Source organism: Apium graveolens, chromosome 10 (genome assembly GCF_009905375.1).
Source record: "Apium graveolens cultivar Ventura chromosome 10, ASM990537v1, whole genome shotgun sequence".
NCBI lineage: Eukaryota > Viridiplantae > Streptophyta > Magnoliopsida > Apiales > Apiaceae > Apium > Apium graveolens.
The window spans coordinates 78,725,633-78,797,721 of record NC_133656.1 but is presented as its reverse complement, the minus strand read 5'-3'; the positions used below and the strand labels follow the sequence as shown (position 1 = coordinate 78,797,721).

General features: G+C 36.7%; 1 protein-coding gene across 1 annotated transcript; it reads right to left on the bottom strand.

The window, feature by feature from the left end:
- Nucleotides 1-43,914: 43,914 nt before the first annotated feature.
- On the bottom strand, nt 43,915-44,514 carry LOC141690692 (uncharacterized). The gene has a single exon (XM_074495468.1). It carries the CDS (start codon nt 44,512-44,514, stop codon nt 43,915-43,917), a length of 600 nt encoding a protein of 199 aa, XP_074351569.1.
- Between the last annotated feature and the right edge of the window lie 27,575 nt (nt 44,515-72,089).

Genomic DNA, 72,089 nt, shown 5'->3' with positions numbered 1-72,089 from the left:
GTTTGGATTTGGGCCTTGCATTTTTCCAAATCCTAATTGGATTTAGCCCTTCAGTCTTCCAAATCTTAATATGGGCTTTTTAACTTCTATTGGGCCTCTTATTAATCCGGGCCTTAATATATCAAAAACTCTGAGTGGGCCTCTTATTAATCTGGGCTTAACATATCAAAAATATTCAGAATTCTTTGGAATATCATTTAATTTCTTCCGAATTCCCTTGGAATATTCTGGAATGTTCCATTTTCTGGGCTTTTTTCTTTGGGCCTCTATCATTACTGGGCTTTTTGTCCCTTCAACTTCACTTTTCCTCCTATATAAAGGAGTAAGTAGAGTCTACTGCTCCTCACTTTCCCATTTCTAAATTCTCCTGCTTTCTTCTTCTATCAAGAATCTCAGAGCAATAACAGTAAGTCGGAGTATCTTAAGCCCCAAAGCCTTTCTTAGGAGCATTACTTCAGGTAAGATTTCTCCCTTTACTTCTTGTGCTTGTTTTTGCATAGTTTGCGCTTTTAAAATTATTTCTTCATGTGCCCTTTTTTCAGATGGCTGATAAGAAAATGACTCGTTTGGCCAAGATGAACGTGGCCAGAAAGTCCAACGAATTCCCTATTCGATCAAGGTACACTTCCTTGATCGATATGATCAACACCCGAGGTGACGAGTACCCGTCCGATGCGCATCTGGATGCGCACGGCCATATTAGTGCCTTACGGGATCCAAAGGAGCTGGAAAAGTTGACTAGCTGTTTCAGAATCAAGGATCCTTTCAAACTGGTTCTTGCAGATCCGGCCGACAGGGCTTGTCAGTGGAGGAAGGATGCATTATGCGTCTACAGGGATACTCTACGGGCAGGTATCAAACTTCCCTTCCACCCATTTATCCCCGTACTGCTAGCTGATGTGGGCATCAGCCCTTGCCAACTCCCCCTAATTCTTGGAGGCTCATTCTTTGCTATCTGTCGCATTGCGCCAAGCACAATGTCCCCACTTCTGTTGCTATTTTCAGAAAGATTTTTCAGTTCAAGAACAGCCCTGACAAGAATCTGGGTTGGGTTCTTTAATTCAACGCCCAACTATTCCCCATATAGTGAACGGGAAGTCCATCCCCGACAACAATTTGGGGTGGAAAAAAGATTTTTTGTTCGTTGTTTGGGAGGGTGGCGATTGGGGCACCCTATTCCGCTCATCTTTTGGGCTAGCTGTGGATGGGAGCCCAAATGATATTACTTTGTTTGAGGAGGAGACTAGAGCTTTCAATCTCCTCACACAAGATAATGGGACTTCCCATTCGTGGGACCTTATCAGGGAGACCGTTCTTGTAGAACGCGGCCTTTCTCCCGTCTCTAAGAAGAGTACGTTTCCTTTCTTATCTAGCTCTTTTTATTTCCTTCATTTTCTATTTTGCTGATTCCTCAACTTACTTATCTCATTTGTTGCAGTGGCTGAGAAAATTGAGGAGGCTATAAAGCCTAAAGACCTGGAGACAAGCAGGATGAAGCGTGCTGGAAAGGTCTTTAAAGACCCGCGCCTTAGGGATCGCTTCCCGGAGTTCCTACTCCAAGCAATGGAACCAGGCCAAGAAGGCCCCAGCCAAGTTTTGCGCACCAAGCGGAAGCCAGGGTCTTACTTTCAACCTGCTTGGGGAATCCGGGGCAAGGATTCAATTGTTGGCAGCACAACGCTTGCCAAGGAATGGTCTAAGCATTCCATCTCCCCGGTCGACTATCAAGACTTTGTCCTTCAACAGGACTTAGAGGGGAACGAGCTTTTTGGAGCTCAGGCTTTGGCGACGGTACGTCTTTTTCCTTTGCCCTTCATAGTTGCCTTTTTGATTTTCTCGTCTCATACTTTTGATGTGTTTCTTGTAGGTGAACGCCCATTTTTAAGGGGCGATTCACCAAGCCAAGGCTTGGAAAGTTGGCCTGGAGGATGCGAACAAGAAGTTGGAGGAGGCCAACCAAAGAATAGAGGTCCTTGAAGCCCAACTTGCCTCTTCCACTTCTGACCTGGAAACGGCCCGGGCCGAAAATGTTATCGTGAAGGCTCAAAAGGATAAAGCCTTTGACGGCTGGATGGACACTCAGGAGTTTAAGGACTTAATGGTGGAGCACGATGCCCTCCTACACCCAGTTAGCTATAAGGAAGGTTGGGATGCTGCTGTGGAGGCCATTCAGGATGAATTTCCAGAAGTCTTCGAACAGTCCTCCTTCCCTTGCCCTGTGCGAGTTCCAGCACTTGGGAGTGTTACAGACAAGCTCGCTGACCTGATCAAGGACGGCCCGTCGGGGAGCCAAGGCCGAAAGAGGAAGGAGCTTGAGTCCAGCTCTGGAGAGGAGGAAGCTTCTTCTGAAGAGGAGTCTGAGCCCATTGCAAAGAAGGTCAGGGTGGAAGAGCCTTCAAGGGCAGCGCCTCAGAAACCAGCATCTCCTGCAGCATCCAAAGCATCCGAAGGCAATTCTGATGGAACCTCTACGGGGACTTCCGAGGGGACGACTGAGACGTCCGAGGGGACAACTGAGACATCCGAGGAGACTTCGGATAGTGGTTCCGAAGAATCCCAGCCTTCCAAGGCCTAAGTTTTTTTTATGTATTTCTTCTTTATTAGACAATATTTGAATTTTGTAATTGACTTTTTGTATTTTGCCCAAACATCATCATATTTCTCTCTTGATTTCCCAAACTCAAGTTTATAACTTGGTTTTATCTTTCACAATGCAACCAAATCTAATAGGCTAAGATTAAGTCGAAGATTTTATATTATAACTTGGTATTCTGGATACCTTACATAAGATGGGTTCAACCCTGATAAACATATCTTCTATATAGAAAAACCCTAAACAAGCAAAGCTTCAAGGTGCCTTTAAACCTACTTGCGACACTGACAAGTGAGAATCGTACTTTAACTATCTTACACATAGTAAACCTTCAGGTTTTGTGCATGCCAAGTTCTCGGGACTTCAAAACCATCCATAGTCTCCAGCTTGTAGGTTCCTCTACCCTGAACGCTCTTGACTTTGTACGACCCTTCCCAATTTGGGGCAAGTTTCCCTTTCTGCCCTACACCAGAAGCTTCCACTTTTCTCAAAACCAAATCACCTTGTTTGAAGAATCTTTCTTTAACCCTTAGATTGTAATAGAACGAAGCTTTTTTCTGATATTCCACTATCTTCGCATGTGCCTCATCTCGTACTTCATCAATTAGATCCAGGGCTAACCTTTCCCTTCTTCATTTTCCTCAGCATTGAAAGCTTGAATCCTGGGGAAGAATGTGATATCTCTACAGGAACAACTGCTTCTGCACCATATGCTAACATGAAAGGAGTTGCTCCAGTCGTGACTCTACAGGTAGTCCTACATGCCCATAGTATAGGGAGTATTTCATCCACCCAGTTATTCCTTGACTTCTCGATCCTCTTCTTTAGTCCATCTAGGATTATTTGATTGGCCACTTCTGCTTGCCCATTGTCTTGCGGGTGAGCCATAGATGTGAATCGTAACTCAATTTCATTTTCCTCACAATACTTATTGAATTCCTCATTGTTGAACTGTGTTCCAATGTCAGTGACTAGGATGCGGGGAATTCCATACCGGCACATTATACTTTCCCACAGGAATTGTGTGACCTGCTTAGTTGTGATCTTGGCCAAGGGTTTGGCTTCAATCCACTTGGTGAAATAATCAATGGCCACAATCAGAAACTTCCTTTGTGTCGTGGCCATGGGGAAAGGCCCTAATATATCCATTCCCCACATAGCAAAGGGGATTGGCGAGTTGATAGAAGTCAGCATCTCGGGGGGTTGTCTAACAACTGGTGCGTGCTTCTGACAATGGTCACATTTTTTCACATATTCTTTGGCATCAGCCATCATTTCTGGCCAATAAAAGCCTAAACGGGTTATTTTATGAGCCAAGGCCCTGCCCCCCAAGTGTTGCCCGCATATGCCTTCATGTACTTCTTCAAGAGCCAAGCGAGCCTCATCAGGCCTGAGACATCTTAAGTAGGGAACCACGAAGGATCTCTGTAATAACCCCAATTTTTGGAAATTTTTGAAACCCTTATGAATAGTGTTTTTGCTGAATGGGAAAACTTTTCATGCCACACTATGTAGGGGTTCTGGTATGGATATTCTGAGATTTTATTAGTACTTTATATGGGATATAAGTGTATGTAAAGATCGTCAGAATCCAAATTCCGAACACTTTGATTTTCCCGGAAATCCACTAGATACGGAAAGAATTGAGTATAAGGTAACAGGATAAAAAGGATTTAAATTAAAGGATTATAAGAGAGGATGATAAAAGGAATATAATATATTGAGAAAGGTTAAGGGAACCTAAGTAATAAGATCCCGGGTATGATCCCTCAAACGATAAACGAAAACGAAAGTTAAGTGAACCGTATAACAGATCAGCGGTCATTAGGCAAACAATTAGGAAGTTAATCAAAGGGATTAGAGAGGATGATTTCACCCAACCAAGGAGAAGAGGACAAGGAGGGGAAGATGACATCATAGCATGACATAAGCATGACATGGGAAGGAAGGAGATGTGGTTGAAGTAGAACCACACAAAGTTAAGGCTAAAAAGGTAATTAACCAAAACAAAAACAAAATTACATCCACCAAGCCAAACAAATCATTTCTTCAAAACAAAAGAAATCTATTTCTCTTCAACAAAAGCTTGCTCTCGGCTTTTTACAATTTCAAAGGAAAGGATTTTCAAAATCCAAGATCCAAGCCTCCTAAATTGGTAAGATAATTCCCTAGTGTTCCTTATGCATAGATATGGCTATATTATGAGTTTAAGCATCGCATTCATTCTCTATCTTCTCCAATAAATCAATGAAGAAGACAATGAATAGTGATTTCAAGGTTTTTAACTTGATTTTTCTTGTTTTTCCTTTAAGATCCAAGCTTTCCTAAGACTCCTCAAGGCTTCCTAAGGCTTCCTAGCTACTCACACCACTTCAAGGAAGGTATATCATCTCCAAACCCTAGCTTTAATTTGTATATTAGGTTGATTTTGGTTGTTAGAGTAAAGAGTAGCTTGAAACTTGTGTGTTTAAGAGTTTGGGTTGGAATGGTGGTGATTGATTTGTTGAAATCTTAAGATTTGGTTAAAGAATGTAGTATAGTTTAAATTCAAGTTTTAGGAGTAATTAAATGGATTATAATGAGTTGATTTGGGGCTTTTGTAATGAATTTTGGATGGAGTTTGGATTGGGTTGTGAATTGGGGTTGAATTGTGGTTGTTCTGAGTTGGTTTAAATTTGGGAAATCGCGTAAACATAGCCGTCGTAATGTCCGATTTACTTTAGACTGCTTTTGTTCATAACATTTGGACCCGAGAACTCCCTGCTAGATTATGACCATTTCCAAGTTTAGATAGTTCATGTTACGAGCTTCGCTTTGATATGTAGTTCGTTTGATTCCGATGTACGGTTTAGGAGAAATGACCGTTTTAAGTAACGACATTTCGCGAACGAAACTTTTCCCCTCGCCTTACTTTGAAACATAGGTTAAAGACCTTAAAGGACTAATTGAAGTATGAAACATTTATGTAAGGTGTAATAGGCAGTTGGTAAGACACTTGCGAAAGAATCGCCTTAAAACTCGTAATGGTTAATTTATTAAAAATGGTGGAGCCAAGGGTACTCGAGCGACTTAAGTAAATCGTTAAGCGCGAAAGCGAACATTAGGACTCTAAATGGTTAAAGTCTAGTTTCTTAAGCGACCGGGGTCTAATTCTGACTTATGTTGTTGTTCATAGGTTATCGGACCCACTCTAAGCTTAAGTCCATCCGGGAGCACTCAGGCAAGTTTTCTACCCGTATAACTGTTGTTGTGATGTATATGTGTATATGCATGATCTTGCGATAAATGCATATTTGTTATTAGCAAATTCTTGCGATATATTGTAGCATGTGATATGGTATATATGCATGCCTGTTTCATATTCTTGATTTATATATCTGTTGGTTCAAATGCTTATAGTTGCATAATACCTATGCTAGAGATAAGCGGTATTTGAGTATACCCTTAGTATAGGGGAGCAAAAGGTGAACATATTTCTAAACCAGGAGTCGATGTTCCCGAGTATATTATATATATATTTATTTATATATATATAGATATAGTTTTCAAAACTATTGATCGAATAAGGTTTATTCGATAACTTTATTTTATTTAATGAATATTATTTGAATATTCATTCGAGGACTTATGACTCTGTTTATTCTATTTAATGATTATTATTTGAATATTCAATTGAGGATGTATGACTCCGTTTATTTTATTTAATGAATATTAATTATAATATTCATTCGAGGTATTATGACTCCGCTTATTATTTAATAATATTCTTTATTTTATTGAAGAATAATGTTTCGATAATCAAACTTATTTTCGATTATTCAAATAAAGATTATACTTTCGTATAAGTATATCTTTGGTTATTTAATATCCATTTCAAGTATAAGTTTTACAACTTCTACCTCAATTATTTGTATAAAGATTATTCTTTATAGGAATATTATTTAAATAATAATATTCAGATATTTTCTAATATATTGGGACTGATTTACTTTATTAAATCAGCATTACTCCAAACACTCTTTAAAGTGTTTTCGAGTCTTTAAAATGATTTTTAAAAGTTAGAGCGGATCCCAAAACTCATTTTTATATATTTAAGATCTTCCTTTTTAAAGGGGATTTAAATACTCACTCAAAACCTGGGGGATCCGGCTCTGTGGTGTATTTTACATTCGCAACGTGGTTGCTATTTTGAGAAAACAATTTGATTACTTGCCCAACGTTCGGGAAGTCAGTCCATCTAATTGAGTCGGCATAAGCGACAGGCCGGGGTACGGTCTATCAAAGTGTAAGTGTTAGGAATATATGTGCATTAGTTTGATGATATGTTTAACAAAACACTTAAGTAGAAATCTAGTGTTTGTAGCCTCAACGGATAAGACCACTTTGGCTATCCGTTGATGGTGTAGCTTTACTTAGAAATAAGTCTAGTGTTGTAGCACATTTCAGTCTCTGAATTTGAGATATAATTCTTAAATGTTGAGGGAAATTATAAGTCATGTTGACTACTAAAGGATATGCAGATAGGAAGGCCAATTGTAAATATTTCATGCCTTGTAATTTTGTATAAATGAAAAGGTGTCAACGGATAACTTAAAGACCTTCAACGGATGAGAAACAAAGCTTCAACGGATGTCTCTAAAGCTTCAACGGATAACATCCTTCAACGGATGAGTGCATCAACGGATAAAGCTTCAACTGCTAACGCATCAACGGATAAAGCCATCAACGGATGAAGGCTTCAACGGATGTTCTGTTAAATAGCAGTTGACAAGTGGTAGTTGTACCTACAAACAGAGGCACATGGGTTGACAGAGACAACTGAGATGTGGTAGCCTATTTCAGGAACATCAGAAAAAGCAGCCGTTCTACTCTAGTATAAAGAGGCAATAGTCAACAATGCACTGGAGTAAAATGGAGAAGAAACAAGTGGAGAACTTATTTTATTATTGTACTTTTTATCTTTGTCTTCACTTGTAAACTTGGTGTTATATAAACCAAGTAGCAGCTAGTAATTAGAAAAGAATTTTTCCAGAGCTGTTTAGAAAAATCTTGAGAAAAATTATCTAGTTTGTACTAGGATGCAGCTGTGATCAACTTCTTGAATCACAGATTTTCTGAAATACCATCTCTGGTGGAACAACAAATCCACCAGAAAAGTTTTTAAGGTCTGTTGTGTTCTGTACTTTTATGCTTGAATATATATCTGTCTGTATTAGCTTAAAGCTATTCACACACTTGTTTATCTTAAACACACAGCTTTTGAAACTGCTCAAAACTTGAAAAAGTTTTGAGATTTACATTCAACCCCCCTTCTGTAAATCTCATTGTTAGTTCACTAGGAATAACAATTGGTATCAGAGCAGGCTCTTGACACACAAAGAGTTTAAAGTTCTTGGAAACTAACAAAGATGAGTAAGAAGGATATTGGAGTAAAAATCCCAGTTCTTGACAAAGACAGTTATCACCATTGGAAGGTGAAAATGCACCTTCATCTACTCTCCCAAGATGAAGGTTATGTAAACTGCACTGAGAATGGTCCTCACATTCCCCACAAAGTAGCCACAGTTGCTACAGCCACAATTGTTGTTGGTCAATCCATTCCAAAACCTAGAGCAGAATGGACAATGGAAGACACAGAAGAAGTCCACAAGGATAAGAAGGCTACGAACATTTTGTTTAATGGTCTTGACAAGGATATGTTTGATAATGTGATAAATTGCACAACTGCCAAAGAGGTTTGGGACACAGTTCAGCTACTGTGTGAAGGTACAGAACAAGTAAAAGAAAACAAAATGCAACTTCTCATTCAACAGTATGAGTATTTTCATTTTGAAGAAAATGAATCTTTAAATGACACATTCAATAGATTCCAAAAGTTGTTGAATGGACTGAAGCTGTATGGTAGAGTGTACCAGGTGAAGGATTCAAATCTTAAAATTTTAAGATCCTTGCCAAAGGAATGGAAACCCATGACTGTCTCCTTGAGAAACTCTCAAGATTATAAGGACTTCACTCTTGAAAGATTATATGGAATCTTGAAGACTTATGAACTAGAGCTGGAACAGGATGAGGTATTGGAGAAGGGAAGAAAGAAAGGAGGTTCAGTTGCCTTGGTAGCTGAAAATGAGAAAGAATGCAGACAAGAAACTGTGAGATCAAAATTAAACTCCAAAGATGGCACAAGCAAATCAGAATCAAGCAAGGGTAAGGAGCAAGTTGCTGAGAATGAAGACAACTCCAGCCAAGATGACTCTGATGGTATTGATGAGCATCTTGCATTTCTGTCCAGAAGATTTGTAAAGATGAAATTTAAGAAAAACACTAGAGCCACTAAACCTCATAAGAACATGGTGGACAAATCCAAGTTCAAGTGTTTCAATTGTGGTATAAGTGGACACTTTGCAAGTGAGTGCAAAAAGCCAACTTCTGAAAAGAAGAAATTTGACCAAGTAGATTACAAAAAGAAATATTTTGATCTGCTCAAGCAAAAGGAGAAGGCTTTCATTACTCAAGAAAAAGACTGGGCAGCTGATGGAGAAGAAGAGGATGAAGATGTGGAATATGTCAACTTGGCTCTCATGGCTGATTCTGAGGAAAATGAAGTTAGTTCATCAAGCAACCAGGTAATCACTACTGATTTAACACAGCTTACTAAAGAAGAGTGCAATGATGCTTTTAATGACATGTCTACTGAATTGTATCACTTGCGTGTGTCTCTTAAATCTCTTGCTAAAGAAAATAGTAGGATTAAAGAGAACAATCTGTTTTTAAGTAATAGAAATGCTGTGTTAGAAGATAAGTTGATTGACCTAGAGAAAACTAAGCTACATTGTATATTTGTTGAAAATGAACTAGTTGAATCTGTTAAGAAAGTAGAAATACTTTCTAATCAATTAGAGAGAGAGCAAGAGGTGATTAAAGCCTGGAAGACATCTAGGGATGTTAGTGCTCAAATTGTCAAGGTCCAAGGAATTGAATCATTTTGTGAGACTACCTGGGATAAAAACAAAAAGAAAATGGAATTAATTGATGGGCTGTCAATGGATGTGGAATCAACGGATGATGAAAATTATCCGTTGAAGGAAGAAAAGGAGCATCCGTTGAAGGTTCCTCAATTAAAACAGGCAGATGTTTCTAAAAGTGAAAATCTAAAGAAACTCAACAAAAAGTTTGGTTCAACTTCCAAGAACTTTGTCAAAGAAGAAGCAAGCACATCCAAAGATTTCAGTAAGGTGAATATAGGACACATGACCTTAGAACAGTTAAAGAATAGGCTCAAAGTGGTTGAGGATAAAAAGGAAACTAAAAGGAAATCTAATAGAAATGGGAAGGTAGGGGTTAACAAACATAACAATTACACACCTGATAAGTATGCTCCTAGAAAAAGCTGTGTGCATTGTAATAGTGTTAATCATCTATCTGCTAATTGCAAATCTATTAAGAAAACTCCCATACCTGTACCCTCTTCCATGCCTAATATGTCTGCATCACCTCTGCATGCTATGCCTGTTATGTCTCAACAGAATCCTTATGCACATTTTGCAAACATGCCATATTTTAACAATCCTTATCTTGCTGTATTTAGTATGCCTCAAATGCCATACAATATGCCTATGTGGAATAACATGTTTGCACAATCCATGCCTTATCAAATTCCAAATGTGCTAAATGATTCTGTGACTAACCCTACACCTCAACCAACTACATCTAAGATCAAGGTTGACTCAAAGTTACCTAAGTCTAAAGATGCAGGAGGAATGAAGTCTATGAGAAAGGCTAACATGAATGGACCCAAGGAAACTTGGGTACCAAAATCAACTTGATTGATTTTATGGTGTGCAGGGAAACAGAAGAAATCTATGGTACTTGGACAGTGGCTGTTCAAGACACATGACAGGAGATTTCTCCCTGCTCACAGAGTTTAAGGAGAGAGCTGGCCCTAGCATAACCTTTGGAGATGACAGCAAAGGGTTTACTATGGGATATGGCTTGATTTCAACAAGGAATGTCATCATTGATGAAGTTGCATTAGTTGATGGTCTCAAGCACAACTTACTGAGCATCAGTCAACTATGTGATAGAGGGAATATAATTTCCTTCAATTCTGAAGCCTGTGTTGTCACCAGTAAGAAAGGCAACAAAGTGGTTCTAACTGGAGTTAGAAAAGGAAATGTGTACTTAGCTGACTTCAACTCTACTGATGTAGAATCTATTACTTGTCTCTTCAGCAAAGCAAGTCCAGTTGAAAGTTGGCTATGGCACAAGAAGCTATCCCATTTGAATTTCAAGACAATGAATGATCTAGTCAAAAAGGACTTAGTTAGAGGAATTCCTCTTGTTGAATTCTCAAGGGATGGTTTGTGTGATGCTTGTCAGAAAGGAAAACAAAGGAAAGCATCATTCAAAAAGAAGCTTGAAACAACAATTGATGAACCATTACAGCTGCTACATATGGATTTGTTTGGACCAGTCAATGTATTGTCAATTGCAAGAAAAAAATATTGCTTGGTGATTGTAGATGATTTCTCAAAGTTTTCATGGGTCTATTTTCTTGGATCAAAGGATGAAGCAAGTGAAATCATTATCAATCACATCAGGCAAGTCAATAATCATCCTGACTTGAAGGTTAGGAATATCAGGAGTGACAATGGAACTGAGTTCAAGAATTTGACAATGAGGCTGTTCTGTGAAGAAAATGGAATCATGCATGAGTTCTCAGCTCCAAGAACACCTCAGCAAAATGGGGTAGTTGAAAGAAAGAACAGATCTTTAATTGAGGCTGCTAGAACAATGCTTGAAGAATCAAAGTTACCAACATATTTCTGGGCTGAAGCTGTTAATTGTGCCTGCTACACTCAGAATATTTCTTTGATCAATCAAGCTAAAGGCATGACTCCTTATCAGTTGTTCAAGAGAAGAAAACCAACTCTAAACTTTCTTCATGTCTTTGGATGTAAATGCTTTATACTGAGAAATCAATCTGACCATAAAGGGAAGTTTGATGCAAAGGCTGATGAAGGGATATTTGTTGGTTACTCAGCTGGAAAATCTTATAGGGTCTACAATCTAAGAACCAACATTGTTATGGAATCTGTGCATGTTGTGTTTGATGATAAAAAGATTGATGGACTAACAGATGAGGGACACCATGAGAGACTCAAATTTGACAACATTGAGATATATTGTGATGATAGTGAAGAGGAGACTGATGGAGATGACACTTCAAAAGGGATTCAAAACATGCCCTTGGATAATGCACAAAATTCTGCATCCGTTGATAGAGGCAATGCAGTATCCGTTGAAAGACATAGTGCATCATCCGTTGAAGTACAAAATGAAGCATCCGTTGATCATAGTTCATCAACAGATAATCGATTTACATCATCACTTGATAGAACTCCAAGTTCCCTGCAAAGGACCAACAACTCAGGGGGAGTTTCAACTAATCAACACTCTGTCTCACATCATGACAATACTGAGGCCACCTCATCTAGAGTATATCTTCCACCTCAAAGGAAATGGACCAAGAATCATCCCTTTGAACTGATCATTGGTGATGCATCATCTAAAGTGCAAACAAGAAAAGCTACTCAAGATGAATGTCTGTATAGTAGTTTTCTATCTCAAGAGGAACCTAAGAAAGTGGAAGAAGCTTTATTGGATCCAGATTGGATATTAGCTATGCAGGAAGAGCTGAACCAATTTGAGAGAAACAAAGTTTGGAAGCTGGTACCCAAACCAAAGAATAAGAGTCCTATTGACACAAAATGGGTATTCAGAAACAAGATGGATGAAAATGGCATTGTCATAAGGAATAAAGCCAGATTGGTTGCTAAAGGCTATTCTCAACAAGAGGGAATAGATTTTGATGAGACATATGCTCCTGTTGCAAGACTTGAAGCCATCAGAATTTTTCTAGCCTATGCAGCCCATGCCAATTTCAAAGTCTATCAAATGGATGTCAAGAGTGCATTTCTAAATGGGAAATTGGAGGAAGAAGTTTATGTAAGTCAACCTCCAGGGTTTGAAGATTCAAATTTTCCAGACTATGTGTATTATCTGTTGAAAGCACTCTATGGACTGAAGCAAGCACCTAGAGCCTAGTATGAAACCTTATCAAAATTCCTTTTGGAGAATCACTTCACTAGAGGTACTGTTGATAAAACTCTCTTCTTTAGGAATGTTAATGGCTCTAGTATACTTGTTCAAATTTATGTAGATGACATAATATTTGGATCTACAGATGATAAGCTTTGTAAAAAGTTTGCTAAGCTAATGCAAAGTAATTATGAAATGAGCCTGATGGGAGAACTAACCTATTTTCTTGGATTACAAGTTAAACAAGTTAGTGATGGAATTTTCATTAGTCAAACTAAATATATTTATGATCTTTTAAAGAAGTTTGACTTAATAGAATGTTCATCTGCAAAAACTCCCATGGCCACTGCCACCAAACTTGAATTAAATAAGACTGAAAGGTCTGTGGACATTACAAGTTATAGAGGCATGGTTGGTTCACTTTTATATTTAACTGCCAGTAGACCAGATATAATGTTTTCTACATGTCTCTGTGCTAGATTTCAAGCTGACCCTAAAGAATCTCACTTAGTAGCTATTAAAAGAATTTTCAGATATCTCAAGGGGACTCCAAATCTAGGAATTTGGTACCCTAGAGAGTCTGGTTTTGATCTAATTGGCTACTCAGATGCAGACTATGTAGGTTGCAAAATAGACAGGAAAAGTACAACAGGCTCCTGCCAATTCCTGGGAAACAAGCTTGTATCATGGTTTAGCAAAAAGCAAAATTCAGTCTCTACTTCTACAGCTGAGGCTGAATATATTGCTGCTGGAAGTTGCTGCTCTCAAGTGTTATGGATGAGGAATCAACTCCTTGATTATGGACTACATGTTGATAGAATTCCTATTTTTTGTGACAACACAAGTGCCATAGCCATAACAGAGAATCCTGTGCAGCACTCAAGGACCAAGCACATTGATATCAAGTACCACTTCATTAGGGAACATGTGATGAAAGGTACAGTGGAACTTCATTTTGTTCCAAGTGAACAACAAATTGCAGACATATTTACCAAGCCACTTGATGAATCAACATTCACAAGATTGGTAAGTGAGCTAGGTATGCTTAATTACTCTTAAAATTCATGTCCTTATTGCAATTTGATTTGAAGCCTGAAATGTATTAGCTGCAAGAACAAATTTGATTTTTTAACATAGATTATTCCATCAACGGATATTCCCTATCCGTTGAAAGTCAAAATTGTTCTGTCAACGGATGTTCATTATCCGTTGAAAGTCATATACATTTCTGGAATTTTTATCCGTCAACGGATAAAACTGAAGTGCTCTTCAACGGATGACAGTTTACCTTATCCGTTGAAATATCACATCAGTCGATTCAAGTGTTTCACAGCCGTTGATTCTATTGTCTTAACCGTTGATACTCATACATACAGCTGTATGTATTTGTTTTAAAGGTAGTTTTCAGAATACTTACAGTTTATTCTTAAACGGCTGAAATTCACTTACACATATTTATTGTTTAATCTCTTATTTATGCTTTTTTAATTTGAGAAAGTATATAAGCCCTTCTGATTTTTCATTTTTACTTTACGCTTTCTTGAAATTTCAAAGCTTTTACCATTTTCTCTCTGCAAAACCTTCAAGTTATTCTCTGCAATTTCTACTCACAACAATGGCACCAGTAGTAAAGATTATGTCTCAATCTGGGTTCATCTATGAGAAGAACAATTTCATAGCTTTGGTAGAAAAGAATGAAGCCCACTCAGATTATCACAAAATGATGGACTTCATCAAAAACTGTAAACTTAGCTATGCAATGCTGGAAGCCCCAACGATTTACTGTGAAGTAGTTGAGGAGATTTGGACAACTGCTGAGTTCAACTCCATAGATATGACTATCTCCTTCACTCTCAAAGGTAAAAATCACTGTGTTAACTGTGATGACTTACTAGCATGTTTTAAATTACCTGAGAACAATGCCATGACACCACACATTGATAATGATGTATCCAGCATGTTAGATTCCATAGGTTATTCTCTTAACTCTGCTAGTTTAGGGAGTATTAAAAGAAAAGGCCTTAGGAAAGAATGGAGTTTTCTTGGAGATGCCTTTATCAAGGTTTTCTCTGAGAAAATTAGCAATTTTGATGCCATAACTTCATCTCTTGTTAATATGCTCTATATGCTTGTTTCTGATAGGTATTTTAATTTTAGCAACTATGTTATGCTAGAATTGGGTACTAGATTAGGTAACAAAGCTAATAGACCTAATAACATCTATTATGCTAGATTCTTTATGTTATTGGCTAACCATGTTGCTGAAGGTTTGGTCATTACGAATGAGAATAATAAACTCAAGTGCTGGGCACAAGAGAAAAGAGTTCTTGCAGATTTATTGAGAATGGATCTCAACAGCAGTGTGCCATTGGTATATTTACCAATCATGAATGCACCTCAGGTAGGTGAGGTAATTGCTTCTACAACTCCTACTTCTTCCAACCCCTCTATTTCTTTATCTTATAGTGTGGCCATGGAATCTGTGACAATGCCCCAACAGAGTCCTACCAAGGTCACCAAAACTAAACTTTCAAAATCAAAGACAAAGAAAACCACCTCTGTTGTTTCTCAAAAGACAACAGTTGTAACACCTACCATTAACCCTGAGGGGAGTGAACATGGTGTGAGTGGTGAGGGGAGGGGTGAACATCAAAGAAACCCCCAGGATAAGGAAGGAGAGAAAAGTGCTTCCCAAGCTAGCCAAGCCACAGTTTCTCAAAAAGCTGTGGTGGTTGAAAAGGTTACTAGCATATCCCTAGCTGCATCCTCCCAAAAGGATGTAACTATTGAAAATAGTTCCCAACCAGGAACACACAAACGAGGGAGGGACACTAAAGCCAAACACTCACCAACAGAAGCCTTTATTAGAAGAAAGAGAGCTAGAACCCAATCTTCTACACAGGGTGCACACACTGCACAGATACATCCATCTGTATCTATGCCTTCTCAAACTCAATTTGATGTGGCTCCAACAAATGTGGAGTCACAGCCCCATTCTCTCACAATTAACACACATCAATCACCACACACTTCCTCACCATCTCTAGATGTGGATATGTTATTCCCATAAATTCCTGATTCTCCCTCTTTACAACTCAGGGAGGAGCCCCACTCAAATACAGGTGATCATCATCTTTTAGATGATTTGTTGGATCACCCGCAAATTCTTTCAGATGTAATTGAAGGATCTGTGTCACCAAAACTCATATCAATCTACACAGATTCAACAGTTATATCACTTTCAATTTCTACTTCTTTTCCTTCTTCAACGGATATCACTCATCCGTTGACAAGTGGTTGTTCTTCAACGGATAAGCTTAACAGCAGTTATCCGTTGATACCATCAGTTTCACCTTCAACAGCTATTCCTCATCCGTTGATAGTCTCTACACACACAACTGAAACAATTCCAAGTGTAGAAGACTTGATTACTGTACAATCACTTCTAGGACTGAGGGAAGGGAGTGACAATTTGAGTGAGAGGCTGGGTTGCTCCCAGGCAAAAGGAGAGATTGAGAGCTCAAATATGCATGCTATTTCTTCCAGCATGACAAAAGTAAGTGAGAGGAGTACCACCTTAGTAGGTGAAGGTGAGGGCGTGAGTTGTGTGAGCTAGGGGGAGCCCCTGATGCAAGAACATAGAGAAAATGAGAGAAAGGCAGGTACAGCAGATATAAGGATGGATCCAGCCATTGCTAGTGAGTCAATGATTGTGAATGATGCTGAAAAGGAAAGACAATTTCAGCAACATTACAAAGCTGTAATTGATAACATTTCCTTGGATGCTGACACTTTTACTCATCCTGTTTTAGCCTATCAAGTATTGGCTGCACAGGGCAATGTGGAGGCAGAAAAGACACTACATCTAGTACATACAACAGCATCTCTTCAAAGGGACAAAACTGCTATTAACAAGATGCCTTCAACAGCTGGTGAGTCATTTGAAGAATTTGGAGTAAATTCTGATGATGATGACTTTGTTTCTTCTGATGGAAGCATGAACTTAGGGGGAGATGAAGGCCCTAGTTCTATTCCAAATCTACCTGAATGGGCCTTCACAAAGGAGTCTACAACAGGGCAATTCAATGTCTCCTTAGTCAAACAAATCAGTACTATCAAACAGGCCATTCAGAAAACTTCTCATGCTGGTACAAAGGCTATCCTTACAGCTCACTTGGACTCACTGCATCTCATGAAGTTGCAGCAAGTAAGACATAATCTGAGTGTGGATGAACTCAGAAAGGATATTGCTGACTTGAAATCCTACAATTCTGAAAAATTGTATTCAGTCATGCCCTTTGGTACAATGCAGGACATTTTGTTGAGATTGAAAAAGGAATCACATACTGAAAAGAGGCTGGCCAAATTGGAAGACAGAATTCAAGTTATTGAAGATTCTGTGGCCACCATTCTTCACAACCAACAATCTCAAACAAATCTACTTATGCAGCTGGCAAAAGCACAGGGCTTGACCCCTCTCCTTGATGATAACAAAAAGGGGGAGAGTAAAAGGGAAGGGGAAGGAGAGATATCTACAAAAATCCAAATATCTAAAGTGCTAGTTCCTGCCATCACTACTTCTCCAATCATTCAAATCAAAGGAAAGCCTGATGGAATTGATTTAATCCAGCTAGCAGCAGCTGAAATTCAAGTGAAAGAGCAAAGGAGGAGAATTGATGAAAGGATGCAACAGCTGTTTGGCTCAACACAAGATAAATCAATATCTGTGAAACATAGCACAAAGGTTGAACCAATCAATATGGAGCACAAGCCAGAAAGGAGAAATAAGGTTGGAGAGACTTCTTTCAAGAATCTAAAACCTATGGTTCTCAAGCCCAACACCAGATCCAGCAAGGACTCCACAAAGAACCCTCTAGACTTTGCTCAGATAAAAGAAGTGGACTTTCCTCTTCCAAAGCCTGATGAAGACAAAGTTTTGGGTACTAGCATCATAAAACACAAGGAGACCATGGATGAGGCAGTAAGGAGAAACATGGCTATTATCTTTAGAGAGGGAAAGAGCATATGTGTGATGCAAGGACATCCCAAATTCTCAATAGCCAAGAGGGAAGAAACCAAAAGGTTAAAGAAAGAAGCTGAAAAACTCAAGGCTGACAAAAGAGCACAAGCAAAGCTTGAACAAAAGCTAAAGTCAAGTCTAGTTGAAAATGAGAAAGGAATTGAAGTCAGGGGTGAAGACAAGATTGCAAACTTAGATGAGGTTTTTGGGAGTATATTTGGTGAAAGCATGGACGAAAAAGAGGAATGGCAGAAGGGAAACAGAAGAAAGGCCAAGGCACATAGAAGGAGTGAAGGCAACACTGAAGAAACTAAATCTCTACCTTCCATACCTGAACCCTTTGTTGCTGATCCCACTATAAACATCCATGGTGAACCAATCATCCCAAAAGAGGAACCTATTGATTGGGACACCATCAATTTGCCTACCTTTTTAACCACTCTTCCACTACCAAAGAAACAGAAAAGAAAATCCAAATCTACACCTCCCCTAAACTCTAAGAAATTCACTCAAAAACATAAACCTAACCCTAAGCCACCCATTTCTAAAGATGATTATGTTCACATCTGTGACATAAAAGAAATTTCAGACATTGAACTCTATCTGGATGAGCTGGAGGATGTAAGGGGAATTGCTACTTACAGACAGCTACCAGAGAGATTGGTGTTCAGATACAAAGGAGCTGGGGAAAGAACATGGCCTCTCTACAGGATTCTGAATGAAGGCTACTCTACCTTGATCAGAGTCTTTTCAGCCATACAAAAGGATTCTGGCTTTACCAGGACTGCCAAGACTGAAATTCTCAACAAGATTGTCAACATAAGGAAAACTTGGAGGGAGCCCAATGCTTTGCCCAGAACCTTACTCATTCAAGAAAGGGGAACTACAATTCACAAATCACCTCATTGGTTGATGGAATTCAGAGATGATAAAGGAGTCAGAAGATTTTTCAGACTTGAAGACCAACTCAAGATTGCCAGCAATGAAACTCTCAAAGAAATGCAATCTAAGTTGGATATCAGTGATGAAGATGAAGCTGAATTCTTCAGACAACTCCAACTCCAAATTGAGGAAAATGACAAAGGGCTAGGAAAGAAAACCAGGGATCAAAGAAGAAAAAGAAGATTTGCTCAGGCTAGTGGAGCACCCTTGGAAACACTGTAAATCTTCAATTACCTTCTAGTACATACACTTTTGCAGCACTTTTAAATTTCTACTTAGTTTCAGTTCATATATTTGTTAAGTGTTTTGTTATCATCAAGTTAACCTTGAATTTATGTCTGCAATTCTTATAGACATAAATAGGGGGAGATTGTTAGGAATATATGTGCATTAGTTTAATGATATGTTTAACAAAACACTTAAGTAGAAATCTAGTGTTTGTAGCCTCAACGGATAAGACCACTTTGGCTATCCGTTGATGGTGTAGCTTTACTTAGAAATAAGTCTAGTGTTGTAGCACATTTCAGTCTCTGAATTTGAGATATAATTCTTAAATGTTGAGGGAAATTATAAGTCATGTTGACTACTAAAGGATATGCAGATAGGAAGGCCAATTGTAAATATTTCATGCTTTGTAATTTTGTATAAATGAAAAGGTGTCAACGGATAACTTAAAGACCTTCAACGGATGAGAAACAAAGCTTCAACGGATGTCTCTAAAGCTTCAACGGATAACATCCTTCAACGGATGAGTGCATCAACGGATAAAGCTTCAACTGCTAACGCATCAACGGATAAAGCCATCAACGGATGAAGGCTTCAACGGATGTTCTGTTAAATAGCAGTTGACAAGTGGTAGTTGTACCTACAAACAGAGGCACATGGGTTGACAGAGACAACTGAGATGTGGTAGCCAATTTCAGGAACATCAGAAAAAGCAGCCATTCTACTCTAGTATAAAGAGGCAATAGTCAACAATGCACTGGAGTAAAATGGAGAAGAAACAAGTGGAGAACTTATTTTATTATTGTACTTTTTATCTTTGTCTTCACTTGTAAACTTGGTGTTATATAAACCAAGTAGCAGCTAGTAATTAGAAAAGAATTTTTCCAGAGCTGTTTAGAAAAATCTTGAGAAAAATTATCTAGTTTGTACTAGGATGCAGCTGTGATCAACTTCTTGAATCACAGATTTTCTGAAATACCATCTCTGGTGGAACAACAAATCCACCAGAAAAGTTTTTAAGGTCTGTTGTGTTCTGTACTTTTGTGCTTGAATATATATATCTGTCTGTATTAGCTTAAAGTTATTCACACACTTGTTTATCTTAAACACACAGCCTTTGAAACTGCTCAAAACTTGAAAAAGTTTTGAGATTTACATTCAACCCCCTTCTGTAAATCTCATTGTTAGTTCACTAGGAATAACAGTAAGTGGCTGGGTGGCAGTCCATCAACGCGTAAGAGGCCGGGTGGCGGTCCAGCACAAGGTCCTTATGTGGCCAGGGTGATGACTAGTGGGGGATTCATCCATCTACTAGTAGAAAAGGTTACTTATTGGTATCTTTCCCTGATCAGCAAGATATCGGGTTTATGCCAAAATTCTTTTCTTTCCAAAATTTATTGGATATTGCAACTCTGTTCATACTTTACATGACAGAGGTTTTCAGGAAATGTATGAGAGGTATATATATGGATATATATATATATATATATATATATATATATCGGGACTTAATGAAGTATCTCGTAACTTCATTTCATTCAATAATATTTCAAAGATTGAATCTATTCGAGTCTTATCTTGTATTCTCATCTATGTGATGAACTTTTGAAACTAATTATAACTTGAACGGTGGTAGTTCAAGTAGTATTCGGAAAGATATAAGTAAATTGGAGTATCTTGTAACTTCATCTTTTAAACTTATATCTAGTTAATGATTATCTTATGCATGACAAAGATTTTCACAAAAACGTTGAGACAAGGTTAGATATATGAGATCACCTTGCAACGATAGTTTTATACAGTTATAAACTGGAACTCTGTGTATGGTATGCATGGAAGAGGACTTCCAAGATTTTGAAAAGTATATATGTATATATACTGAATATTTTGCGACTTCATCGCATTAAGATATCAAACTTGGTTCATTTCTTTTGACCAAGACTTTCATGAGTACTATGAGAAGGCTCATATTTTGTTAATCATTATACATATTATTTTGGTGGGCTTGCTGCTCACCCTTGCTTTCTTCTTTCATCACACAACATCAGATAGAAAAGATGAACAGGACCAAGCTCCCAATTCGCGAGCGGATAGGAAATGTTCCGCAGTTTTCTATAGGCATTGATGTCGCTGTAGCTGAGGTAGGAACTACCAATAGGCTAGGCTTCAACTTTTGATGTACCAGATTTATGTATATTTATGAATTGTAATAATGGCAAAAAATGTAAATTATTCAGAAACCCTTTTAAGGTGTATTGGCAGATAATTGTGGAATAAAATGACTTGTGATTATTTTTGGATATTCATCTCTGAGACTATAACTTGTGGTGTGTGTGTTTATTGTGGGGTCACAGTACAGAGTAGTTGATTATTTATTAAGATTGGGTGTTATTAAGGGAAATAGAACTCGTGACAACCCGGATCCCCGACCCCGGATTTGGTATCAGAGCTAAGTGTTATAAACCTCAGAGATGATGTGACGTTAAGATAATAAGTTCATTAAGATAATAAGAACTCTTGCCAAGTTCATAGTCGGGCTACCTAACGTAGTACTGACAGTTAAAACCCTTATGGGAACCCTTATAAATATCGTGATAGAAGTGTAGTTCGTTATCGTATATGGTAGCGGGACACCGAACCCTGAGGTTGAGGAGCAACAACGCGATGATGTTTTATTACTTATTGGAATTTAGATTATGGATCCGATAGAGCGTCCTAACGCAGGAGCGAATGATGTTGATATTGAGGATGTTGTCCTAGAAGGGACAGTTGCTGAGGAGGATCCCATGGAGGATCCTGACAAGAATGAATAAAGGACCATTGAGGAATTGATGACCATGGTTAGGGAAACTACCAGAGGTAGGATTGGCCGGTCACTACCGGAGGTTCGTTCAAGTTTGTAAAGATAGTAGCCCTTTAACGCGGCTTACTCGTAAGACTGAGAAGTTCGAATGGACAAAGAAATGCGAGAACAGCTTTTAACAACTAAAGCAAAGATTGGTGATGGCCCCTATGTTGGCATTGCCGGATGGAAAAAGGAAATTTTGTGATTTGTAGTGACGCTTCGCATAAGGAATTTGGGTGCTTCTTATACAGCACAGCAAGATAATCGCGTCCGTGTCAAGACAATTAAGGGAATATAAAAATTCGATATCCCCGCCCATGAGCTTAGGCTCGTGGAAATAGTTTTACCCTAAAGATTGGAGGCACTACTTGTATGGAGAGAAGTGCGGGATTTACACAAACCATAGGAGCTCTAGTACATTTTTACGTAGAAAGAGCTCAACATACGCTAGAGGAGGCGGTTAGAGCTAATCAAGAAATATGATTGGGAGATTCTTTATCATTCGGGGAAAGCCAATATGGTGGCTGATGTCCTTAGTAAAAAGGAGAGACTCAAGATGATAATGTCTTTGACAGAGTTTATAAGAGGTTTTGAGAAAATGGAAATAGAAGTGAAGGTAACCGGAGCCGGTACCGAAAAGCTGTTTGAGATTGCAATACAGACCGAATTATCGGAAAAGAACATATTGTGCCGGAAAAAGTGATGAATGAAGGCAGAGAGCCAACAATTAGATAAAAGATTAATACCGAGAAAAATGATAAGGGAATAATGAGGTATTCCTACAGAATTTGAGTTCCAAACGTTCAAGAGCTTAAAGATGAATTCTTAGATGAAAGCTAGTTTGAGGAATAAGATTTAGAGCAAACCCTGAACGTGATAGTCAGGGAGGTCGCCATCAAGATAAAAAGGAACCCATAACATAATGAAGTGGAAAACAAGGATTTTTAACGTATAAGATAACCCCGATTATGGGAGAAGGTTGAAACATTTCATACTAAGGAAACAGAAAGTCGAGTAAGGAAAGGAGACCCGAGACGGTACTCCTATACGGAAATTTATGGACCTGTCTAGACAGAACTTAGACTATTATCCCCAACCACCACCCTGAGGAAACAATGCGGTGAGAAATTCTTTCAGGACCTTTAAGTCGCTAAGCTCTCAGAGTTCCAAGGAACAAGCTGACCCAGTCGAGGCAATAGCCTGGCTAAAGGAAATATAGGAATCATTTGAGATTCTAAATGATTGACGAATCACAAAAGACTGTTTTTGTCACTTACCCTCCTAAGAGAGAGGCCACCCGCTGGTGAAAGGCCAAGGAAGGCACGAAGCAAGAGATTATAATAAACTGATTAAAGTCCAGCCAATTGTTTCGGGAAAGTAATTTCCAAGGTTATGGAGAGAGTGTAAAAGCTTTAGAGCCAGAACAAAGGCGGCCGAGTATGATGAAATATGAAGCTAAGTGGTAAAAGTTGTCAAGATTCGTTCTAAGGACACGAATCCAGAATGACGGGATGTTTGAAATCAATGCTTATGTTGTGTTGGTTCATGAAATAATGATAAGAGAAAGAAAAAAAAAAGAAACTGAAGTGGAAAGGAATATAAAGGCAATAGAGTTTGAGGAATGATAAAGGAATTAGGTATGAGGAATCCCTAAAGACTCGTAGCAATAGAAATAGAAAAGTATGTAATCGTCAGGATGAGGGTGATTCACCATGAGTTAAAATTGATGGTTGAAGGCATAAGAGATACATATATTTTATCCCCTGTAAGATGGGAGGATTCGAGGAAACCTTGAGATAGTTCGAAGGATAAATAATGAGACGCGGATAGACTGAGGAGACAAGGAAGTAAGAAATTAGGAAAATTGGATGAAGGAAGTGACCTTCAAGAATGTGAAGTGTAAGATCGGTGGCTCCATACCCAGAAAGGGAGACGCCAGATATGAAAGATATCCCAACATTGAGATGACTGTTGAGATAAACAAAAAAAAAGTAAATACGGAATTATTAAGAAGAAGTTCACGTTGAACACGACCAATATCTTCCAGAACATCCTTGTTATCGTTACCAAATCAAGCAAGAAAAGTAGATAACCGTAGTTATCCTTTGGAGGCCATATTGATTAACCTCATTTTGAATACAGATGTTATTGTGAAATTAGGCATATACTATCGAGGTGGGAATGATTGAATAAGACACCCTTATCAGGGATATATGACTTGATTTATCCATGGAAGGATGCAGGTACCTTTTAAAGGTGGAATTAAGGATAGAACATCGGTAACTTAAAATGAATCCTAGGGGAATGCATAAAGGTTGGCATTTCACCCTTAATAGGGACGGTATGAGTTTTGACAGTATGATTTGGAAAGGGTTAAGGTAACAACAACCTTTAATCAGTGGAGAAATTTTTCAGAAGTATATAGACAATGGTTTTAGTATTAGTAAATGGTATTTTGATATGCCCTGTATCTAGGGAATACAGGAGGAATGATTGAAGGATAACCTTACAGGTTTTACAAGGAGAAAGGTAATATTCAAAAATTCTCAAGAATAGAAATGTTGATAAAGAGAATATGACGTAATTATAATGATGCCAAGTGGGGCACGTGTTAAACCACGAGAAAGTATGGATCGAACCAGTAAAGGTCGAAATTGTTCAGGGCAGTTAGGACCTAAGATAAAAGATGTTCTAAGTATGATTGAGAGTCAGTCGTGACAGTGATTAACCTCTAAAGACTGAGGCAATAACTTATGGAAAATGGTGGTATTTTTTTTTACTCATCAGATTTTAAGGAAAACATCTTCACAAAAGCAGTGATTGAAATAAGGTAGAAAATTTATTTGGAGGTGGTTAAAATGACATTAACTATAGGGAAAGTTACTATCAGGAAAGGCCAAAGAGGTGGCCGACACTTTAAAGGTAAGAGGATAATTATAGGCGCTTGTGCCAAAGGAATACAGTGATGATGGTTAAAGCTATGAAGGTTGTATTATGGTTTGGAAGATTGATATTCCTTCTGATGACTGTGCAATACCCAACCGTAATAGTAGTTGGTAAAGGTTTAATTCGTGTAATCGCCATGAGTGGGCTATCTATCTCAGAAGGAACTACCCGGAGGATAATCCCGGACCATGTTTCAAAAAAAAAGGACTAAACAAACCTTCGAGTTAAGTCTTCTATTTAAGGCATATGATTTAGAATGGTATTAACCTGCTATCGTTGCTTTGATTGAAACTCTTCTGTAATTTTATCTGCTTCATGTCATGTATGTATGTCAGGATCAGGAGTGTTCTTCATGAATCAGGAATGGTGATTATGTTACCTCCTTAGAAGGATTTGATACAACATGTGTGGAGTCCGTATGGTTAGATATTAAGATTTCATGGAACGTGAATGACGACAGTAAGTCAGTGGTGGACCATAGTAGTGCAGCAATGATTTTGCGAGTAATGAGTCGATTACAACCATGAGAGTTGTATTGGAATGGATGTTGAGATTAAGTACCACTAATCGGGTCGTGGTAGTGTATAAGTTATCATTGATAGACTAATTAAGTAGAGTATCTGCCTATTGAATATTTATTCCTTCTTATCAATAGAGAGTCGTATTACTATACGAGGAAGGTTGCGATGCAAGCATAGAATTCTAGTAACGATGATGTCTAGAATGAGATCCCAGGTTCGATTTTCGATATCGAGGGAGTTTCAAATGTGATTGTGTATAAGTTCGAGGAAGAGTATGGGTCCATAGAATGATGGACGGAATAGCAAAAATATTTAGGCACGTGAAATGCGATGCTATAATACTTGATGTTGATATAAATACATATATGTTTTGTTCTTCTATGACAAACCTCTATAGTTCAGAGGTAGATTCCAAGCCAGATATTTTATGGCAATATTTTTTATATATATACAATTCTCTTCAGTTCGTTCTTTTCTCTTCTTTTCATTTCATGTAAGCTGAGAAGAACAACCTTTCCAGAAGGGGATGTATTGCCGAATGACTATCTATATGTGTGATAGAAGCCTAGTAGGATACCATCTATTGTTTAATTGCTTTTCAAGTACTAAAGGCTGGCCACCTTCTGTACTAACTATGCGATATAACAAGTGTTCATGATCATAGTGATCTCTCAACAAATTCCTTTACTTCTATATGATTGATCAAATTTTGGAAAATAGAAACAGCTGAAAAAGGAGTAGTAAAGTTATGGTGGTATTCGGAATGGAAACACATTCGTGATACTAAGGTTGACGTGGTTATTAAAAGGTTATAGAACGCTAACGAGCAAAAGTATAACCAGTATAATATTAGGAACGGAAGGTAGTAGCGACTACGAACTGGAAAAGGATGGGTAGTGAGAAGCAAAAGCTATAATGCTAGAAGCTATAATGAGAGTCTGTGCAATAGACTTGAAAGAAATTGGAATGATCACTTAACGCGGATTGAGTTTTCTTACGATAATAGATCATATGTCAGGTATCGAGATGTCGTCTTATGAGATTTTTGAGGGAAGACAATGTCGATCCCCCTTATGTTAGGATGAAGTTGTAGAGCGCAAGATGCTCGGACCCGTAGTAGTCCAAAGGACCAAGGATATAATAGACCTTATCAGAGGACGGCTGGTAGTAGCCCAAGATGGACATAAGAAGTATGTTGATTTGACACGAAGGGACAAGGAATAGGAAGTAGGGGACCTAGTGTTGTTATAGGTATTTCCTTGGAAAGGAAGGATGAAGTTCGGAAAGAAATGAAAGCTAAGTCCACGAATTGTTGGACCCTTGGATATATTAAGAAGTATTGGGAGGTTAGCATATGAGCTAGCCTTACCCCAGAACATGTAGCAAGTCATAACGTGTTTCACGTATCAATGTTAAGGAAGTGTAATTCGGATGCCAGACAAATAGGGGCATATGAGCACATAGACACGCAACCCGACGTAACCTATATGGAGCAACCAGGAAGGGTTATAGAGTGAAAAGGAACAAGTGCTTAGGAGAAGGATTATCAAACTAGGCAGAGTTTGGTGGTGGGACCACAATGTGGGAAAATTTACTCGAGAGTTAGAAAGTGCAATGCTAAGAGAGTATCCCTATTCATTTTCTATCTGATTCCGGGACGGAATCCTTTTAAGGAGGGGAGACTGTAATAACCCCAATTTTTGGAAATTTTTGAAACCCTTATGAATAGTGTTTTTGCTGAATGGGAAAACTTTTCATGCCACACTATGTAGGGGTTCTGGTATGGATATTCTGAGATTTTATTAGTACTTTATATGGGATATAAGTGTATGTAAAGATCGTCAGAATCCAAATTCCGAATACTTTGATTTTCCCGGAAATCCACTAGATACGGAAAGAATTGAGTATAAGGTAACAGGATAAAAAGGATTTAAATTAAAGGATTATAAGAGAGGATCATAAAAGGAATATAATATATTGAGAAAGGTTAAGGGAACCTAAGTAATAAGATCCCGGGTATGATCCCTCAAACGATAAACGAAAATGAAAGTTAAGCGAACCGTATAACAGATCAGCGGTCATTAGGCAAACAATTAGGAACTTAATCAAAGGGATTAGAGAGGATGATGTCACCCAACCAAGGAGAAGAGGACAAGGAGGGGAAGATGACATCATAGCATGACATAAGCATGACATGGGAAGGAAGGAGATGTGGTTGAAGTAGAACCACACAAAGTTAAGGCTAAAAAGGTAATTAACCAAAACAAAAACAAAATTACATCCACCAAGCCAAACAAATCATTTCTTCAAAACAAAGGAAATCTATTTCTCTTCAACAAAAGCTTTCTCTCGGATTTTTACAATTTCAAAGGAAAGGATTTTCAAAATCCAAGATCCAAGCCTCCTAAATTGGTAAGATAATTCCCTAGTGTTCCTTATGCATAGATATGGCTATATTATGAGTTTAAGCATCCCATTCATTCTCTATCTTCTCCAATAAATCAATGAATAAGACAATGAATAGTGATTTCAAGGTTTTTAACTTGATTTTTCTTGCTTTTCCTTTAAGATCCAAGCTTTCCTAAGACTCCTCAAGGCTTCCTAAGGCTTCCTAGCTACTCACACCACTTCAAGGAAGGTATATCATCTCCAAACCCTAGCTTTAATTTGTATATTAGGTTGATTTTGGTTGTTAGAGTTAAGAGTAGCTTGAAACTTGTTTGTTTAAGAGTTTGGGTTGGAATGGTGGTGATTGATTTGTTGAAATCTTAAGATTTGGTTAAAGAATGTAGTATAGTTTAAATTCAAGTTTTAGGAGTAAGTAAATGGATTATAATGAGTTGGTTTGGGGCTTTTGTAATGTATTTTGGATGGAGTTTGGATTAGGTTGTGAATTGGGGTTGAATTGTGGTTGTTTTGAGTTGGTTTAAATTTGGGAAATCGCGTAAACATAGCCGTCGTAATGTCCGATTTACTTTAGACTGCTTTTGTTCATAACATTTGGACCCGAGAACTCCCTGCTAGATTATGACCATTGCCATGTTTAGATAGTTAGTGTTACGAGCTTCGCTTTGATATGTAGTTCGTTTGATTCCGATGTACGGTTTAGGAGAAACGACCGTTTTAAGTAACGGCGTTTCGCGAAGAAACTTTTCCCCTCGCCTTACTTTGAAACATAGGTTAAAGACCTTAAAGGACTAATTGAAGTATGAAACATTTATGTAAGGTGTAATAGGCAGTTGGTAAGACACTTGTGAAAGAATCGCCTTAAAACTCGTAATGGTTAATTTATTAAAAATGGTGGAGCCAAGGGTACTCGAGCGACTTAAGTAAATCTTTAAGCGCGAAAGCGAACATTAGGACTCTAAATGGTTAAAGTCTAGTTTCTTAAGCGATCGGGGTCTAATTCCGACTTATGTTGTTGTTCATAGGTTATCGGACCCACTCTAAGCTTAAGTCCATCCGGGAGCACTCAGGCAAGTTTTCTACCCGTATAACTGTTGTTGTGATGTATATGTGTATATGCATGATCTTGCGATAAATGCATATTTGTTATTAGCAAATTCTTGCGATATATTGTAGCATGTGATATGGTATATATACATGCCTGTTTCATATTCTTGATTTATATATCTGTTGGTTCAAATGCTTATAGTTGCATAATACCTATGCTAGAGATAAGCGGTATTTGAGTATACCCTTAGTATAGGGGAGCAAAAGGTGAACATATTTCTAAACCGGGAGTCGATGTTCCCGAGTATATTATACATATATATATTTATATATATATGGATATAGTTTTCAAAACTATTGATCGAATAAGGTTTATTCGATAACTTTATTTTATTTAATGAATATTATTTGAATATTCATTCGAGGACTTATGACTCTGTTTATTCTATGTAATGATTATTATTTAAATATTCAATTGAGGATGTATGACTCCGTTTATTTTATTTAATGAATATTAATTATAATATTCATTCGAGGTATTATGACTCCACTTATTATTTAATAATATTCTTTATTTTATTAAAGAATAATGTTTCGATAATCAAACTTATTTTCGATTATTCAAATAAAGATTATACTTTCGTATAAGTATATCATTGGTTATTTAATATCCATTTCAAGTATAATTTTTACAACTTCTACCTCAATTATTTGTATAAAGATTATTCTTTATGGGAATATTATTTAAATAATAATATTCAGATATTTTCTAATATATTGGGACTGATTTACTTTATTAAATCAGCATTACTCCAAACACTCTTTAAAGTGTTTTCGAGTCTTTAAAATGATTTTTAAAAGTTAGAGCGGATCCCAAAACTCATTTTTATATATTTAAGATCTTCCTTTTTAAAGGGGATTTAAATACTCGCTCAAAACCTGGGGGATCCGGCTCTGTGGTGTATTTTACATTCGCAACGTGGTTGCTGTTTTGAGAAAACAATTTGATTACTTGCCCAACATTCGGGAAGTAAGTCCATCTAATTGAGTCGGCATAAGCGACAGGCCGGGGTATGGTCTATCAAAGTGTAAGTGGCTGGGTGGCAGTCCATCAACGCGTAAGAGGCCGGGTGGCGGTCCAGCACAAGGTCCTTATGTGGCCAGGGTGATGACCGGTGGGGGATTCATCCATCTACTAGTAGAAAAGGTTACTTATTGGTATCTTTGCCTGATCAGCAAGATATCGGGTTTATGCCAAAATTCTTTTCTTTCCAAAATTAATTGGATATTGCAACTCTGTTCATACTTTACATGACAAAGGTTTTCAGGAAATGTATGAGAGGTATATATATGGATATATATATATATATATCGGGACTTAATGAAGATCTCGTAACTTCATTTTATTCAATAATATTTCAAAGCTTGAATCTATTCAAGTCTTATCTTGTATTCTCATCTATGTGATGAACTTTTGAAACTAATTATAACTTGAACGGTGGTAGTTCAAGTAGTATTCGGAAAGATATAAGTAAATTGGAGTATCTTGTAACTTCATCTTTTAAACTTATATCTAGTTAATGATTATCTTATGCATGACAAAGATTTTCACAAAAACGTTGAGACAAGGTTAGATATATGAGATCACCTTGCAACGATAGTTTTATACAGTTATAAACTGGAACTCTGTGTATGGTATGCATGGAAGAGGACTTCCAAGATTTTGAAAAGTATATATGTATATATACTGAATATTTTGCGACTTCATCGCATTAAGATATCAAACTTGGTTCATTTCTTTTGACCAGGACTTTCATGAGTACTATGAGAAGTCTCATATTTTGTTAATCATTATACATATTATTTTGGTGGGCTTGCTGCTCACCCTTGCTTTCTTCTTTCATCACACAACATCAGATAGAAAAGATGAACATGACCAAGCTCCCAATTCGCGAGCGGATAGGAAACGTTCCGTAGTTTCCTATAGGCATTGATGTCGCTGTAGCTGAGGTAGGAACTACCAATAGGCTAGGCTTCAACTTTTGATGTACCAGATTTATGTATATTTATGAATTGTAATAATGGCAAAGAAATGTAAATTATTCAGAAACCCTTTTAAGGTGTATTGGCAGATAATTGTGGAATAAAATGACTTGTGATTATTTTTGGATATTCATCTCTGAGACTATAACTTGTGGTGTGTGTGTTTATTGTGGGGTCACAGTACAGAGTAGTTGATTATTTATTAAGATTGGGTGTTATTAAGGGAAATAGAACTCGTGACAACCCGGATCCCCGACCCCGGATTTGGGGGTGTTACAATCTCTTATATATAATTCCATCTATTAAAGAGTATCTTAGTGCTCGAACAACCAATTTTCGTGCTTCAGTAGCATCGTTAGGTAACCAGCTGGTTTGAATGTGAGCCTTAATAGGATCAATCCATGACGTCCCAAGGCCTATAGGAGCCATAAGCTTAATATCAATGCTCCGTATTTTCAGAACGCGATAGTATACACTTCCAGAACTTTCTTCCATTTCAGACGAAGCAAACTTTGACAATACATCTACCTTAGCATTTTCCTCCCTTGGAATATGCTCAACATGGCATTCATCAAATTGGGTCATCACAGCCCTTACTAGGCGGTCATATTTAGCCATCGTCTCATCCCTTGCCTCAAACTCTCCCTTCACCTGGGATACGACCAACTTCGAGTCTCCACAGACTTTTAAGTTCTTGACTCTAAGTGTCCCTGCTAAGCCAAGACCAGCTATCAGAGCTTCATATTCTGCCTCATTGTTTATGGTTGGGAAGTTTAACTTCATGGCATACTCAATTAAGAACCCATCAGGGCTTTGTAAAACTAAACCTGCTCCACTTGAATTCGTTTTTGATGCTCCATCAAAATAGAGAATCCAGTATTCTTTTTCCTTATTAAACTTCTCTTTATCCCCCTTATCAACTTCCTTGTCTTGAGATATGCTATCTTCCTGCCCCTGACTTCTTGGTTGGCTATGGTAAATTCCACCATGAAGTCAGCTAATGCCTGGGCTTTTATTGCCGTTCATGGCTTATACTTGAGATCGAACTCTCCCAGCTCTATTGCCCACTTGATCAACCTCCCACTAGCCTTGGGACTATGAATGATATTTCTCAGGGGCTGATTCATTAGCACCTCAATCTGATGAGCTTGAAAGTAGTGACGTAACTTTCTTGAAGCCATTACCAAGGCTTGAGCAAATTTCTCAATAGTTGAATAATTTAACTCAGCACCATGCAAAATTTTGCTGACATAGTATACGGGTTTCTGGACTTTCAGTTCCTCCTTAACCAATACAGCGCTCAAGGCACTCTCCGAAACAGCTAAGTACAAGAATAAAACTTCATTCAAAACTGGCTTGGCCAACAACGGGGCATGCGCCATATATTTCTTCAATTCTTCAAAATCCTTCTGGTTTTCCTCACTCCATACAAAGTCCTTAAAGTTTTTTAGTGACTTAAAGAATGATAGGCACTTGTCTCCTGACTTAGAGATGAATCGTCCCAAAGCAGCAACCCTTCCTGTGAGCTTCTGAACATCCTTGATAGTTTTTGGTGGTTCCATGTCCAGGATTGCCTTTATTTTATCAGGGTTAGCCTCGATCTCTCTCTTGGAGACCATTAATCCCAAAAAATTTCCAGACCCTACTCTGAAAGCACACTTTGTAGGATTTAACATCATCTTGTGGTACCTCAGGACCTCAAAGGCTTCCCTCAAATGGGCTATATGATCAGTCTTTACTAGACTCTTGACTAACATGTCATCAACATAGACTTCCATATTCTTGCCAATAAGATCCTTAAAAACTTTATTTACCAACCTTTGATAGATGGCTCCTGCATTCTTGAGACCAAATGCCATAACAAGATAACAATAAACACCAAAGTCAGTGATGAATGATACCTTTGGGATGTCATCCTTGTGCATCTTGATCTGATTATATCCACTAACTCCATCCATAAAGCTCAATATTTCATGCCCAGCAGTGGCATCTATCAAGGTATCGATCCTTGGTAACAGAAAATAGTCCTTAGGACAGGCATCATTTAGATCAGTGAAGTCCAAACACATCCTCCATTTTACATTAGCCTTCTTCACCATTACAGGGTTTGCTAACCACTCTGGAAATTGAATCTCCTCAATGAAACCAGCCTCCAAGAGATTCTCCACTTCCTGTTTTATAGCTTCTTGCCTTTCTGGAGCAAAACTTCTTTTCTTTTGTTTTACCGTCTTCCAATTTGGGTCCATATTCAGCTTGTGAGTAATCAATTCCGGGTCTATGCCTGGCATATCAGCCGCTAACCATGCAAAAACATCACTATTTTCTTGCAAAAATTTCACCAACTTCCCTCTAAAAGGCTCCTCGAGTGTTGCTCCAATAAAAGTCACCTTCCCAGGAGCTTCGGGGGCCAAAGGAATTGAAACCAAGTCTTCTGCTGTCTTTCCCCTTTTATCATCATTCTCTCGGATATCCAGATCTTCAATAGGAAGAAGCTGCCCCCAACTCCATCTGCCCTCAAAGAGACCACATAACAGCTTCTAGCCATTTTTTAATCTCCTATTTCTTCTCCAATCCCATCTCGAGTCGGGAACTTCATAACTGAATGATAAGAAGAAGGGACTGCCTTGAAGGCATGTATCCCTGTTCCTCCCATGATAGCGTTGTAGGTCGAACTAGCCTTCACCACCACAAAGTCCAACATATGAGTTGCTTGCCTTGGTTCCTGTCCTATGGTTGTTGGCAACTTGATTATTCCTTCTACGGGGCATTCCACTCCTGCGAATCCATATATCGGCATGTTGGTTGGGATCAATTGAGAGTCATTATACCCCATCCTTAAAAAGGTGTCATGGAGCAAAATATCCACTGAAGCACCATTATCCACAAGGACCCTTCTTACCGGGCTGTTCCCTATTATCGGGGTTATGACCAACGGGTCGTCATGGGGAAATTTCACACCCTCCAGGTCAGAATCATCAAAAGACATTGTTACTCCTGTCCTGGCCCTCTTCGGGGCTTCCCCGACAATATGCATAACTTCTCGAGTATACGCTTTCCTGGAGTTCTTGGATAACCCAGCAGCAGTTGGTCCTCCAAAAATTGTGTTGATCACAGGCCCTTGGGGGCGCGGTCCCCTGAAGATTGTATTTATCACCGGTCCCCTAGGTTGGGGATTTCGCCCCTGATCTTCTTGATCTCTCCTTCGGTCATCAAAGTTCCTTCTCACGTTGTTGCTTCTATCTCCTCATTCTCCAGTATATTTGTTCAATCTTCCTTTTCGAATTAGAAACTCAATTTCATCTTTCAGTTGCCTACACTCATCGGTGTCATGACCAATATCTTTGTGAAATCTGCAATACTTGCTCTTATCTAGCTTGGCAGGATCAGCCTTCAAGGGCTTAGGCCAACGAATATCTCTATCTTTCTCGATCTCCATGAAGATCTGGCTTCTAGGAGCATTCAGCTTAGCGTATTCAGTGAACTTTTACCCAGGCCCTCCCTTCTTGGGGGTTAAATCAGGGTTTTGCTCGGTTCTAGGATACTTGTCCTTAGCGATATACTCCAGATCAGTTTTCCGCTTCTTGCCTCCAGTGGGCTCACTACTCACTACGGTCTTCCTCATGCTTTCTTCCACCTTTATGTACTTCCCTGCCCTATCCTGGAGCTACAACATGCTTTCAGGGGGGCGTTTGGCCAAGGACATCTTGAAAAACTCATCCCTAGTTCCTTGTTGCAGTGCTATCATAGCTACCTTATCATCAAGGTCTGGGACTTTTAAATCTTCCTTTGTGAAACGATTCAGATAATCTCTTAAGGATTCCTTTGTTCCCTGCACAATGCTCATAAGAGATGCTGAGCTTTTCTCATGAACTGTCCCACTGATGAATTGCTTAATAAAAGCCTGACTTAATTCTCTGAACGACCCAATAGAGTTTGGGGGCAAGCGACTATACCACCTTTGAGCCATACCCGACAGGGTTTGAGGAAAGGCCCGACACTTAATAGCATCATTCACGGGCTGTAACAACAGTGCATTAGAGAAGGTTCTGACTTGATTAGCGGGATCTTCCGTGCCGTCATAAGCTTTTATAGTTGGCATCTTGAACTTCCTTGAGATATGGGCATTCATTATATCTTCCGTGAAGGGTGGAGTAGGATCATCAGGATCTCCAAGGGGAAGAAGATTGCTTGGATCAGCCCTTGGGACAACAGCCCTTCTCTGCATTGGACCTTCCAGGTCTATGATGGGAGGAGGATTTCTCCCCCTAGGAGGTGCTGGGGGTCTGGTGGTCTGGTGCGCCTCCAGGTCGCGCCTCAACCTTTGAATCTCAGCCTCGTGAGCCCTGATTCTTTCCTGCACTTCTTGAGGATTCGTCCTTTGGGTGCTTTGAGGGCATTGGCTACCATCAACCATCGGCTTTTTGCCTGCACGTCTACTTTTTGGGGCTACTTCATCATCCGAAGATTCAGAGTCTCTCTCAGTGTAAGGACCAGAAAATTCCTGATCCTCAGGGATAGGAGCCAAACCTCGTATGTATGGGGGCGATTGCCCTCGTGCTTCACTTCGCCCAGCATGTCCGCTTCCTCCAACCTCGGGGTAAAGGGGCATCCCATAAGGGGGGTTAGTAGTAACAACAATTGAATATTCATACCCGTTGGGTCGAGAATTCACAGGTGCATGTACTTGTTGAACTTGAGGATTCGTACCTTGAGTAACTGAAGGGATCGTCCCTTGCTGTTGAGGTTCAGTTGCCCCTATCTGGGCTTCTCCTTGTGTGGTTGCATAAGTTGAATGAGGAGGTACCTCCACAGTTGAAGAAATCACCTGGGTTGTCCCCGTTGGTATTCCTCCTCGAAGGGCTCTAATTGTTCTCCATGTATTCGCCATGGATATTGTTGTGCTTTCCCACAGACGGCGCCAAATGTTATGGATAAAAAACTAAGGTTATTATTTGCTGTATTTATTGCTAAGGTTCGGGAGCTCAAGGCCTTTAATGGCTGCTCTCGTGTTTCGTAGCTTAACTCTGCCTTTACGAGATGCCTACGTATCTCTGTGAATTAGAGAATCAAGCCAAAAGACGTATTTCTGATTTGTGGGGTGAGGCCCCTTATATAGATGCTGGTGGTCCTTGAATTGGACTTGATATAGGAGACCTGGTGGGCAAGTCTCATAATTAGAATGGACTTTGGAGTCCTAAATAGTAGGAAACTGATTCCTTATCATTTTAGGTCCCTCTGAAGCTAATCTGCAAGGATTTATATCCTTATCGGGACTCTTCTCAATAGCTTATTTTTCCCTTATTAATTAATTATGAAATTAATTAATATTCAGGGTTTTTGGGCCTTTTTTGTTCCATCAGGCCTGATCTGGTCCATCAAGCCTGATCAATGTGTTGACCTTTTTGGTCTGAATGTCATACATCTTCTTATTGGGCCTTGCATCCCAAACCATTTATAATTACTGTAATATTTAATTATATAATCAGGATTTATTTATCCCTATCAATAACTAACAACATAAAGTTATTACAAACATCTGTTAACAACATAATCCAAGATCGCAAAGGTTTAGTGTTTGAACAGTCCAACACTATAACTATTATAACTTATATATATAAAGCTACCGTTCCTCACACAAATGCCAACTAAACTACCTGAGCTCTCACATAAGCCTCAGCATCTCCACCGGTAGACTTATGAGTAGTCTGCTTGAATCTAACCATACTTGCTAGCTGAAATATTATGAATGAAAAGCAAGAAGTGAGCCAAATGCTCAGCAAGGTATATCATAAAACATAATTTAAAATCATAGCAATTTATAACTGGAAATTAAGGTGTATGGCATCATTATTCAAGTCAAAACATTTATAACCAAATCATTGTTCAAAATCATTTTATGACGCTACGGAATACAGCCGGTGATCAGCCGCGAAGTAATACGGAACCTCGCTGGGTTCTAAATAATTTAATGGGATCCCTAGGCATCTTTGAAGCCTAATATAATAAGTTTGAAAGTGATTTGCGTCTTAGTCCAATTCACCAATCTCAAGAAAATATTCCTTTCTTTAAAGAGCAATTATCTTTTATAAAACTAATACCAAGGAGAACTTTACAAAGATCTAAACAAAAGGGTTTAAATCATCAATCAAGGATTCGAGTTATGAAACTCTTATCAAAATTATGTGACTTCTCACTAGCAGGGTTTTCAAAGATGGACAACAATGGTTTGACAACCAGGGAAGAAAGTATTGAAAAAGAATCATAATGTTATTCCACAAGATAGAGATCTCAAATTTTGAGGGTTATATATGGCATATATCTAGTGACAAAGATTGGGTATGATTATAAGGATTTATGTAAAGTGTTGATAACTTAGAGGTGTGAGAGTGAAAAGGAATAGCGGTTAATCAAGAGAGATTACACAATCAAGGAAATTGAAGTATTTTAGTCTATAAGGGTATCACGACATGGCCAAGATATTCGGTTTAAGTCAAAGGTAGGTATTAGGTCGAATTGAAGCAATTCCAATAGTCGTAAGCACGACATATCATTTGCAATATCTCAATCCAAAATCAGAATATTTGTAACGATGAATCATGGTGACAGAAATATTACTGAACATTATACGAGCATGCTATCATAAATCAAAGGAGTGGTTCAGAACACTTGCAATATATAATTTAAGGAAAACATCACTAGAACGATAAGCGAGGGCAAAAACACTTGCCTTAAAAAGGCTAGACTAACTCTCGTCTAGATCGTGGAAGCAACCGGGAGCACTACTCAACTTTGACGGCAAGCTTACTATCTTCTCCTGAGCCTACACAAAATATTAGACCTCATCAAGATACACTCTCACAAAATCTTCATCCTAGTTAGAAAATTCAAATCATAGTGGCACTTAGGCCTACTTACACGTTCGACTCCTAGTATACACATAATAGCATCATGTCCTAAGTAGTCATTTAGGAGCACATAATGCACATAATCACATAATAAATTATTTAAATATAGTGCACTAACAAGTATCGAATGATCTCACCCCACCAACATAATGACTCAAAGTGCTCGACTAGTATAGTGCAACCCAACTAGCTCTCCAAGTTTTGAAGAGCCTTTACTAGAAAAACTCAATTTCACTTAGCCACACCTATGGCCTAACCTTCTTATGACCTCTTAGTAACAATTAGACTCAATGGTCAACTCAGGCCTCACCTCAAAGAATGCAAAATCAAAGTGCAAGGATAATGTGTTCATAAGTGCAACTATTAGGTGACACCGAATGGTACTAAGTGACAATGATCCCCCTTACACTAAAGGTTTGACACTCAAATTACTAAAATGGAATCTCAGGTTCTAAATCTAACTTTTGCACTTGGAATGACACATAGGCTCAACTTAGGCCTCCTTGGGCCTATTCTCACAGATGACTCTCCCCTCTCCTATTACACTAAAGGTTTGACACTCAAATTACTAAAATGGAATCTTAAGTCCTAAATCTAACTTTTGCACTTGGAATGACACCAAGGCTCAACTTAGGCCTCCTTGGGCCTATTCTCAAAGATGACTCTCCCCTCTCCTAGTGACACTCAAACTACCCTGATTTGAACTCACTTTATACTCTTTGTTTTAACTCTAAACCTTCTAACTATGGCTTGAAAAACCTTCCCCAAAATCCCTAGAATTAATTCTAAGCAGGGCCTAATGAGATCCTACAAATGACACCACTTTCTAAGCTTAAAGGTGCTCCTAACTTAAACTGTCTTTGTTCTGACCAGAAGTCATGATTCGACTTGTGCACCTAACTAAATGAGTTGATTTATTACATTTAAAGCTTCTGGGATCAACTATAGGTCAGTTCCTAACTTCTGGTGGCTTGGGCCTCCAAATTCCCAACAAATTCCCATTCAAAACTCTCCTACAAACTAGTGCAAAATTCTGGAAAAAGACAAACCTTATACTAACCCTTCCACCTTAACTCCCACTTATAAACCATGAACCCAATATTTAACCAAGCATAATTACTATCCTAATACTCTCATCTAACGCACTAACACTTGGTGGAGATCATTCATACCCTAATGTACCATGACCAAATTATACAAATAAAGTAGCAAGTCTAACACTTAAATCACATTTTCGAGTACTCATGCACAAAATGAATATCTATAACAACATGCAAACGCAATACCAATTGAATATACTCATTAACCCACTGTACAAAATATATATTGTTATAATAAAGCACTTTTCAAGAAAAGTATACACATTTTTTAGCAAATCAAGTTATAACCAAGGGCATATAATCGAATTTAAGGCCACAATCAAGTATATAGTCTAGTTTTTAACATGCCCTCCTAGTACTCTAAGGTTTTGAGTGTAAATTCAATATGCAATCATTTAACATACTATATCCCAAGTATTTCATGACATTCAAGGGTTTTAAAGATCATGATCCACCAAAAGTTTAGCTTTATAGCAACATGCAATCAAGACTTCTTCACATAGCATTTAATCACAAAAAAAGAACACAAAACTCTACTCCATTCGGCTCTTAAAGAGTCATTGCCGAATGAAAAGGAGTGAAATGATCATACAAAATGGCAAGAAAGTCCCTCAACCATTAATCATTTCCATTCTTGATGCTTTGCCTTTGTTTTGAACCTTAAACTCATAAGAATCAAGGTTTTCAACATTAGGCTTACTCAAAACTCAACATGCAAGCTTAAACCAAGTAGTGCACTTAATATTTAACTTACTAAACAAGTGATCAAAGCTTTGAGGATGATTTCTTGCAAGAATGTTTGAAGAAAAGATGAAAGAAAATGAACAGGGGGCTTGACTTCGGCCGAGAGAGAGAGAGAGAGAAAAGAGGAGGGAGGAGGGTGAGATGGTGTGTGTAAGTGGTGAAATGACACAAAGTGATGATATGGTGGTGGTTTGATTATAGTGGAATAAGAATTTACATTTTTATCCCTCTTCTAGAACTAACAAGGTTTGCATGCAAGGGCAACTTAGGAATTGACTAGCTAAAGTTAAGTTAGTGGGGTTGGATTTGATAACAATACCATTCCCTTCAATTGAGTGGATTTTTGCCTGCAATGTTATCATGGTAAATGGAAAATTATTAATCTAATTAATCAAATATCATTTTAGAGAAATAATTTTATAAATAAAAATATAAATCTATAAATAACAAAAGTCGTACCATAAAATAGTTTAGGATTTTAGAAACTTTTTGAGATTACTTTCAAAAATTTAAAGGAAACAAGTTTTTATATAAAGAATTTTCATAAACTAATATCTTTAATAATATACCACAAATTACTCAAATAAAGGCATTTCTTTTCTCAAAATTTTTTCCAAATAATTATTTAATTTACAACTCACAAAATATGACCCTGATGACTCATACAAGCACATAATTGACTTGCTTTTGATATATATATAAACATATATACACATAATTCAACTGAGAATATACCGGTTGTATTATCCTCTCCCTCTTAAAGGATTCTGTCCTCGGAATCTAGGAGAATAAGTGAGGATACTGATTACGCATATCAGACTCTAGCTCCCATGTCGATTCTTGAACCTTGGGATTCCTCCAAAGCACTTTTACCATTTTTACTGACTTATTTCTAAGACTTCTCTCTTTCTAGTCGAGTATCTTGACAGGTTGCTCCACGTAAGACAAATCTTTTTAAATTTCTAACGGCTCATACTTTATCACATGATTAACATCCGGATTATACTTTTTGAGCAAATACACGTGGAATACATTTTGAACATGCTGATATTGAGGTGGTAGAGCCAACTCATAGGCTAATTTTTCTACTTGATTTAGAATTTCAAAAGGACCAATATAATGCGGTGCCAATTTCTCCTTTTTCCCAATCAGAAATACAGCTTCACCCACTTGGAAACTCACATCCTTTCGGGCAGGATCAGCGCACTTCCTTTGTCTGTCTTGAGCAATAATTAGTCTCTTCCGAATTAAGGCGACTGTTTCCTTCATTTGCTGAACCAATTCAGGGCCGAGAACTTTTCCTTCTCCTACCTCGTCCCAATTTCTCAGAGATCTGCACTTTCTTCCGTATAAAGCTTCATATGGAGGCATTCTGATGCTGGAGTGGTAACTGTTGTTGTATGAGAACTCTACGAGTGGTAAGTGATCATCCCAACTTCCAGCGAAATCGATTGAACAGCTGCGCAACATGTCTTCAATTGTTTGTATAGTTCGCTCACTTTGACCATCCGTCTGTGGATGATATGCGGTGCTCATATTTAGCTTTGTGCCCAAACTTTCCTGAAATAGTCTCCAAAATCTCGAATTGAATCATGGATCTCAATCTGAAATTATCGATACCGGTACGCCATGTCGTAACACAATTTCATGCACGTACATATGAACCAACATATCCAATGAAGTCTTCTCGTTGATGGGTAAGAAATGTGCCAATTTCGTAAGGCGATCAATTATAACCCATATGGCGTCGTGTCCGGATTTTTTTGAGGCAATCCTACTATGAAGTTCATGGAAATATTTTCTCATTTCCGCTCAGGAATCTTCAGTGGCTGAATCAACCCACTCAGTGTTTGATGTTCCGCTTTTACTCTTTGACAAATATAACATTTAAAGACCCATTCTACAATTTCTCTTTTCATGTTTGGCCACCAAAATTTCTTTTTCAAATCTTGGTACATCTTTGTGCTCCCCGGGTGAATCAAAAATTTCGAGTTGTGTGCTTCGTGTAGTACCTCGTTCTTCAATTCAGTTGCTTGAGGGATCCAAATCCTTGATGCAAATCTTAATATTCCTTGCTCATCCTTTTTCGTACATATCTCTTCCCCCGTTAATTGATTATTCTCTCGACTCATCACTTGTTCTTGAATTTTTTTTATCTTCTACAATAGTTCTGGCTAAAAATCATGACGTGACAAATCTCTTTCGACGTCCCGTAAACACAGAGTTCTAACTCAAATCTTTCAATCTCCTCAGATAATTCCCTTGGCATGGTTATCGTATTTAACCTTTCCTTTCTACTCAAGGCATCGGCTACCACATTCGCCTTTCCTGGATGGTAATGTATCGAACCGTCATAATCCTTGATTATCTCCAACCATCTCCGTTGTCTCATGTTGAGTTCCTTCTGGGTGAATATATACTTCAGGCTTTTATGATCCGTGAAGATTTCACACTTCTCCCCGTGCAGGTAATGTCTCTATATCTTGAGTGCGAACACTATGGCTGCCAATTCCAGATCTTGGGTTGTGTATTTCAATTCATGAGATTTAAGCTGTCGTGATGCATATGCAATCACCTTATTGTGTTGCATTAGCACACAGCCTAGTCCTTTATGTGAAGCATCTCTATATATCACAAAATCTCCTTTTTCGTTGGGTAGTACCAATACTGGCGCGGTAACCAATTTATGTTTTAATTCTTGAAAGCTTCCTTCACATTCCATATTCCATTCAAACTTATGATTCTTTCTTGTCAACTTGGTCAACGGCGTAGCGATCTTTGAGAAATCCTTTACGAACCTTCTGTAGTATCCAGCCAATCCTAGAAAACTTCTTACTTCTGTAGAAGTCTTTGGTCTCTCCCAACTCATAATCGCTTCAATCTTTGAGGGGTCCACCCTAATTCCTTCGCTTCCAATTATATGCCCTAAAAATTTAACTTCTTTTAACCAAAACTCACAGGTTGAGAAATTTTCATACAACTTCTCTTGTTTAAGAATCTCCAAAACTATCCACAAGTGTTGCTCGTGCTCTTCTCCCGTCTTCAAATATATTAGAATATCATCAATGAATACCAAAATAAACTGGTCCAAGTATTTCTTGAAAACTCGATTCATTAAGTCCATAAAAGCTGTAGGGGAATTTGTTAATCCGAAAGGCATTACTAAAAACTCATAATGTTCATATCTCGTCCGAAATACCGTCTTCGGGATGTCTTCTGGTTTAATCTTTAATTGGTGGTATCCCGACCTTAAATCAATCTTCGAAAAACACTTTGCTCCTTTCAGTTGGTCAAATAAAACATCTATTCTTGGCAACGGATATCGATTCTTAATCGTCATTTTGTTCAACTCCCGTTAATTGATACGGAGTCTCATGCTTCCGTCTTTCTTCTTTACGAAAAGAACTGGCGCTCCCCATGGCGACGTACTTGGCCTTATGACTCCTTTATCCAAAAGTTCTTGTATCTAACTCGCTAACTCCTTCATCTCTGCTGGTGCCATTCTATAAGGTGCCTTCGAAACGGGTTCAGTGCCTGGGGCAAGATTAATCTCAAACTCAATCTGTTGATCTGGCAGTAGTCCTGGTAATTCCTACGGAAACACATCGGGGAACTCTTTGACTACTGAAATCTCCTCCATGCTAGGAACTTCCTTCTCTGAATCTACTACATAGGCTAAATATGCTTCATATCATTTCCTAAGTAGCTTGTTGGCTTGAATAGTGGTGAGAAATAACTGCTCTTGCTTCTAGCCCTTAAATATCACTTTACTCTCTTTCTTTGCTCGAAGATAGACCGTCTTAGATCTATAATCTATCTGAGCATTATTCTTTCATAACAAATCCATTCCTAATATTATGTCAAACTCCCCTAACTTGAGTATCAAGTCGACCGAAAACTTATGCCCAGAGATGTCAATCTCACATTGAGGGAAAAATTGACTCACACGTATCTTTTCTTGATTGGAAATTACTATGTTCATCGCTTCACTCATATTCTTCTTATCACAGTTTAGTCTATTAGCAAAAGTTTCTGATATAAAAGACTTTGTAGCTCCTGAATCAATCAATACTTTATCTTCAACATGATTTATCAAAAGCTTACCTGCTATCACCTCAAAATTCTGAACAACATCCTTTATCTTCAGATTAAAGTCCTTGATGATGCTTGTGGAGTCACTGTAGGTGGTGGAGGTAATGCCAACATTTCTGGTGGTGCTGCAATGCTAGTGCTTGCTATATTCATCATACTTTTGATTAATCAGGTTGACATGCACTCCTTGGCGATATGTCCAACTTTTCCGCACTTGTAGCATGTTACTCCAGGTTTCTGTACCATACACTCATTGGCCAAATGTCCCTTCTGAATACATTAATAACATGTCATGATGAGCTTGTTACAAATTCTCGAATGCTTATTCTCACAATACCTACATCCGGCCCTTGGTTGTTTGTCATCATTCGCTTGACCCTGATTCTGCTAATGGCTTCCTTTATTGTCTTGTCTCTTGTTCACTTTCCCTTTATTCTGTGCATTCCACCCTTTCTGGAATCCAATTCTCTTCACACTTATATCTTGCCGGTACCCTGATTCTGACCTCTCCTTATGATGAACAACTTTCCTCTTCTTAATATCTCTTTCCTTTCTGGATTGTGCTCCATTACTTTCAATCAATGCTACCTTCTGAACTACCCCAGCGTAGGTACCAATCTCAAACATCGACACTCTATCTCGAATCCAATATTTGAGCCATTGTTGAAACCCCTGAGCCTTTTCTTCATCAGAATTCACATACTTAGTCACAAATCTTGACAATTCTGTAAACTTCTTCTCATATTCCAAGAAGGTCATACTTCCCTGTTTTAATTCCATGAATTTCATCTCCATCTGTTTCTGCATAAACTGAGGGTAATATTTTTCCAAAAATAACTCCTTGAACCTAGTCCAAGTAACCGGTTGAACTTCTTCGAAAGCTTTGACTGAGTCCCACCAATAAATTGCTTCCCCTTTTAAGAAATACACGACATACGCAGTCTTCTGTTCTTCCCCTAATCGAACCAATTCAAAAGACCTTTCCATTTCTCTTATACAAGTGTTGGCTACTACTGGATCAGTGGTATCATGAAAAGCAGGAGGGTTCATATTCTGGAAAGTTTTGAAAGTCACAATTTATTGAGGTGGCTCTGGGGATCTGGTAGATGTTGGTGTTGATCATGATTCTCTTGGTTTTGAAATTATTGTTGTTGGAATTATTGTTGAAGGGTTTGTTGTTGCTGAGCAATTGCATTAGTTTTTTGTTGCAGAGTTTCCAATATTTGAAGGATATTGGGGTTGGTTGCAGAAGCAGTACTGGTTTTCTTTATCTTTTTAGGAGGCATATTTCCGAAAACAAAATTGGTAACAAGCAGGTATGATTATGACATATATTTCAAAGCTAGATTATCACATGGTAAATTTGATCACATGATTTTAGATTTTAACAAAGTTATATATGATTACAAGCAGGAAAGCAGAAAAAGATAGGTAAAATTTGGACAACGGAAGTGCATAAGTAAGCTTGGAACAATTGTGATAATCACCAGCATGATTCTGAAATAACAGGTTTAACAAAATAATTAGGACTATGGAAATCATTTCAAAGCCAAAGTGCTACGAAATCAAGTGCGTCACATGCATTCGGATTTCAATTATTAGCAAATGAGGTGATATACAATTTATAACGCCCCCAAATCCGGGGTCAGAGGATTTGGTCGTCACTATAAAACTTCAATCCAAATTAACCTGTTTAATTAATAAACAAATGCCAGCGGAAGATATTTATCATTTATGACCCCAAACTAATCCAAGATCTTTTAAGGTTATAGTTCTAGAAACAAGATATCCAAATTCCACAAATAAATTTTTCACTTTTTTTTGAAACTCTTTTCAACAATTCTCAATCTCAAAGCCAAACCCCCTAGTATAACTTCGAAAAGAAGTATACTAGGCCCAATTAAAATATACAACTATAATATAATATAAACAACTTTATACAATAAAACTTACACTAGTCCACAAACCCTGGACCAACCATCTTCCAAAGCTTCATCTTTGCTTCCTCAAATTACGCGGCTAAACAGCAAGCTAATCCTCATTGGAGGTTAAATTTAAAAACAGGCAAGTATGAGCGAAAGAAATGCTCAGCAAGATCATTATAGCGAATATAGGGTCGTTTTGATATAAAACCGACATTTGCATCAGCGCAGAACATTTAAAAATCATAATTGCTAATCATAAAATTTTAGTTGAGGAATCCCATAATTGATTCCTTAATTGTATTCAAAACCATTTTGATACTTTTGAGCAAAATGCTTCAGCAATACTTTGAATCTTGACGAGAATAAAACTCGTAAAACAGTGTTTACGGAAATATCGTAAACCACAATAACAAGAAACAATGATTATGGATTGAATTATAAACTTTACTCAAAATCGAACTCTTGATATTAATACTTATTTTGTTGTCATATCAAATTAGATATCAATACGAACTTTGATGCTCACAACATCCCATACTGAAGTCAACATCAATCATCTATACTAATACCACCTTTGATATTTAACAACAACGTAAGTATCAGTATAAATCAGAATCAAAACCGCAATTGACTTTTAATCCAAAACAGAATCAGTTGATAAATCATTTGTTCTATGATTATCAAAAAAATTTAGAAAACCATATTTTAGATTGGAACCAATAATATTTCATGTTGTTCCCGATGATCAGTCACGAAACAACACCGGTATCCCGCATCCATACCGTAAATATAGGTACTACCCGTATCCCGCAACCATAAGGTACCTATAGGGCGCCAGAAAAGGCATAACAAGCCTTGAAAGATATTACAGCTGGACCGATATCTCGATCACCTACGTTGTAACCAGTAACCATTCCAATCTTAAAAACCTTTTTATTAAAAAAGGAGCCGAATCATTCGATATCCTAAACAATTTTATTCCCCCATTCACTTGGGCAGGAATACTCGCAAAAAAATCATCTTTCTCAAAATCCAAAACATTTATAAATCCAGTAATTTGATAAGTAAAATCACTTAGCTATTCTGAATATAGAATATCAGAAGAATACTTGCATAAACAGAATCATTTAATTCAGCGATATGTAAAACATTTATCTATTACAAATTGAATAGGGAAAGCAATACTTGAATGAAAAGATTTAAAATAAATATCACTTGAACAATAAGTGATGATGGGGATACTTGCCTTTAGAATTTAGTAGTTAGTCACACTCGTAAAGACGCATCTATTCTAACATTCTGTCTCAAAACATCACCGTCTTTATTTTACTAATCATTTGGCCTGCTGCCCATGCAGTGTTGCAACCTCAATATTCCATACTATTCAACTCTAGCCTTTATCCACTTCATCTGGTCCTGATTGCTCGAACGATCCGTATCTATAATCAAAAGATATAGCTTTAATCGTCTAATCGATAATCACTCGACGAACTGCGCGTCAAAAGTCTATCGTCTACCAATACGATAGCCCATACATAAATATAACAGACAATCACAGGGCTCTTCATCTACATACACACATAATCACATAACTCATGTATCACATAATTCATATCTCATATGACTCGGTTCGTCAAAAGGTTCGACTTGGTACGTTTAAAACTGAAATCGGGTCAAAAATATGATTTATCGATAAAAAATTGACTCGGAATGATTCGTAAAATAAGTGACCTTTTGAAACAAAAGAATTTAGGTCTCGAACGTATTTTTAATGAAAGCGGAATATTTTTTGAGTCTGTACGCGTTCGTTTCGTATTAAACGGACGAACGGTTGATTTAATATGAATTTTTGAACATTTTTCGGAATTAAAACGGGTCTCCGAATCATTCAATAATTAAATAATAGGGCTCGAACACCTGAAAATAATTTTATAAGAATTATCGATCCTTGAAAATAATTTTAAAATAATATTTTAAAGCTCGAAACTATTTTTTGGAATTTTTAAATCAAAATAAATAATTAAATCTAATTAAATTATCAATTAAAATTAATTATCAACTAATTAAATTAATTAATCAATTAATATTTAAATTAATTGACTAATTAAATAATTAATTATCAACTAAAATTAATTAATTAAATAATTTGGATTTATTTTTGAATTAAAAATAAATTTTCAGAATTAAAATAATGATTTTCAAAATAAAAATGATTTTTTAGAAATTAAAAATAGGATTTTTGAATTACTTTTAAATCAGAATTTCAGAAACACATTATGGAAAACAGAATTGGGGAAGAAAAGATTAAAACCGGGTCGATTTAAAACCAAAACGGGTCCTGAAGAATGCTGCCGGGTCGGGTCCAAGCCGGCCGGAAACTGGGATTGAACCCAGAATCCGGTGGGCTCTGCCGGACTCCGGCGAGCTCTAAACACCATCAAAACAACTCCCTCGTCCTCGTTTCTCAGCTGGGTTTCGTTCTATTTGAACTCAGAAACTCAGAAACAAAAACGACAACAACAGACGATGCCTAACGCATCAATTCCGACAAAACAAACTAAAAATCCGGTAAAAGCTCGAAGCTTTCCAGCCAAGAACTCAAATGGCTTAATCCTTAACCAAATACGATGATTCCAGTGTCAAAATAAAGCCAAGAACGATTACAAACTACACATGTAATCAAACCTCACAATCAAAATAAGAATATCACAGAAAATCAAAAACAAAAACGGATTTAAAACTAAAACTCGTCTTATTCATTTCCAGACTAAAACATCAACAAAGACTATCTAAATCGATCCCTGGAATCATTTTGAAACTATTACTTAACAGCATAAACACCCAAAATTCATCCAAAATCACAAACCCAATTCGAGTTCATTATGAAGAAAAATGAAATTACAAAATAATGGACCTTAGGTCGAGTTCTTGGTACCAAAAGATTCCTTGAATCACTGGCTTTGATTTGGTCTAAGAATCGTCGAAAACGGTTTGTTAAATCTCCCAAAATCTGATGATAAAGATGATGAACAAAATCACACCCCCAGAATGGTGTTCTTGAGCTTTTGTTTTTAATTAAAATAAAAAGAAATTTAATAATCATTTAGGCTATTTATATTTTTGGAAAATAAATACCCCTAAAATTAATTAAGGGTGTTTTATTCCCATAATTAAAATAATTAAGCCCGAAAATAATTATTACGGGGAATAATTTTAAAAGCGATAAAATATAAAATTTGTATCAAAATTTCCCAAATATTGCGAATAATTCAAAAATATAAAAATACGAGGTATTTGAAATACGAATAACTTTCTAAAATTAAAAACGTGAATTTTGAGGGCTTTGACGTCCTGATGGGTCCCGGTCCGTTGATTTTTGAAAACGGGGACGATTCCTAAATAAAAAGAAAGTCCCGAAAACACATAAAATACATTTAGCACACATAAAACGAGATAAAACGAATAATGCAAATAAACACACATCCAAATTACGGATCGATTCATATAAATGCTTCTTAAACACGTAACAAGTATCTCATTGGATCATATTGGAACCGAAAATAGGTTACTTAGCCGCTAAGTAACTATATAACGATATAATTTGGTATCAATTTTGGATAATCATCAAAATCGGGCTTCTTATAAAACACTTTATACTAAAATAATGTAAAATATCCCGTCTCTCGAGAATTCGGGTTTTATTGATTTATCAAAATAACTATCGTATCGAAAATCTCGCGCCGGGCCGTGCACGGGTCAAACCGTAATCCGGATCGAAAAAGTCAAAACACGGAAAATGTCCGGAATTACCATATTAAGTTAGGAAGGAGTTTTCGAAAGAGTTTTGGGCTGTAAAAACTCAAAAATAGTTGAAGTCGGACGATTCCCGGCTTTATAAAATAATTTTGTAATTATTCAGAAAATAATTAATAATACATAAATCATTATAAAATCATATAACAATCCAAAAATTACCAGAAAATACCATAATTATCTATATTTTATTCTGGATCTATAAAAATTAACATACTCAAAGAATATCATATATAAACATTTAAAGCATCAACTCCAATTACCAGATAATTCACTAAAATTCATATAAAATTACATAAATAATTCCAAATAATTATAATAATAATATTTGAAAATATGGGATATTACACAGTTCTAAAAATGAAAGCAAAGCCGAAATGAAACGATAACGAAACGATAATGAAATGAAATGATTGCATATTAATTATAAAAACAAGGTTTATCTTACAACGCAAGCAAATAAAGTTCGAATTTTTAAAGGTCAACGACATCATAGTTCTGAAAGGAAATAGAGAAACTACATAGTTTGGGAAATACAATCGACATAAAGGATAGCCAACTGGAAAGGGAATAGGAAGTCTGGCTCCTAATTCAGCCTACCAGTCATCTGCCTAGGTCTCTTCGTTAACATCTCGAGCTATCGGAATCTCTTCCCACTGCTCTCCCTGAAGTACCTTCACAATGTCCTGAAGTTCATCTACTACCATCTGGATGGTGTACTGGCTACTGCGGTCATGGTGTGCTGGCATCTCCCCGAGCTTAGTATTAACAAACTGCGTCAAGGAATCGAGTCTCGCAATCAACTGTGCCTTAGGTTCCTCCTTAAGCCGAGTATCATCCTAAAAAGCTACATCCAGTTGCTCCATAAGTCGGTCGTACTTCCCTTGGAGCCTATCAAACTGGAGCCTCAAGTCAGAGTACACGGACAATGCTATAGTGTCAGATGGCACCGAGGACGAAGAAGAATGCATCCTTTGCTGAGAAATAATATATACGAAGGAAAATACAAAGGACTTACTCGAATAATATTTACTTACACTCTCGTATTTCCTATATATATATCCTAAAACCTATGTGGACTGTTTAGGGACTCTAAACCTTAGCTCTAATAGCAAAACCTGTCACAGCCCCAAAATAAACTAACAAAATATAACTAACAATATAAAGTTATTACAAACGACTGTTAACAACATAATCCAAGATCGCAAAGGTTCAGTGTTTCAACAGTCCAACACTACAACTATTACAACTTATATATATATAAAGCTACCGGTCCTCACATAAATGCCAACTAAACTACCTGAGCTCTCACATAAGCCTCAGCATCTCCATGGTAGACTTACGAGCGGTCTGCTTGAATCTAACCATACTTGCTAGCTGAAATATTATGAATGAAAAGTAAGAAGTGAGCCAAATGCTCAGCAAGGTATATCATAAGACATAATTTAACATCATAGCAATTTATAACTGGAAATTAAGGTGTATGGCATCATTATTCAAGTCAAAACATTTGTAACCAAATCATTGTTCAAAATCATTTTATGACGCTACGGAATACAGCCGGTGATCAACCGCGAAGTAATACCGAACCTCGCTGGGTTCTAAAAATTTAATGGGATCTCTAGGCATCTTTTAAGCCTAATATAATAAGTTTGAAAGGGATTTGCGTCTTAGTCCAATTCACCAATCTCAAGAAAATATTCCTTTATTTAAAGAGCAATTATCTTTTATAAAACTGATACCAAGGAGAACTTTACAAAGATCTAAACAAAGGGGTTTAAATCATCAATCAAGGATTCGAGTTATGAAACTCTTATCAAAATTATGTGACTTCTCACTAGCAGGGTTTTCAAAGATGGACAACAATGGTTTGACAACCAAGAAAGAAAGTATTGAAAAAGAATCATAATGTTATTCGACAAGATTGAGATCTCAAATTTTGAGGGTTATATATGGCATATATCTAGTGATAAAGATTGGGTATGATTATAAGGATTTATGTAAAGTGTTAGTAACTTAGAGGTGTGAGAGTGAAAAGGAATAGCGGTTAATCAAGAGAGATTACACAATCAAGGAAATTGAAGTATTTTAGTTTATAAGGGTATCTCGAAATGGCTAAGACATTCGGTTTAAGTCAAAGGTAGGTATTAGGTCGAATTGGAACAAACTAGTGATAAGGGTAAGATTTTATAAGCGCATACATAGACTTAAAGCAAGTCCAATAGTCGTAAGCATGACATAGCATTTGCAATATCTCAATCTAAAATCAGAGTATTTGTAATGATGAATCATGGTGACAGAATTATTACTGAACATTATACGAGCATGCTATCATAAATCAAAGGAGTGGTTCGGAATACTTGCAACACATCTTAATAGTTCAGAATACTTCCCAATATATATCTCGAGATGGTCAAAGGACACTTGCAATATATAATTTAAGGAAATCATCACTAGAACGACAAGTGAGGGCAAAAAAACTTGCCTTAAGAAGACTAGACTAACTCTCGGGAGCACTACTCGAATTTGAGGCAAGCCTACTATCTTCTCCTGAGACTACACAAAATATTAGACCTCATCAAGATACACTCTCACAAAATCTCCATCCTAGTTAGAAAATTCAAATCATAGTGGCACGTAGGACTACTTACACGTTCAACTCCTAGTATACACATAATAGCACCATGTCCCAAGTAATCATTTAGGAGCACATAACACATTTAATCACATAATATATTATTTAAACATAGTGCACTAATAAGTATCGAATGATCTCACCCCACCAACACAATGACTCGAAGTGCTCGACTAGTCTAGTGCAACCCAACTAGCTCTCCAAGTTTTGAAGTGCCTTTACTAGCCAAACTCCATTTCACTTAGCCACACCTATGGCCTAACCTTCTTCTGACCTCTTACTAACAACTAGACTCAATGGTCAACTCAGGCCTCACTTCTAAGAATGTGAAATCAAAGTGCAAGGACAATGTGTTCCTCAGTGCAACTATTAGGTGACACCGAATGGTACTAAGTGATAATGATCTCTCTTCTAATCAAGATTTGACACTTATATTACTACAATGGAATCTCAGGTTCTAAATATAACTTTTGCACTTGTAATGACACCAAGGCTCAACCTAGGCCTCCTAGGGCCTATTCTCAAATATGGCTCTTCCCTGTCCTAGTGACACTCAAACTGCCCTGATTTAAACTCACTTTATACTCTTTTAACTCTGAACCTTCGAACTATATCTTGCAAAATCTCCCAAAAACTCCCTAGTATCAATGCTAAGAATGGCCTAATGATGGCCTACCAATGACACCACTTTCTAAGCTTATAAGTGCTCCTCACTCAAACTGTCTCTATTATGACCAGAAGTCATGATTCGACTTGTGCATCTAACTAAATGAGTTGATTTCTTACATTTAAAGCTTCTGGGATCAACTATAGGTCAAGTCCTAACTTCTGGTGGCTTGGGCCGCCAAAATCCCAACAAATGCCCATTCAAAGCTCTCCTACAAACTAGTGCAAAATTCTGAAAAAAGATAAACCTTATACTAACCCTTCCACCTTAACTCCCACTTATAAACCATGAACCCAATCTTTAACCAAGCATAATTACTATCCTAATACTCTCATCTAACCCACTAACACTTGGTGGAGATCATTCATGCCCTAATGCACCATGACCAAATTATACAAATAAAGTAGCAAGACTAACACTTAAATCACATTTTCGAGTACTCATGCACAAAACGAATATCTATAACAACATGCAAACACAATACCAATTGAATATACTCATTAACCCACTATACAAACTATAACTTGTCATAATAAAGATCTTGTCAAGAAAAGTATACTCATTTTTTAGCAAATCAAGTTATAACCAAGGGCATATAATCGAATTTAAGGCCATAATTAAGTATATAGTCTAGTTTTTAACATGCACTCCTAGTACTCTAAGATTTTGAGTGTAAATTTAACAAGCAATCATTTAACATACAATATCCCAAGTATTTCATGAAATGAAAGGGTTTTAAAGATCATGATCCATCAGAAGTTTAGCTTTATAGCAACATGCAATCAAGACTTCTTCACATAGCATTTAATCATAAATAAAGAACTCAAAACTATACTCCATTCGGCTCTTAAAGAGTCATTTACGAATGGAAATGAGTGCAATGATCATACAAAATGGCAAGGAAGTCCCTCAACCATTAATCATTTCCACTCTTGATGCTTTGCCTTTGTTTTGAACCTTAAACTCATAAGAATCAAGGTTTTCAACATTAGGCTTACTCAAAACTCAACATACAAGCTTAAAGCAAGTAGTGCACTTAATATTTAACTTACTAAACAAGTGATCAAAACTTAGAGGATGATTTCTTGTAAGAATTTTTGAAGAAAAAAAGAAAGAAAATGAACAAGGGGGGCCTGGCTTCGGCCGAGAGAGAGAAAAGAGGAGGGAAGAGGTTGAGATGATGTGTGTAAGTGGTGAAATGACACAAGGTGATGATATGGTGGTGGTTTGATGATAGTCGAATAAGAATTTACCTTTTTATCCCTCTTCTAGAACTAATAAGGTTTGCATGCAAGGGAAACTTAGGAATTGACTAGCTAAAGTTAAGTTAGTGGGGTTGGATTTGACAACAATACCCTTCCCTTCAATTGAGTGGATTTTTGCATGCAAGATTATCATGGTAAATGGTAAATTATTAATCTAATTAATCAAATATTATTTTAGAGAAAGAATTTTATAAATAAAAATATAAATCTATAAATCACAAAAGTCGTACCATAAAATAGTTTAGGATTTTAGAAACTTTTTGAGATCACTTTCAAAAATTTAAAGGAAACAAGTTTTTATATAAAGAATTTTCATAAAGTAATATCTTTAATAATATACCACAAATTACTCAAACAAAGGCATTTCTTTTCTCAAAAAATTTTCCAAATAAATATTTAATTTACAACTCACATAATATGACCCTTATGACTCATACAAGCACATACTTGACTTGATTTTGATATATATATATATAAACATATATACACATAATTCAACTGAGAATATACCGGTTGTGACACTGGCTTAGTGTACTCTGAAGGATCTTTAGGAGTATAATGTGCTGGAATGACCATGTCTCCATCTGTAGATTCTTCAACTCTTACCATGGGAGTGAAAGGGCCATTTTTGAGGATCTGAATGTATAGTGGATTGGCCATCCTGATAAACAGCAGCATTTTTGTAATATCCGGGATATATCGTGTAATTATTTTTGCTATTAAATAATTATTATGTGTGTTCAGTATCTATTCTGTGAGTTAATTGTTAAGTGTTATTTGTACCTGGATATTCAAAAATAATATTAATTGAGTATTTTAATTTTTATATGTCCAAAATAAAATATAGATAATTGTCATATCTTCCTAATTATTTTTATGATGGTTTATGGATTTATAAGAATCATATGAAATTTCTAAAATCTTTTTTCCGGTTATTTAAAATCTATTTTATAAAAACGGGAACCAACTGACGTCTACCGTTGTTACGTTTTTGGAACCCGAAACTCTTCCGAGAACTCCTTCCTAACCTAATTGTAATATTCCGTGCATTTTCCATGTTTCGACTTTTTCGATCCGGCGTACGGTTTGTCCTGCGCGGGTCCCGGCGCAACATTTTCGATACAATATTCATTTCGGTAAATCAATAAAACCCGTATTTTCGATAAACGAGAGCTTTTTATTAAACTATCACAATTATCACTTCATAATACGTGTAACCAGGCGCTGAGACCAAGACCGCAGTATAAATTGTACTGATTTGGATAATTATCCCGAAAACCGATACCGTTTGGATCAGTTTTTATAAATAAACGAACCGTTTTATATCCGGAATGATCCAACGGGATACTAATTTTCCGTAAATATAAATAGCCTTTTACCGTATTTTATTTCGTATCAGAAACCATTTGCAAACAGTATTTACAGAGTTTTTACAGAGAAAATACTATAATTAGAAATTGTTCTTCGTAATCAAACACAAATTCGGAGGCGTTACCGATATCGGATTAAGGCGTGCATATACTCGAATCGAAGCCTGAAAAATTTCCTATCTGATTCAGCCATCAATTTCAACCCAGAATCAAAGGTTATTTTCTTATAAACTATTTTATATTCGAATTATTAAGAATTAAAAGTGTGAATTTTTGTTCGAGGTATTGTTTGGATGATTTGATGCTTGCATGATGTAGATATTTTCTTCCTGATCATTTTGGTATGTCATATGATCGATTTGGAGTTCAATAACATGTTCAATTTTAGGTTTGATTCTCTGATTAAAGAAATTAGGGATTATATTCGTATGAATATTTTTAATTGAATTTAGGCGTTTCTTGTTTAGGGGTTATCTGCTAAAATTGTTGGTGTGATTAGATAGATCGTTTAATAACGAATTGAATGGTGTATTTGGAATCAACAAACGATTCCTGGAGGAGGCTCATCGGAAAACTGAAGCCACGACGGTGACGGGTTTTTCCCGTTGGTTTTGCGGCCATTTTGTTAATCGTTAGGACGATTTGATTGCATAAATAGGTTTCTGGAGAGGTGTAGATGGTTTCCTGTAGTTTGATCAACCTTACAAATCAGTCCCTGTATTTTCTATAAGTTTTAAAAATATGAATTCTGTTTACAAAACTTTCAGAATTAGGATTTCTGTTTTAAATATTTTCAAAAACAAGATTTATTTTTATAAAATGATTTTTGAAAATAGTTTTAATTATTTTAAAACTTTAAAAATCATTTATTTTAATTCCAAAAAATTATTTTTTTATTCAAAAATAAATCTGAATTAATTAGTTAATTAATTTCAGTTAATTTTTAATTGATTAGTTGGTCAATTAATTCGAAAATTAATTGATTAATTGATTTAATTAATTATTTAATTAGATTTAATTATTTAAAAATAATTTAAAAATTCCGAAAAATAGTTTCGAGCTTTAAAATATTATTCTAAATTATTTCCAAGGCTCGATAATTATTACAAAATTGTTTCGGAGCCAGAATTGGCCAACCGAGCCCTGTTTATTAACCCGAAATTGATCCAACGACCCGTATTAATTCTGAAAAATACTTTAAAAATCATTTTAAATACCCGAAAGCATATTTATGACCCGAGACTTCTTTATAAATGATATGTCATTGATTACGTGATGTATTATGTGTTATACGTGACTTGTTGATTGACTATCGGTGTATATATTCGATGTTTACTTGGTTATTGCATAACTTTCAATCCGTTAATCGGATTTGGATGAAACGAAGGGTAGATAAAAGTTTGTGTCGGATAGAATCCTGTGAGTTGATGATTGATAGATGCTTATCATATGTGAGCAGAAGAGGCAAGACGTAGGAAAGAGAAACAGGTAGTTGAGGAGTAAGACGATTGTGATTGGAAGCGAGTGCAGGATAGTAAGCTATTACCAAGCAAGTGTTCTGAACTTTCTCGAGATATTGTAGTACTTGATAGTCTTGTTGACATTGCAAGTGCTTTGAAGCACAGAAACCTAAACCCTGATTTCAATTATTGTTCTTGAGCCATGAACCATATTCTTTCTAAGACATTGATTATTGTATACCCAAACACGAACCACAAATCTACGATACTACTCCACAAATATATACAGACTAAATACCAGACACTGAACTGAATTATTATATACTCAACCCATGGTATCTTATCCTTTGAAAGACCAAATTCTTGAAACCCTAAAACATTGATTCCTTTGTTATCCAATTCTTTCATTACCCAACATCCAAGCCTTGAAAGTACCTTGTTGATCCACACAAGGGTTGAAACCCTTTCATTGTTAAACACTCACTGTTGTTAATTATTCTGATTATTTTTTATTATTGTTTAATTTTGTTTTTATGTTAGAATTGGATTGTTTTTATAAAATTGTGGACCAGATTCGTGGTTAGACCATATAATGGTCAAGTTAGGCCAATGTGTGCCTTGGATCCAGTAGTTAGAGCAACGTTGTGTGCTTTGCTCGGGGTTAGTGTGTGACTGATCAGCAGCCTAACCTTGGTTTTAAAATAAAAATATAGTATCCAATTCTAAATCATAATCCATTGTTCACTTGATATCATAACCATATTCGCTTGATGATCATTATTCTCAGTTTTGTCATTGTGACTTGCTGAGCTAGTTAGCTCATTTGTGTGATGTTGTTTATACTCTTTCCAGTTAAAAAGGAACCAGTTGGTAGCAAGGATCCCCAGTCCAGTGCGAGAGCTAGGGATTAAGGATGTTGAAGCTGAGCTAGTAGGCTTCTTTAGGAATAATGTAAATTGTAAAAGTTTGTAATATGTTTAATATTCAGTTCGAGTTTGAATGGTTGGGATTTAATCGGTATGTAATATATTAGTGTGTTTGGCTTGTGTGCATAATTTAACCTGTTACGATCTGTGGTAGTTGGTAAGTAGGGTCATTGCATATTATTATTATCTTTAGTATTGTTATAAGCAGGTTATAAATAAGGTATGTGTGTGGACCCCAAACTTCTGACCCGGGTTTGGAGGGCGCCACAATTTTGTTTTTTCATAGTGTATGGTTAGATCTGTCAAAGGTGGGGATTTTGATGCTGCTAAGTTTTTGTGTGTTCATTCTTCCAAGATCTTTAATCTGTTTACTTTCAGATTTTGCTCTGATACCACTTGTTAGGTAATGAATACAACATAGAGGGGTGAATGTGTTTTAGACAATTTTAGTGACTTTTTGTTTTTCTTAAGCTTGGTGAACAAAACAGATAAGAAATGTAACTTGTAAAGATAATTTGGTTTGAATGAAATAATAAAACATGCACAGGAACACACTATTTTTCAAAACTTCACTTAATTTTATATTAAAATCAAGTATGTATTTTTCTACAAATTTCTGAGTTCTTGTTATGTTAAGAACTCAGCTTCTCTCTTGAGAGTTACAAGAAATTTCAGATCTATTTGTTACAACTAAAACAAAGCAACCAGTGTTTACTTTATAAAACTGTAAACACTGGATATTACACAGTATGTGATAACATGTACTAAACCCTATTTTTGGATATTGAAATCTTTCTATTTCTAGCTTAATGTATCTTTGCTAATCTTGCACACCTGTGACTTTACTTTTCCAGTTAATCTTGGCCTTTGATCTTGTACTTTTCAAGCTACTTTTTGTAGACTTGTCAATCCAACTGATTGGATTGTTTCTTGATTGATAATCTTGGATATTGAACTGGTATGCACTTTGTACTTTTAGTTTTACCTCGAGATCTCCAGTTTGGTATATAGAGAACTTGACATCTCGATAAGTATAATGGCTTATCGAGGTCTCTCATTACTCTATAGTTGTTTTGACTTGTAAAGGTCTTTGAGTTCTCTATAAGAGAATTTAGCTTGTTAAGATCTCTCATCTTCATGTCTTCACTTTGGCTTATCGATATCTTTGAGTTCTCTAGTGACAAATAGACTTATCGATATCTCTGAGATCTTTAGTGATATTTTGACTTGTCGATATCTCAGAGCTCTCTAGTGATATTTTGACTTATCGATATCTCTAGAGTTCTCTAGTGAAGAAATGACTTGTCGATATCTCCAATCTTCATGCCTTCAATTTGGCTTGTCGATATCTCTGAGTTCTCTAGTAGCTTTCCTGACTTCTCTATATGTCATTCTGGAGTTCTCGAATGACTTCTCTATAACACTAAATTTGTGACTTGTAGATATCTTGACTTAGAACATTTTTCTCAAAACAGATTTATTCAACTCCAAATTCTTCATAATTCTTCCAAGGCATGATCTTCTTGATCATCTTCCAGATAGAATTCTTTGGCTTGATACTGTTTACTGAAAAAGACTCTAGTCTACCCTTGAACATTTTTACAGACTTTAAATGTTACAATACAAAATGCAAACTAAGATTACAATACAACTTACTTAGGGTTGTCAATTTGACTTAGTCTTGTTATAGTACATGCATGTCTTGCACAACACATAAGGTATAAGATAGTATTTTCCAAGTCCAAAGCCAAATGTTGGAAGCTTAATGAAGATCTACTTTTAGAGTTAGTTGAGTTATCCTCCAAACTGTTGCTTCTCCATTGTTATTTGACTGCCAGGTGTAATAGTCAAATAGGGGGAGATTATTAAGCAAGATTGAAGCTTAATGTTTAAATTAACAATAATTGTTTGGATAACTCAACACAGTATAAAGGACTTGCAAATAAACTATATTCCACTAGAATCAGTTCAGAATGATGATTTAGTATGTAAAAAATGATCTTGGTAGCTGTAGTGAAAAAGACGTTAACAGAAGTCCGTATGAAGTTGATTAATATGTTCAGGCAATGGAGGAATAAGTTGAAGTCATTCGCAGCAGTTACACTAGTAGAGTGAACCTTCATTTGAATTTGAGGGAAGTTGACCAAGTTATTGTCATGTACCATGGCCTCAATCCCTTGTTCCTCTTGCAAGGAACTGGAACTTAAATGTGCTTGAGTACTTGCGTCCCCAATAGTTGGATCATTGGAAATTGAACTCCTAGCTTCAATTGACAGAGCAATTTCAGCTAGGGTTGTGAGAGGAGTTGTTTCTGCATGAGAAACCTCTAATTGAATTAGAGAGGATTTGAGTAGCTCCTCCACAAGAGTATTACCCTTAAACCTTTCAGCCTGTGAAGACTGTTGTGCACATGAAGGTGCATTTGTAACTTGCACAGGATCTTCAGTAAAAATTGATGAACCCCTGTGTTTGTGGTGGTGTCATCAAGGTCTACCTCAACATGTAGCCTCTCACCATTTAAATTTTGTGCCTGAGTGGTGAGCACAGTTTCTTGAACTGTGTCGCTTAATTTTGGCAAGGCTTGAGAGGAAGATTCAAGACCTTCATTAAAAGATGAAGAAATTTTAGAAATTAGATTAGTGAACTCAGGCATGAGTATTGGCTATCCCCCCTGAATGGATGAGAGAGTTTCAATAGATGTGCTCTCAGTGTGTGTGCCAACCATTTGACTTCTTTCACTCTCTTGAGAGTGCTCAAGAGGGGTGCAGACTCTATACATGGTGCATTGGGGAGAATGCTTTGTTCAATAGTGACACCTTGTTGAGAAGGTGCCACTAGAGTCTGTTTAGACCCCTGTATTACAACTGCGTCATTTTGAGAAGATGCATAGGTGGTCATTTGAGTGGTCAACTCAATTTCCCTTTACTTTTTTTGCTTCTTGACAAAGGGTGACTCATGTACTATTTATTCCTCACCACTCTTACTTACTACTACCAAAGGTGTTTGCTTTCTCTTCCTTTTAATAACTCCATCCTTTTGAGAGGATGAAGCAGTTGGTTTTATTTAACCTACTGGTTGTGAATAAGGGGTTACAGCTGTGGTACGCACCTGTGGAGGTTCCTACATTTGTGCTACTGCAGGACCAGGTGCCATAGATGAACTAGGCATTGCATTGTTCCTCATTTCAGGCATATGATGATGATAGATTCTAAATTTATCCAATATAAAGTCAGTGATATTTAGCCTAACCTTAACCTGATTCTTTGTACTAAGTGATCCAAATAGAACTTTGGACACCTGTCTATAATTGCATATTTGATTTCTATTTATACCATCTAGCATATGAATGTCAGCAAAATTGACATTATAAATCTAGAAAAGAAGTTTTTATTACCTCTACTTACCAAAGGCACGGTTAGCCTTTTGCTCGGTTCTTCCAAGATCAACCTTCCAATATTGAGATGTCTGTTGTAGGCCATAAAATACACCAGCTTTTGTACACAGTCGAAATATTGTCATAGCCAGTTTTCCTGCATTTGAATGCCCTTAGGATTGAGTCAAATACAATGGACCATTCTTTTTTCAGATTCTTCTTATTTAGCCTGGCCATGTCAATCTTCTCACTGTAATTTATGAAATCCATAAACTCAGTCAGTTCTTGGGTTGTTGGTGCCTCTACCATGTTGTCTGTAGAAATACCCAAAGCTTTGTTGATGTCATCAACATTGAACTCCACAGCCACACCTTGGATTGTGTTGTGAAACACCATGGAGACTGTTTGATTATCATGAACAAATATGTTGATAACTGCTGTGTTCCAAAATTTGTTCATTACATCCAGATACAGCACAAGATTTGCAGTCAAAGCCCTTTAGAGATAGAAATCAGAAATAAACTTGACAAAGCACTTAAAATTGTCAGGTGCTTGGTTTGCATCAAAAAATGCCTAGTATTTGGTTTCCTCTTTGGGGATAACAGCTCTCACATTGTTACCAGCCATTGAAGAGTTTGAGTTTGAGTGGGTAAGTGTTTTGAGAGAGAAAGAGCTTAAAACGGTTGAGAATGGTGAAAATTTGCAGAAATTAGGTCAACTGAGATCTCGAAAGCGTAAAGAGGGGTTATGTCGAGATATCTGGGTATTTATAGGGTAGAGATGTGACTTATCGACAAGATGAGAATGAACGGTTGGTATTTGCTTTTAGAGAAGTCACATGACCTATAGAGAATTCATGTTGATATGTCACTTTCCTGACTCCTATCAAGTACTAGTAGTGACATATCGAGATGTTGTACAAATACCCAATTTATCCTTATTGGACTAAATTATTCTAATTTATATTGAATAAATCAACATAAAATTAGAATGATTTTTATATCAAAATTATTTTACTGTAATAATTTATTGAATTAAATAATTCCAGTTTTGAGTTATTGATAAGTCTTAAATTTGAACTTGTAGAGAACTCCATATCAATAAGTATATCGAGATCTCTACAATGCTTGTCGAGAAGTAATAAGATGACTTATCGATATGTTCATCGAGAAGTCATAAAAGACACTTATTGAGAACTCTATCGAGAAGTTATAAAAAGACTTATCGACAAGCCATTTAGACTTATCAAGAACTAGGTTCTCTACATACTCTTGATCTTATCTAATATATGTCTTATATTATTTTCAAATATTAATAATGTGAACTAACATTTGGACAATTTTCTCATAATTAGAAAAATTTCAAGTTGAGATTTTATTTTGAAAAACAAATATACAGAGAATTCTGAATTATTTATAGATCATATTTCAGTTAATTTCTACTTCAATCAAATTAATTTTGATTTATCAGGAAGTAATCTGCTGAAACATGTTAGCCGAGTTCTTGCCTTTAGGATGGAAAATTTAACATACCAATTTCATTTACAAGTCTAGTAAAAGTTTCTTCATCCAAAGGTTTTGTGAAAATGTCAGCTAACTGTTTTTCGTTGGAATAAAAACAAGCTCAATAGTATCATTTGTAGCATGTTCTCTAATGAAATGATAACTTACATCAATGTGCTTAGTTCTAGAATCATTAACTGGATTAACAACAATGGATATTGCACTAGTATTGTCATACATGATTAAAATATTTTGTAACACTAGTAATCCATCCATTGATTTCTAATCCAAAGCACTTGAGCACAACAACTTATTGGAACTATATTAAGATTCAGCTGTAGAAGTTGATATATATTGATGTTTCTTACTATACCATGATACAAGTCTTTCACCAAGAAATTGACAGCATCCACTTGTACTTTTTATGTCTATCCTGCATCCAGCAAAATCTGCATTTGTGTATCCAACAGCTTCAAAACCAGTTCCCTTATGGTACTATAATCCCAAGTTTGTTGTTCCCTTAAAATATCTGAAAATCCTCTTGACCTCCATTAAATTTGATTCTTCAGGATTTTCCTAAAATCTAGCACACAAACATGTTGCAAACATGATGTCTGGTCTACTTGCAGTTAAGTATAGCAAAGATCCAATTGTTTCTCCATAACTTGATATGTCTACACTTTTCCCTTTCTTATTTTCATCTAACTTGGTAGTTGTAGACATAGGAGTTGATGCAGGTAAGCAGTCCACCATTCCAAATTTCTTCAAAAGATCTTTGGCATACTTGGTTTGACTGATAAAGATTCCAACACTTTTTTTGGCTAACTTGAAGGCCAAAAAATTAATTTAATTCCCCCATCATGCTCATCTCATATTCACTCTGCATGAGTCTTGAGAATCTTTGACACAATTTTTCATTTATAGAACCAAAAATGATATCATCCACATAGATTTGAACTAGGATGATGTCATCACCATGTTACTTATAGAATAGAGTCTTATCAGTTGTGCCTCTAGTGAAAATATATTAGAGCAGAAATTATGATAGTGTGTCATACCATGCTCTAGGTGCTTGCTTCAACCCATAGAGAGCCTTTAATAATTTATAAACAAAGTTTGGAAATTCTGGATCTTCAAAGCCAGGTGACTGTTGCACATAGACTTCTTCTTCTAATTTACCATTAACGAATGCACTTTTCACATCCATTTATTACACATTGAAATTAGAATGTGCATCAAATGCAAGAAAATTCTTATTTCTTCATGCCTTGCAACTGGAGCAAAAGTTTCGTCATAATCGATTTCTTCTTCCTGTGAGTAGCCTTTGACAACCAGTCTTGCTTTGTTTCTAGTCACAATTCCATTTTTATTCATTTTGTTCTTGTACACCCATTTTGTTCCAATGATGCTTCTATTTCTTGGTGCAGAAACCAATTCCCAAACTTAATTCCTTTTAAATTGATTTAGCTCTTCTTACATAGCAGTTATCCAATCAGGATTAAGTAGAGTTTCCTTAGTTTTCTTAGGCTCAATTTATGACAGAAAGCATGCATGCAAGCATTCATTTGTAGTGGAACTTCAAGTCCTCACTCCAGCACCGAGGTTACCAATTATGGTATCTCTAGTGTGCCATCAAATTCAGGTGTGCTTCTTTCTTGAGAAGCATTTTCATTCTCAGAATTCACTGGTTCACTTGGTTCTTCTTCTACCCTACTGTTTATGATGATTTCAGCTTCATCTTCAGAATCATTGTCAATATTGAGATTTTTAAATTTTAAAGTTTCAGCTTCATTTTCATCAAGGCATTCCAAGCCTGGGCACTTGTCATCATCAAAGGTCACATTTGTGCTTTCCATTATTTTCTTATGCTCTAGCACATAGATTCTATAAGTTGTCCTTTTCAATGAATATCCCAGAAAAATAGCTTCAAATACTTTAGAGTATAATTTTCCAACATATTCAGAGTTATCTTTTAGCACAAAGCATTTTCTTCCAAACACATAAAGATGCTTGATAATAGGCTTCCTTTTTGAAAAAATTGAGAAGGGTAATTTGCCAATGTTTTTGTTAATTAAATATATTTTTTAAGTATAGCAAGCAATACTAACAGCTTCTTCCCAAAAACTGGTTGGCGGGTTGGCATCTTGCAGCATTGTTCTTGCAGCTTCAACTAGAGTTCTATTTTTCCTTAACCACACCATCTTGTTGAGGTGTTCTTGTAGATGAGAACTCTTGAACAATGCCTTTGTCTTTGCAGAATTCACTTAGAACTGTATTTCTGAATTCTGTGCCATTGTCACTCCTCAATCTTTTGACACATTCGTGATCTTCAGCCTTCTTTTCAATTTTCTTTATGTGTTCAATGATGATGTGTGGAGTTTCATCTTTTGAATGCATAAATTCCACCCAACTGTATCTTGAGTAGTCATTCATCATCACCAAAATATACTTCTTTCTGGATATAGACATGGCATTTACAGGTCGAAACAGGTCCATGTGAATAAGTTGTAGTGGAGTTTATGGAATTCACAGCTTTGCTCTTGTGACCGGACCTCTTCATTTTTCCTTTTTGACAAGCTTCACATACCACATCTTGAGCAAATTCCAAAGCTGACAGGTCTCTCACCAATTCTCTTTTCACTAGAATATCGATTGCCTTGTAGTTCAAGTGAGAGATTTCTTGTGCCATAACTTGTTTTGTTCAATGGATTCCTTGATATAGAAGCAACAAATTTAAATTTTATTTTCCGAGTTTAAATCCATAACAAAACAAGCTTCCTTTCCTTACTTCTTTCAGAGCAACTTCACCCATTTTCTTACTAATGATTGAGCAGACTTCTTTATCAAAAATGACCTTGAAACCTTGTCAGTAAATTGACCGACACAAAGAAGATTTACTTCAAGACCAGCAACTAGTGCTACATCATCATGACAATATTTCCAAAAATCAACTTGCCATATCCCATTGTGAATCATTTGCTGTTGTTTTCAAAGGTCACCAAAAGGCCATACATCTCCCCAAACTGTGACAACAGGGCTTTATCGCCTGTCACTCTGAACATCTATTGTCAATGATTCATATGAATTTATTATTCTTGCCCTGCACACAATAAGGATTAAGTATGTTTAGCTACCCAAGCAGTGTTGGGCACTTTCTTCCTTTTCACAGAATTTGCAGGGGAAGAACTTGAACATTCAAAAAGAACAACATTCTTAGTTTGATCAACATTTTCATCTTTAATCACAGATCTAAAGTTAACTTATTTAAGATCTTTCCTCAACTTATGATAGATGGTCATAACTTTCATGTTGTATGGAATGTAGTCAAACTCTTCACAGAAAGAATATGGATCTTCTGTTTGTGCCTCATTGTACTTACATACTTCATACTTTGGCTCACTAACAGATTTTTTACATAGGTGAATTAGATAATTTATTGAGCCACATTTTTACATAGGTGATTTGGTTCACACTGTCTTTCCCTTTGTCAACTTCATTTTTCTTGTGAGAGTTCAAAGCCTCACAGTCCAAACTAATAGCTATGTTAGCATATGATTTTTTTTTCTCATGGTACTAACCAATCAACTGAGATGCATTCTTGAATGATTTGAGCTTCAAATCATTTTCCTCAATTCTTTTTCTTAACACTGCCTCTACTTCTCTAGCACACTTAAGCTTGTTCTTGAGGTACTCATTTTCTTGCTTAACAGCTCAAGACCAACAAGCTACAGTTCTAGCTCATGTTTCTCAATCTAAAGTTTTTTATTAATTTTTGACAACATACTCACTTCCTCAGTAGCTGCCACAATGCTTGTATCAATGTGAAACATCTCTACACTCATTTTCTCAACATTTTCCTTATATTATGTGGCATTTGAATCAGTGGTAGTTAGGATAGATACCTCAGATTTAGATGCAGATGATTCTCCTTTCTCTAAAGACATGAGAACATAGTTTCCATATTCTTCACCATCTTGTTCATCATCTTTCTCATCCCAACTTTTTCCCTCAGCAATATAAGCCTTTCCCTGTTGCTTTCTCAGAATTGCTTCATAAGCATTGTCTTTCTTCACTTTCTATGGCTTTCTGCACTCTGTGACAAAGTGACCAAGTTTATCACAGTTGTAGCACCTTATCTTTGATCTATCCATAGATCTTGACTTGTAGCCACCTTTTCCAGTTATATTAAATCGAGTTTTCCTTTTCAGCTATTGTTGTTGGATATTTGGCCTTTACTCTTGAAGTACTTATGTCATACCCCCAACTTAAACAGCAAAATAAATATAACTATTACAACATTTTTAAAAGAAGAATACACAACCAACTCCAAGATCTTACAGTTTAGGGTTTGGAACTGCACAATACTACCAACTATTACATCTGATTTTAAATATCGAGTCCTCACACAAACTATTATTACTTATTCTACCTGAGCTCGAACATAAGCATCAGCATCACAGGTCTTACGGGCAGTCTGCTTGAATCTAACATAGCTGCTAGCTGTAATATCAGGGTAAAGCAAGGAGTGAGCCAAAAGCTCAACAAGTGCTAACAGTACGACACAAAACATAAATCGAGATATACATTAAAGAATGACAATGAAAAGACATAACCAATGGAAACGAGAGATAAAACTATGAGAGATGGCATCATTTTGCTTGTATCAAAACAATTTTAAAATCATGTCTTAATCAAAATCATTTTATGACGCTACAGATTACAGCCGGTGATCAGCCGCGAAGTAATCCCGAACCTCGCCGGGTTCTAAAACATTAACGGGAATCCATAGGCAACTTTTAAGCCTAATATAAGTGTGGAAAGGACTCGCGTCTCAGTCCAGATCCACCGTTCAAAGAAAACATTTATCCCCCTTTGGGACTGAAAAACCCACATTTTATTTATTTCAAAAACTTATGCCGAATTATGACAAAATCTCTTTTTACAATAAACATTCTTATTAAAGGATTATAGATCAACTCGAAACATGGGAAATATGGTACTAAATCTCAGAGCCATGATTCACAAAACTAAACTCTATTAGGGTAACTGAATGGTTTTCATGTATCAAAGTTTGGACAAGGGCATTTAGTGAGGCTATTGGATATCATGAAAGGAAGTGCCAAATTGGGCTTAAAGCAATGGTTTCTCATCAAAGTTCAAGTGTTGGATCATCAAGAATGTAAGCTTCATGAATACTAAGGGTGTTAAGGTATGAAGAAATGAATTTTAGCTCAGGATATATCAGAATTGAAAAGCTTTAGGTTAAGAAAGAGGGGTATCAATCAATTAGGGACAACTTTGATAAATATCTGGCTTTCAGGTATCAAGGTAAGGTTCTATAGGGATTCAAGTATCAGGATGAGATATCATTACTTAGGAATCATTAGCATGGTAATCAAGAGGATCAACCGAGTGCTATAACAACTCTTTATTTTATCATGGCATTTGAATTACTTTAATATACTAACATGATAAGACTTTTGAACTACTTGCAATACGTACTCCAGGGTTCATGGCATTTCTAAATGATTCAAAGATAAACATAAGATACGCTTGATTTAAAATATATCAAATGACTCAGGATAATTGCATCAATATATATATGAACTGTTTATAGTAAATACGAAGGTCAAGTTGAATCACTTGCCTTGAGAAAGGCTGGTCTGGTCTGACTGGTAGGAGCAACTGGAGCTTCACTCGACCTTTATGGCAAGTTTTGCCTCGTCTCGAGATCCTACATAAATAATAATAATCCTCATTATAATGTATTCTCATCAACTTAACCTATTTACAACCCGAAATTAAACACGGATGGCACTTAGGCCTATATGCACTTAATTTATATTCACTTTTAAATTACAATTGCACACACATATCCACATAATCACATATCATATATTAATACCAAATAACACCATAAATTACATAAGATGATCTCGACTCACCACTTAAGTCACTTGGTCGCTAAACTAGACAAGGTCTTCTTATTTTGGCTTCCTAACTCGATGTGCCTTTCCTAAATTATCCAAAACCTATTGACCCTCACTTGCACCTTTAGCTCTAATGACCTTATAATATCTTACAACTATGGTGGTCGACCTAATACTCACTTCTAAGTGTTCTAAAACTATGTGAAAGCGCTCACTGGTGCAAATTTCAGAATGACAACTATAGTTTCTTGAGTGCATTAGGCACTCTTAAACTACAAGTTTTCCTTCAAAACTTTTACACAAGACTCTCCTGACCTAAGGGCATCTCACAAACTTGAGGTGGCTCAAGGGCCTGGCTTGGGCCTTCTTGGGCCTAAGCTAAAAGTCCAAGGTTCCCCTGCTTTTCTTGGCAGAAAATGCCCTGACTTGAATTAACTTGTGACACATGGTTCTAACTCATATCCTATGAACTATGGTTGAAAAAACTTCTCTGACACTCCCTCTAACTAAGACCCAATTGGGCCTAATGAGGGTCTACCCATGACATGATAAAATCTCCCTATTTCTAAGTTGCAACAAAACTGTCCCCTGCTGGACAGATTTTGTTATTCTACTTGTGCACCTAATCAAATGACATGCAAACCTCCAACCAACTCTTAAAACCTTTTGTATACTCCCAATACTAACTTCTGGTGGATTGGGCCTCAAATTGCACATCAATGACATGGTTAAAACTCACTCTAAACCTCAGGGTACTAAACTGATTTTCAGCAGAAACTATAACTCTCATTTTCCAAGGTTTTGACTTAACAAACTCAACTAACAACAACTCAATACTTAAACCAAGACTTATAAATGGTAATCTACTGAACTAACTCCCTTATTCTCAAAATAACCTTGGGTGAGATCATCCATGCCCAAAAACAACAACATGCAACTAAATATATAACATGCAACTCATGGAAAGCACATAACAAGATTTCGGCTAGGCATAAAGTTTTAAATGCTTGCAAAATCGACTTGCACCTAATACTCATCCTTAATAATCATGAAATATAGCTTCTTTTAAGTATTAATAAGAAATTTATCATGGAAACAATCTATTTTAAGCACACCTATTTCGCATTTATAGATTTTTAAATATAACAACATGATTTCGAAAAGAATAGCATGCAAAACATGGTTGATCATCATTTTAATGTCTTAAAACTAGCATGCATGGCTAAACATAAATATATAATGAAATTTCAGTAGCATGCAAAGGATTTTAAATCATGATATCTCTATAAAACATTTAGTTAGCACATATACATAATATATCTCATAGAGAGCTCTTGAATTCACAAGAATCAAGAGTTTCTCTTTGGAGATCACATAAGAACTACACATGCATCCATGGAACTTCAACTTCCAAGTCTCAAAACACTTGGAAAGGATATAAGATGAATGTAGGTAAAAGATTTACACTTGGGAAGATGAAGAATGAACTGAAAAATGGAAGGGGGTGGGGGATTTGGCCTTCGGCCGAGAGCAAGGTGGGAGGGGGAAAGAGAGAAAATTTGTGGTGTGTTGGAGTGTGGAATGAGTGGAATGATTTCTCCCACTTTGATTTTTTTGTTTTATGCTTTTTGGTTGACAAATAATGAGTGGGATTGAGAACTTACAAAAATGTCCTTTAGCTAAAGTTAGGCCATTTTGCATGCAAGGCTAATGTAGTAATTTGGTAATAATCAAATGAGTTAGTGGGGTTGGAAAAGTCTTGCCCTTTGAAAGAATAGAAGGGTGATTTGCATGCATGGTCTCTTATGTAATTTGATTAATATGACAACTAAAATTTATAATGATTTATTTTTATAAAATAAAATACAAGTTCAAAAATTATAAAATTTATACCATAAAATAACTTGGATTTTTAGAGACTTTATAAAATCATTTTCAAAATTTGTGAATAAAATACCTAAATTTTTCCAAAGCTTAGAATATTCCTTATAAATCAAAAATAAAGAAATTAAATAAACTCTTGCTTTGAAAAATCATATACTACACAAAGCAAATTTATAATGCAGAAATTTTCACTCACACTAGCGTACAATTATTGAATATATTTTCATTTGACTTTAATATTATACCAAATCCACAAATAATATTACATAAAATGCCGGTCGTAACATCCTCTCCCCCTTAAGGGATTTTGTCCCCAGAATCTAAGAGAAAAGATGAGGATGCCGGGAACGCATAACAGACTCTAACTCCCAAGTCGATTCTTCGACCTTAGGGTTCCTCCAAAGCACTTTTACTAACTTTACCGACTTATTCCTAAGACTCTTTACTTGCCAGTCGAGTATTTTAACCGGTTGCTCCACAAATGACATGTCTTCCTGAATTTCTACAGGTTCATATTCTATCACATGGTTAGCGTCAGGATTGTACTTCTTAAGCAACGACACATGGAACACATTATGCATATGCTGATACTGAGGTGGTAAGGCCAACTCGTAGGCTACCTTTCCTACTTGACTCAAAATCTCAAAAGGACATATGTATCTAGGTGCTAACTTCCCTTTCTTTCCAAATCTCATCAACCCTTTTATAGGTGACACCTTCAGCAACACAGCTTCACCAACTTGGAATTGAACATCCTTACGCGCCGGATCCGCATACTTCCTCTGTCTATCTTGAGCAGCAAGCAACCTTTTCTAGATTAACTTGACTGTGTCATGCAACTGTTGTACCAATTCCGAGCCGAGAATTCTTCCTTCCCCTACTTCATCCCAATTTATTGGTGATCTACATTTTCGCCCGTACAAAGCTTCGTATGGTGGCATGCCAATACTGGAATGATAGCTGTTGTTATAAGAGAATTCAATCAGCGGCAAGTGATCGTCCCAACTTCCTGCAAAATCGATTGCACAACTGTGCAACATGTCTTCGATTGTTTGAATTGTCCTTTCGCTCTGACCATCAGTCTGCGGGTGGTATGCCGTGCTCATATTCAACTTCGTGCCAAGATATTCCTGAAATTGCTTCCAGAATCTCGAGTTAAATCGGGGATCTCTGTCTGAAACTATTGATACGGGTACTCCATGCCTTAGTACGATTTCGCGCACATACAGATGGACCAACTTGTCCAGTGACGACTTCTCATTTATTGGAAGGAAATGCGCCGACTTCGTAAGACGATCAATTATAACCCATATTGCGTCATGTCCGGATTTCGTTTGCCGTAGTCCTACTATAAAGTCCATAGCGATATTTTCCCATTTCTATTCTGGAATCTTCAGGGGCTGAATTAATCCGCTTGGTCGTTGATGTTCTGCCTTTACTTTCTGACAAGTATAGCATTTCGCAACCCATTCTGCCACGTCTCGCTTCATATTTGGCCACCAAAAGTTCTTCTTTAAGTCTCGATACATCTTGGTGTTTCCCGGGTGGATTGAAAATTTTGAATTGTGGGCTTCATGGAGGATCTCATTCTTTAATTCAGGTACATGAGGAATCCATATTCTGGAAAAGAACCTTAGTATCCCTTGCTCATCCCTTTGAGTATTAATCTCCTCTCCAGATAACTGTTTCTTCTCTTTCTCCATTACTTCTTCTTGACATTTCTTTATCTTTTCCACTAGTGTTGGCTGAAAAGTCATTACGCGACAAACTTCCTCAACTTTTCCACAATCACAAAGTTCCAGTTCAAATCTC

Excerpts from the sequence above, each read along its gene's own strand:
- LOC141690692 (XM_074495468.1), bottom strand. The coding sequence starts at position 44,514 with ATGGAAAGGTCTTTTGAATTGGTTCGATTAGGGGAAGAACAGAAGACT.